A 65,365-nucleotide genomic window follows, 5' to 3' on the forward strand; every position below is an offset into this window, starting at 1 on the left:
AGTTGCCAATTACAAAGTATTTTTTAAAATGTAGTACAGTAAAGTTAGATATCAACAAAATACAATGAGAAAACACATTTGCTGATAAACAAATTAATATATATTAAATAGTTCATGGGTCAAAGAAGAGAATCACATGATATTAGGAATCAATTCTATAAGAAAAATTCTACATATAAAATAATTTGGTTGAGATATACAGTTTTTTAAGAGAATTCATAAACTTAAATTCACTTACTAGAAAAATGCTAAATATTAATGACTTCCATTTATTTCAGTAAGGTAGAGAAGATTATAAAGACCATGGTGTCAAAGGCAAATAATTCTAAAATTAACAGCTAAAATTAATCCAATTGAAATCAATTTACCATTGAGAAAAACAGCAAAGCCAAATATATTTCTTTTCTTATATTGATTTTTGTCAGCCTTATCATATAAAAATAAAAGGGAAAGTAGAAATAATCAATATAAAAAAGTAAAAGACTATCATAAAGGATTTTGCAGATATTAGTAGTAATAAAAATTAATTACAAACAATTCTATGATAATTTACATAAATAATTCCAAGATTGGTAAGTCTAACCCAAACTAACTCAAACCCAGGAATCATTTAACCATTAAATAAATGTAATTAATATATAAAAGTCTGCCCACAAAGAAAAAGCATAGGCAGATATACCTTACTAATTATTTTACTAAGTAATAAAAACATTCAACAAGTAACAATTCCAATGTTCTATATAAAGTCATTATTAGCACAAAAGAGTGCACACTTCAACTTGGGATGTGTTAGCACTAACACTCAACAAAGATCATAGTAAGAGCAATTATAGTCCATTCTTTTTTTCTGAAACTAGATGAAAATAAATTCCAGAATATTAGCAAACATGATTAGTAAATTATGAGAATAATATATCAATTTGTGGTTGAATTTATTCTAGGAAGGAAATATACATTAAACCTTAGAATTTCAATAGAGAGATTGAGTAATTAAAAAGAAACAGAAACCTTTCAACTGAAAAGTACAGAAGGCAAAATGAGCAAGGTGATAAAAGTCATCAATAGTAGAAGAGATCAAAGTGAAGGAAGAAGCCATGAGATCAAAGACAGGCTACTTTAACATGCAAGGTTGGAGGAGAAAAAAGAAAAAAGAATGAAGAGTAATGAAGAAAGGTCACGGGAACTTTGGATTAGCATCAAAACAGAGAATATTTGATCCATTGAGGTTCAAGAGGGAGAATGTCCAAAGGGGTCAAAAGCTTATTCAAAACAATAATAAAAGAAAACTTCCCAAACCTAGAGAAAGATACAAAAATCCATGTAAAATAAGGTCAAAGATAATCAGTCAGATTCAACTCAACCAGGTCTACTCATAGACATAAGCAAGTGTTGAAGACCAAGGGAGAGTTATCAAAGCAGCAAGACAAAGTCGTGATGAGTTTAAGAGTCAGAGCACGTAACTTGAGAATAAAGGAGCTGCAGGAAACTTGGTGGGTACCTAAATGCAAGGGAGCTGCAAGTAGAATGACCCCCCCCCCCCCCCGCCATAAACTGAGAATAAGAGTGTTCCAATTAACTCATGTGGAATCTAAAAAGCTTATCCTCCTTGAAGTAGTTGAGAATAGTGGTAATCAGAAGTCAGGGAGAGTGGGGGAGGTGGGAAGGTTGGGGGAAGTTTGATCAATGAGTGCTAAGTTACAGTTATAGAGCAAGAATTTCTCCTTCTCCTGTGCTATTGCATGGTAGGGTAACTATAGATAGCAGTAAGCTACAGGCATACAATATATACATGCATCAAAACTTCGCATGGTATCCTAATAATATGTATAATTTTTATAAAGAGCCTTGAAATCTACAGTTAGCAGAGGATGGAAATCAGTCTTGGTAATTTGTTTGAAAATTTAGAGAGGACATTTTAGAAAGAGGGGAAATATGCAGAAGAATGAAAACATTAGTATAAACTCTATCCAAACCCCATAAAATTATAGAATGCAATTGAGAGAGGCTGAAAATGATTTGTAGGGCCTCTTTAAGATTTCACAGTGAGACCTATGTCAGTGAGTCAGCCTGCTAAAGAAAAAAAATACATTTTTTTGATGGCTTTAGGTTGAAGGACATATTGCCTTGTGGAATCAGACATACCAGAAGGAACATGAGGTAAACATGTAGGGTAATAAGCAAAGGAGTTTGTCCCTGAGCAGACTATGAGGGTAGACAATAATGGTTATATACAACAAAATAAATCATTTTAAGATGCCCTGCTTCCTGGAACTTGTCACAACAGCTGCAAAAATAATAAGGCCCAATGTTAACTCTAATACATGTAAAGGAAAGTGGGGTATTCGGGTGAGTTTAGTCAAGTATTTAGTGTTTTTGGCTTATTCCCTGTTGCCTGAATGGAATATGGACACTTAAGTGCCTCTTATAAGAGTTTCTTAAATTGTTCTATTGAGTGGAAAGAGAGTTCCAAGACACTTGAATAAGGGACATTCCTATGTATACAGAAGTCTAGAATTATCCTAATTTTCTCAACATTAGAATGGTCACTAAATCAGTAATAATTTCCTTCTTTACTATGTGTCCTTCAACTCCAATGCTCCTTCAGTTTGATTCAAAGGTTATTTTAATTGGAAAGTATTGCAACATCATCATACTAACCCCAATTAAGCAGATAAATTATTTCTTCTGAATTCTGGATATGCTTTCCTTCTCTTTCATTAAAAAAGGGAAAAAGAATTCTGAAGGACACCATGGATGAAGATGTCCCTTTGGGGAGGGCCAGCCAGGCCTTAATGAGTCACCTGGTTCCATAAGTCATTTCTGTACAAAGGGCCAAGTCATTTCCTCTCAAAGGGGCAAGCAACAATAAGCCCTAGAGTATTTGTCATGTTTTACTGAAGCCTTCTTTTCTCTCCCAACATGCATACAAATATGCACCTCATCTTCATTGAATGTGTCTATTTCCCTTGCCGAGTGGGTGCATTCAGTGATTCATATGGAATATTCAGTTCCCATTTACCTAAAGCAAATAAAAAAACATCTACTTTATCAAGTCATTTTTGGAATTCAGGATCCATAATTCTGCTCCTAAAAGGCAAGTGCAAGATTCACTGATTTTGTTAAACTGAATTTTCATTTGTTCAACAAGAAATTGAAAACAAAAGAACTATTTTCATCAATTTTAGTTTTTGACCTCTGTGGAAACCATTCCCTCAAGCAAGACAAGCATTGTGCAACAGTCATTCTGGTTCCACCTAGCTACCCGCTGGAGTCTGCAGGGTCTGTGACAACCAAAATCATTGCTGAGCTTGAGTAGTCGGGAATATGAAAAGGTAAATCAGAAGAAATATCCTGACACTTAGGGAAAAGGCTCACAATCCTATCCTCTCTGTTCATTATCACAGATGTCCAAGGCTATGAGGAAAAATATATTACAGTGGTCAGAGTCCTTGATCCAGGTGAACAATTATGATTGTTAAGTATCCTGTGGAGAGGAAGGGAGGGAAAAAAATCAGTGGGCACATTTTGCATATGAATGACATAGTCCAGAACTAAGAAGGCGTCATTTACTGTACTTCCTGTCTTATTTTAGATTTGTGGTGAAAACCCCTTGATGTGTGGGGAAAAATTTATAGTTCTCATCAAAAAAGTTGCCCAACTGGAAATCTACCAGTATTTCATTTTTATATCCTTAAAAGAAGTTATTGAACCCTAATGCATGACCAAAAATATACCTTGGGTACTTTACAGATATATATATATTTTAATCTCACAGCACAGCTGCACTGTAAGGACAATTATTCCCCTTTTACAAGTGCAAAAACTGAGGGTTAAAGAGATTAAGTATCATATGCAAGTCAATACAGCTGGCCAGTGGGTGGCCCAGGATCTGAGTTGTCTGACTCCAGTCTCCATGACTCTGTGATCAGCATAACCATCTCACAGGGTGTCACAGTGTGAGTGTGTTGCCCCTTGAGCTGTTCTTGAGTCAGAAGGCAAAGGGCAGGAACGCTGCTGGAAGCTAAGCCTCATTCCTCAAACCATAGTGTGTTCACAGAGTCTGAATTTCAAGGGACTAAGAAGCATGACACAAATTGAATGGTCAAAGAAACTATGGATGCTTAACTTTAGAAAAGGGAAGGCCATGGAGGCATGATAGCTATACTCAAATACGTCAACATTTTGATATAGAAAGTAGAGGGTTTATATCATTAAACTCATGGTGAGCCAACTGATAAAATAAAAACAATTTTAATAATAGAGTTAACGTCAAAGGCAAGCAAAGCATCCTGGTATGAGTAATTTAAACATGTAATGAAGATTAATCAAAGAAGAGAAAGAACACATTTTTTTAATGTGTCAAATATTTGTTCCTGGTACTTCACCATTCACCAAAGGACTCAGTTCCACCATTGGGGAAACTAAATACTTATTCTAAAATCAGAAATTTTAAAACTTTTGAGAAATGAAGACATTTTAAGGACCCTTAATATTGATATTTACTATTTCTGGTAAATGCTTAAAGTTTAAGAACTGCAATAATGTTGTTGGCAGAAAATTTTGTTTCTATGACATTATAATTAGTAATCTTGAGTAGAAAACCACAGCATCATGTTAACGTGTTTGTTGAAAAGTACTATACTTAAGAAGAAGCATATGCAATAGGGGGATACACTGAGAAAAGTCATTGAAGCTGCCTTATGAAGCTCACCAAGCACTGAGCTAAAAAATTTGACATCTGTTTATTACAGTATTTCAACTATGGAAGATCACTCATGAACATGGAAAATATATCATTGATAATATTATGTGAAAATTTACATTGCAATATGGAATATACAATATTAATATATCCCCAAATTAAAATAAATAAAAATGTATAGTAAGGTATTATTAAGGTTAAGAATTTATAGGTGAGACCTTTCTTTAGTTGGTAAAATATATTCAGGACAATAAAAGAAAACACATGCAAAGGGATTTGTAAATTGCTGGACATTGTCTAAAGGAATTGCTATTTAGCTGAAGTTGATGGCAAGATAAGATATGCATAAGTGAAATTTTCAGACATTGAAATAATTCCTAAATAAAATAATTTTTATTTTATACTAGTTGAAAGAAATACTTTAAAATTATTAGTATTCTTTAATTTTTTGTATTGATAAATGCACTTTGCTCTTCTAATTTTCACTGAATCTTTAGCATGGCTGCTGTAACTTTTTGTGTCTTTCCTAATTAATGATAATTATTACTTATCATTAATTCTGTTTCTTAGGACTGTTTCAAAACAGAGGAAATTGTCTTGTTCCAAGAAATTGGCAGAATATGGAGAAGGCACTAAACTCTTTTTAAAAAATTTTATTCTAATCTGTTATATATGACAGCAGAATGCAACTCAATTCATATTACACAAGTAGAGCACAATTTTTCACGTCTCTGGTTGTACACAAAGTAGAGTCACACCATTCATGTTTTCATACATGTACTTAGGGTAATGATGTCTGTCTCATTCCACGGTCTTTCCTCTCTTCATGTCCCCTCCCTTCCCTTCACTGGGTACTAAATTCTTTAACCAAAGTGTAGCCAATAACTCAACAAATCAATGAGTGATAGGGAGAAACACATGCAAGGGATTTGTAAATTGCTGGACATTGTCTAAAGGAATTGCTATTTAGCTGAAGTTGATGGCAACTTCAGCTAATTTGGGTTAATATTTTCCTTATGGCGAATCATACGGATAAACTCCCTTGGAGCACAGAATACATTTCCTTTGAAGTATTGTTTTAAGAAAAATAAATGAGAATGGGCAATGAAGAAGGAGGAGGAGGAGGAAGAAGAGGAGGAGGGGGAGGAGGAGGAAGAGGAGGAGGGGGAGGAGGAGGAAGAGGAGGAGGGGGAGGAGGGGAACTAAGAAAGGTATTACAATTCAAATGTATCATATTTTGTTATGGTAACCTCCTAATGCTTGATTCAATTTATGAGATTCCTAGTTCACATAGTAAAAAGTTTTGAACAGCTGAATGTCCAAAAGGGATGGGTGCTCAATTAAGTAAAGATCCATCACTCAGTGTGTTATCATGCAGATCTCAAAAATTATGTTTGTGAGAGATTATAAGGTAATACAATTTTCATATCAAAAGGAAAAGCTAAAATATATCTACAATGTGCTAAAAGTTATATTAAAGTATATCTAGAGAGGAAAATTCCTGGAAACAAATGTACCAAATTTCTAATGGCTGACGTGTGATAGTAGATATGTTTCATAGTATTTGAATTTTCAAATGTTTTTTCCCCAACATCATTATTTAGTTTTTATTTAGAAACAAACTAAGATATCGCTTATATTACTATTATTGCACATTACATGAACTTAAAAAGTCTCCCCTGCCTTTTGCCTCTATGAATGCTGGTTCTGGTTGCCCAGAGCCTGTTCACTACACTAATCATGCATACATTCACCAACTCTTTCTTCATCACCGTTTTTGCACAAGCACTAGGTATTTGTAATGCAAAAATAAATCAATTATTGCTGAGAATATGTAGTCATTGAAGAGAATGAAAGGTAAACAATAAGCAAACAATCATAAATCAGTATAAATAATAGCAATTTAGAGATCTGCAAAACATAATGTCTATAACCAGATTCACCCTTAGGAGTCAGAGAAGGCTTTGGAGGGATATGAATCTGGGAAGATAAGGACAAGTTGCCCAGCATAATGGAGGCAGGAGCTTCCAACAAGAAGAAAAGTAGAGCAAAGGAGAGAAAATAGAGCACATGGAAGGGACTTAACATAGTTCAGGAAAGTTGGTCAGTGTGAGTGGTGGATGGAAACATTCTGAGAGACAAGTCAAGTCTCATGCAGGGATGTACCAGGAAGAATATCCTTATGCAGTGCTAATGAGATTACATTTCATCATTAAGACTTGAGAAAGCACTAAAAGATTTAAATGAATAGCTTTGGCATCCTTTTTTTTTTTTTTTGGTCTTTTTTTTTAACTAGCAAGACATTACTATAGTATATTTTTGTGGATTATAAGAGAAAAATAATAAAAGGAAGGAGAAAATAAAGTAAATAAAACATAGAAGAAATTTGACTAGGGAGTAGGGAACTCTGGAAATGAAAAGGAGGAGATGAAGAGATTAAAATGGGTATTCAATTGTAAATAGAATCAATAGGATTTTATTAGAGATGATACAACAAGAGGAAGAGGCCTAGGAAGACTCCCAAGTCACAGACATGAGAGACTTCGGTGGATGGTGATGTTCTTCCCCAGATATAAAATGCAGGAGGAGTGGTTGAAGAAAAAGATATGAGGAAGGTTGGATTTAAGGTACTTGTAGGATTCAGAATAAATCACTGAGGATGATGAGAAGACCAACTGAAACTATGGGTCTGGACCTTGGAATAGAGATCTGTTTAGGAGTCATGGTTTGAGAGACACATTTATATAAATAACACATGAAGAAAAGAATATAACTAGACTGCAAAGAAGGAGCTCAATTATGCTCCTTTACTGAGGGAACAAAAAACAAAATCCAGCAGATCATTGGTACTGTGTGCAGAAGAAGAGGTTAATATGAAGGAGTCTAATGAATAACCCAAGAAAACCAGGAATGTGTGGAATGAAAACATTAAACAAGCATTCTCATTTCCCTTAACAGGAACAAGTTACACAAGAGATGAAGGTTGGAAACCACACCACGGTGACAGAGTTCATCATCTTGGGGTTGACAGAGGATCCTACACTTTGTACCATCTTCTTGGTGATATTTCTAGGAATATATGTTGTCACTTTAGTGGGCAACACCAGCATCATAGCTCTAATAAGAAGCTGTTCTCAGCTTCACACCCCCATGTACCTGTTCCTCAGCCACCTGGCTTTTGTAGACATTGGGTATTCCTCATCAGTCACACCTATAATGCTTATAGGATTCCTACAACATGAAGTAGTCCTCCCTGTGGCTGGCTGTGAAGCCCAACTCTGTTCTGTGGTAACATTTGGGACAGCTGAATGCTTCCTGCTGGCTGCCATGGCCTATGATCGCTATGTGGCCATTTGCTCTCCTCTGCTGTACTCCACCCACATGTCCCTCAGAGTCTGCCTTCTCTTAGTGGGAGCTTCCTACCTGGGTGGCTGTGTGAATGCTTGGACATTTACTAGTTGTTTATTGAGTCTGTCTTTCTGTGGACCAAATCAAATCGATCATTTTTTCTGTGACTTCTCCCCTTTGTTGAAACTTGCCTGCTCAGATGTCTCCTTAATTGAAATTATCCCTTCCATCTCCTCTGGCTCCATCATCGTGGTCACAGTGTTTGTCATTGTTCTCTCTTACATCTACATCCTCACCACAGTCCTGAAGATGCGCTCCTCTGAAGGGCGCCACAAGGCCTTCTCCACCTGCACCTCCCACCTCACTGCGGTCACTCTGTACTATGGGACCATCACTTTCATCTATGTGATGCCCAAGTCCAGCTATTCCACCAGCCAGAATCGAGTGGTGTCTGTGTTCTACACAGTGGTGATCCCCATGTTGAACCCCCTCATCTACAGCCTGAGGAACAGAGATGTAAAGGAGGCCCTGAGGAAGGCAACTGTCAGAATATATTCTTAGGATCTAGTTTTTTAATTGAAGACAACTTATCTAGTGTTCATTTACCCATATCACACTTAGTACCTACCATATGCTGCTTAACTGCTTAAATCATACTTCTTTTAAAATTCTCAATTTTAAACAATTTGAAACCAATTTGGAAGCACCTTGAGATCAGTTATGATGATAGTACCAGCTATCACTATTATTGAGCTCCTACAGATGCCAAGTCCTTTTCCTTATTTAATTTATTTAGCAAACAATAACTTACATTTGCTATGTGCCAGGTCTCAGTCCAAACTTATTACATTCATTTATTCACCTCTTCCTTTAACAACCCGGTGAAGTGTTCCTATTATTCCTAAGTTACAAGTAAATAATTTGAAACTAAGAGTGAGTAAGTAGTGATGCAGCTAACAACATATGGGTCCAGTACATAAATACAGAAGTTCTGGTTCAAAAACATCTTGCTTTTCCATTTAATTTTCACAACAGTACTGTGATTCAGGTAATTAAAAATCCCCCTCAATTTGCAATGAAAAAAAAAAAAAAACAAGTCTTGGAGAGTTCCAATAGTTTGTGCAGGTAGATGTGGGTTCAAGTGCTCTGTTTCCAGGTCCTGTGCAGTCTAGGCCATACCTCAGTGGCTATAAAGACTTCAGCACTGCTACTGAGATAGAGCATTTGGGTTGAGTGATCAAGCCTTATCTAGTACTTTATGTCAACCATTTAAACAAACTCTACCCCTAAAAAGACCCATGTGGTAGAGACTTAGGAACAAGAATAAGAATAGAAAACTGGATTGATTCTCATCTTTAGGGAATTGGGTCTTGAACCATGATCCCATGATTTCACTGGCAGTCTATCCATATTTAAATACATGTTAAAAACAAATAGTCCCTTGGGCTGGGGATGTGGCTCAAGCGGTAGTGCGCTCGCCTAGCATGTGTGCGCCCGGGTTCGATCCTCACAAAGATATTGTGTCCGCTGAAAAACTAAAAAATAAATATTAAAAAAATTCTCTCTCTCTCTCTTAAAAAAAATAAATAGTCCCATTGCCATAATTTAATCTTCTTTTATTTGTAGAAATTTAACATGATATCTTTTATTTCTAAGCATTACAATAAATATGTTGACAATAATCATCATTGCATAGGTCTAAATCTACAAAGAAATCTGTGGGAAAAAAACCTAGAGATATTGTCCACAGATACAGATGACAGTAAAGGAATTTGCGGAAGTGTGATCTATTCTTCTTCACATTATTGCCGTAATAATGGAAAAAGTAAGGAGAGATCTGCGGCTATTCCTGCTTGCAACCTCATTTTTGTTTATCGTGAATAAGCTTTCTCACAGCAAATTCTTTGATGTTTAAACCTACATGATAAATATGCAGAGCCTGCTCTGATGTCAATCAAGCCTTATCAGGGCTGGCTTTCCCACCAGGTCCAGCTCTCTCTAAATATTTGTGTATTTGGTTTTTTTTTTTTGTTTGTTTGTTTTTTTTTCAAATCCCATCATCAGCCTGACTTTCGGAAAAACTGCATAAAGGCCACGCAGGTCATGGCAATTAATCTTCAAGTATAGAAGGAACTCACACAACTCAGTAGCAAGAAAGCAAATAACTTGATTAAAAAATAGACAAAGGACCTGTTTTCATCAACTTTTTTGCTGCTGTGACTAAAAGACTCAACAAAAACAATTTTAGAGGAGGGATAGTTTATTTGGGGGCTCATAGTTTCAGAGGCCTCAGTCCATAGACAGCTGGCTCCATTCCTTGGGGTTTGAGGTGATGCTGAACATCAGGACAGAAGAGGGTGGCAGAGGAGAGCAGCTCAAATAATGATCAAGAAGCACAGAGAGGGAGATTAAGCTCAGCTCACCAAATGTAGACCACAATAGCCCACCTCCTCCAGCCACACCCTATCAGCTCTCAGTCACCACTCAGTTAATCCCATCAGGGGAATTAATTCACAGACTTGATTAAGGTTCTCACAACCCAACCATTTCTCCTCTACATGTTCTTGGATTGTCTCACAGATAAGCTTTTGGGGACATCAGAAGAGGTTTCTTCCCTATTTTAGGCCTAGTTGTCTGTCCTTGAACACACACACACACACTACAGGAAAAAAAAATGTCACTGGAAGATCTAGAAAGTGACCATCTCACAAATTATCAAGTGAATTTCAACACACCATCAGGGTACACCTCGGACCCCAGTCAGGGCACATCTGGAATGTAGTCTTAGAATCCTCTTTTAAAAAACCCCCTGTTTTCCTCAATGGGCAGAATCACAGGGACAGGAGTCCCCTGTGCTTCTCCTTTGCTAGCAAAGAAATAACTTTCTTCTTCCTTTTTCTCAAATCCATGTCCTCCTTATTAGATTGTCCTCAGGCACAAGGATGGAGCTTTCAGTAACAAGGCCATCATGAAAACTGTATGGAGGTTCCTCAAAAAGTAAATGTTAGAACTACTGTAGGAGCCAGCAGTTATTCTTCTGGGTACATATTCTGTGGAATTCTTACACAGAAACACAAGATACCAGGGCATCAGCAGGAAGCAGTGTTTATTAGGGCCAGCACTGGCTCAGCTTTTCTCATCCAAAGACTGAGCACTGGATGCAGGAGATGTTGTCCTATATACCCCTGGCTAGTTCCTCTTTCATTTGCCAGCTCTTTATCTCCTATATAAATTAATACACATTCTGATTGGGCATTCTATTCCTATACTGTAGAGTTGGAACAATGATACAATTGAGTTGTGAAAGGTTCACACTGACACTGATGGTGCCACAGAAGCTTTTTATTTGTTTTGAGAAGGTCCCTACCACACAACCCAAAAGAAATAAAATCAATATCTCATGGAGAGAGCTGAGCCACCATGTTCCCCTCAATTTCTCAGGATAGCCAAGATATAATAACAACCTAAGTGCCCTTTAGTGGATGAATGGATAAAGAAATTGTCCATACACAATGGACTATTATTCAACCTTAAAAAGAAGGTTCCCTGCCATCTACAACAACTTGAATAGAATTTGAGGATTTTATGCTAAGAGAAATAAGTCAGATAAAAATATTACATGATTTCAATTATATGCAAAAATCTTTTAAAAGGCAAATGCAGAGAAACAGCATATTGGTAGTCAGCAGGAGATGGGAGAATGGAAGATAAAGGTCAGAAAGTACAACGTTGCAGTTATGTAAAATGAATGTCTAGAAATCCAGTGTATGGCAGGACTATAGTTAATACTATCCTAAGAAAGTAAATTTTAGATGCTCCTACTGATACTGCCAGTTACTGGTGATGGATTCTGCTCCCTCACATGATGAACATTTGAGAAGCACAATGAGGCAAGCATATACATTTAAAAAGAGGTAATATACTCTTCTCCTGGGAGAAGGAGGGCATAGCTGATATCCTCCTATCCCCAGGAGTAAAGGCATTCTGCTTTTTTATATGTCCTAGGCTTCCTTTGTTCTCCTGCACCCTTCCCCCTTCTCTCTCTCCTTCCTGTGTGCATGACTAGGCCCAGGAAATGCAAGGAGGGATGGCCAAAAGGTGGGAAACAGGTGAGCTGGAGGGGCCAGGGTGAATTAATAGCAACTTTACAAGTCCCTTAGGGAGGGACATTTCCTGGGACAGGTCACCTTAACAACAGGTTGGAGCAGGGGCAGGTTTTTGATAAGGGTGGAGGAAGGGCTCTGAAGGAATTAACATTTCAATCCTTCCATTCTCTGGATCTGACTCTTGCCTGCCTGTCTAATTCTGGCTTCACTACCACCAAAAGAAAAGATGTGGCATGAGGGATAAGTTAATTTTCTTAACTGTAGTAACCATATCACTATCAAAATATCATGTTTTATACCTTAAACATGTACAATTCCTAAAAATGAAAAAATGTGCCACTTCCTTTTGGTTTCATGGTTTCAGATGAGAAACATCTTTCAGATTGGTTTTCAAAGAGTCCTTTCTTTCTGGCTACTTTCAGTATTTTTCTATCTTTCATTTTTAAAAGTGTAATTTGGAATTTGGATGTGCCATGGCATGAATTTCTTTGCTTTTTTAAAAACTATTATTATGCATTTTTCCAGATTCCTGGTTCTGTGACTCCATATCTGTTTCATCAATTTTGGGACATTTTCACCCATCATTTGTATGAATACTGATTCAATTTCCCATTTACTCTCTTCTTCTGGAGACCTACCATATATATTAGCTGTTTTTATTGTTTCACAGGTATATATAGCTCTGTTTTTTCTCTTTTCCAATCTATTTTCTTTACTGTTTAGATAGGTAAATTCTGTTTATCTTTATTTAAGTCCTATTGAAAGACCCTCAAATCCCCCATCCAAAAGAGAACTACGCGTCACACTGGCTGCAAAAGCAAGAGGCAAGTTTATTAATACACAGGCGCCTGCGGGTGCACAGCAAAACCTCAGCCGAAGCTTTGGTGAACTGGCACACCGGGCTTTGGGGTACAGTTCTTTTATAGGGAGAGGGGAGCTGTTTTCCGCCTAGCACACTAACAGGTATCTCATTGGTTCTTTTGAATCCAGCATTAGGGTAAACTTGCTTTTCACTATACGTTCTCGGAAAACCTACAGGGTTACATTCCATTCTTTCTGTTCCTGCTTATCTGTTCCTGTTAGCTCAAGTATGTCCTGAGATATGGGTGCAGTGCTCTTTCTCAACCGGTTATAGGATAAGCTCATCCGGTACTTGTGCCTGTTTATTGCATACTTTTACTTTCGCAACAAGGCCTCAGGTTATGGGGCTGGAGTCTTTCATTATGTATCTCCATTCTGTTATTCTGAACTCTACTATAAAGTCCATCCAAGAAGTTTGTTTAATTTTGATGATTTTATTTTTCAGACTATTATTTTTTTATATTATATTATTATTTATTTTCCTCTTGTTATTGTTGACTGGGGGGGTCGATTTACTGTTGATTGACACATAATAATAATAATACATATTTATGGGATACAACATGATATTTCTATTCATAATATATTTTGTAATTATCAAATCAAGGTAGTTACCATATCCAACACCTGAAATATTTTTCATTTCCTTGTGGTGAGAGCATTCAAAATCCTCTCTACAAGCTATTTTGAACATATAAAACATTTTTGTTAACTAGCCACCCTACTGTCCAACAGAGAGACAGAGTACCAAAACCTTTCCTCCGATTTAATATAACATTGTTAATAGGTACAATGTTACAGTTTTATAATTCAGTTTGGTTTATTATTTTAACTTCAATTTCTTTGCTGAATTTTTTTTTCATTTCTTTCAAGAAAATTAGTGTTTGGTGAAGCATTTTTTTAAACATATTTTCTTTTCTTTTTTAATATCTTTATTTCACTTATTTATTTTTATGTGGTGCTGAGGATTGAACCCCAGGGCCTCGCGCGTGTGAGGCGAGTGCTCTACTGCTGAGCCACAACCTCAGCCCGGTGAAGCATTTTTTTGATGGCTGTTTTAAAACACAATCAGATCATTTTGACGTCTTTGTTGGTGTCTTTGTCTTTTCCTATTCAATTTGTGAACATTTTAATTCTTGATAAGACTAGTTATTATTGTATTATGGACATTGGGGATATCATCATAAGATATATACGCGCGCGTGTGTGTGTGTGTGTGTGTGTGTGTGTGTGTGTGTGTGAAGCAGTTTTCCTGTTTGAGGTTAAACTAGAATTTCTAGGAAAGAGTACATGTTTGGACTTCTGCTGGGCCCCACTGGAGAGGTTCTGACCATGGAAATGTACAAGGCAGTGTTCCTCTGGTGAGCAAACTCGAGGGGTGGGGGGTGCTATAGGTGCCCTTTTCCCCATGGTTGGTATATTTTGCAGTCTTCCCCAGGCACTCTTGAGATAACCAATGTATGCTTGGCAGGAGCACTTGTCTAATCATAACCCAAACATCTTACATTGTGACCAAATGTAACCTATTGATATAAATAAAGCCAGCAGCCTAGAGGAACAGCCATTTGGCCACTTAGCCATTGCTGCCTCTGCATCTTGCTGCTGTCTCCTTTTGCTTTCTTTACACCCCACTGATACCAGAGTACCAAAAATGGAGTGTGACTCACATTGCCTCCTTCCAGTTGGGTGAGGTGGAAGTCTAGCACCCCCTCTGCCCTGTTGACTCCTTTCAGATGGCAGCAGAGGAAGTGGGGTCCTGATGTGCATGCCTCCTCCCTCTGAGTAAGCTCTGCTCACCACTGGGCAGTGCTGCCTCTAGGAAGGAGGAGGAGGAGAGCCGGTGGCACTGCTTTGTTGTTGCAGGTGGGGAATCTCAGTTCCCACTGGCTGCACACAGGGGAGAGGACAGAATACCCAGAGTCTCACCTCACATCATTAAGTCTGTGGCTGCCTGGTAACACAGGAAGCTCATTTCCCCAGTAGAACCACCAACACCAGCCAGGCAGGGGGCTGGAAGGAAGGGAGGGGTGAGGATCAACCCCCTGGTTGGCCTCACTGAAACCGGAAGGAGCAGGAGGATTCTACCTTTTCATTAGTGTTTGTCCGAAGAAGGGCGAGAATTGCTAACAGGTGTTCTTTTAAGGCTACTTTTCCCCCAGGTTTTTGACTAAGGACAGGTTTTTGTTAAAATTTTTTTGGTCTGTGTCTGTTGGTGGTCCTGGGTTGGAGGCTCTGTTTGCTCCTTCACGGTAGATGGAAGCAATAAGGAAAGCCAAGAGACTCTCCTCTATTTTCTTCCTCCAGTCTTGAGATCACTTAGAATCTGCCTTCTGAAGCCTTCCTATATTCATTTGTTCTATCTAGAGTTTCTTTTTAGTAATAAGAGGGTAGTCCTGGGAGGAATGAGGATAATTCATCTTCAGTTAACCAGAAATCTCTGCCTTCAAACATCAAAAAGTACTTATCCAGATTCTTATTTTTGTTTGTTGTTTCAGAGAATCTCATACAAATTATCCTGTCACTGTCAATTTATATTCAGATTTGGACATCTCTGTATTTTGAACAGAAAGACTTTGCCAGAAGTAAATGTGTCAGAAATAGTGTCCCCTAGAGCCAAATGTTCTGTTTGTCAACCTTCTCAGGGTATATATCTTAAAAGAAATCAAAGAATTAAGAGGACAGTTGTGATCTTGATCCTTTGCTTATCCTCTATGTGTCTTATCTTCTGTAAAATAAGATCTCAAAGTCAGCAGAATCAATGGTTCAAGAAGGAGCAAAAGTTTCATTCAGCCATCCATTAATTTATCAATTTTTTCATTCATTCATATCCAATATGCATTTAAGTTCTAGGAACTATATGAAAATTAGGAACTATGTTCCAGGAACTGTGTGAAAATTAGAGTCTTGGGGAGGAGGAATTTTTTGTAGTTTCCTCTGTGAGGCTTCCAGCATTGTGAAAACACAAGCACCTGAATAAATAACTACCAGTGCACTAAGTATTTTGAAGAAAACACCTAAGGTTCTACAAGAGGATAATGGTGTTCATAGTATGGTCTGAAGCTTTTCCAGAAGGCACCCTAGAATTGGTCAAATAACATATAGGTTGGTAGCTGTAGCATACGTAGGTTTTGCCTAGGTAAAGGAAAACGTGTATTTTACGAAAAGTCCAGAGGCAGCAAATAATGGGGATATGTTTAAGGATTTGAAAGAAAAACAAATAATTGGTTCATAGAATCTGTATTCTCAGATACCTAGAGGAAAATTCATAAGAGATGGAAAGAAAACAAAGGTCATATTCAGGAACTGATAAGACATGTTAAGAAAGGTATCTTTATTCTAAAATCTTCAGAAATTTTAAGAAAATTATTTATATTTATGGCTATAGTTGGCAAAGAGAGAATGAATTGGACGAGACTTAGAGACAGTAGATAGGGTTATATTACTTAGGTTTCCCCAGAGAGACAGGTTTACACACAGAGACATGAGTACACACATATATATACACACATCTATTTCAGAGAGGGAGAGAGAAAGAAAAAGAGACTGAAATTTTAGGGATTTTGTTCACATGGTTGTGGGGGCTGGAAAGTCAAAAATCCAAAGGTCAGGTGAGCAGATTAAAAATACGGTGAGAGCAGGGAGGAAGAGCAGGAAGAAAAGATTAACATTAAACAGAGACATGAGATGGGAGGGAAAGGGAGAGAAAAGGGAAAATGCATGGAAATGAAGGGAGACCCTCATTGCTATACAAAATTACATATAAGAGGTTGTGAGGGGAATGGGAAAATAAACAAGGAGAGAAATGAATTAAAGTAGATGGGGTAGAGAGAGAAGATGGGAGGGGAGGGGAGGGGGGATAGTAGGGGATAGGAAAGGTAGCAGAATACAACAATTACTAATAGGGCATTATGTAAAATTGTGGATGTGTAACCGACGTGATTCTGCAATCTGCATTTGGGGTAAAATTGGGGGTTCATAACCCACTTCAATCTAATGTATGAAATATGTCAAGAGCTTTGTAATGTTGTGAACAACCAATAAAAAAATAAAATAAAATAAAAATAAATAAAAATAAAAATACGGTGAGAGTTGGTTTTCAGTCCAGAGTCCAAAGCCACTCTGAACACAGAAGTTCTTCCTCTTCAAAGGACCTGAGTCTTTTTTGCTTAAAGTCTTTATCTGAACACAGCCCATCCATACTGTGAAGGATGACCTCCTTTAGTCAATGACTGCTGATTTAAATGTCAATCACATCTAAAAAGATACCATCAAATGAGTGTCTATAGTGGTATTGTGCCAAATAACTGGCCACCACAGTCTATTCAAGCTACCACGTAAAATTAACCCATCACAGTGGTGCTATCTATCATAAGCAAAACATGGAGGATCTTATTTTGAAGTATAAGTGCTAATAATGAAGATGGAGAAGAGTAGTAGTTAAATGTTGGTCTCAGAATGGACAAGACATTGTGATCAAATATAGGAGTGTAGGGAAAGAAGTAAATTACCCTCACACTTCTGGATCAATAAGCTGAGTCAATAATAGTGCCCCCTACTAGAGGGGAACAAGTTGTGAATAAAGAAAGGACAGGAAAAGATAAATAAATTTTGTAGTCATCAGCATGTAGATGTAAAGATAAAACTCTCAGGGTGAAAATATGCATCCCTTAAGCTTCCTGACCATGAGTGACAATATCTAACCATGAGTGAGTCACTCCAAGCATGTTCCACTTTTTCCTCAAAGATTGCAGGAATTGTGTTCATTTATACATAGAAAATCCCCTTGTGACCTGACAAAGAAATTCACACATTAGTCAGGGACATCTTAACATTTTCTTCTGTGGTGAGCCTTCTATATCCAAGGCTGAACTCATAGGCTAGGAACACAGACCAGAATTATAGGGGACCACAAAACCAATATCCAACAGATAATCACAGTGCAAAAACAAACTAAAAAACACATCTCTAGCAATTTTATTTTCTGTTCTACTTTGTAATTTTCTTTCAGAATGCATACCCAATCATAAATGACATTATCATGTACACTGCAGGATGAGTTGTGGTTGAAAATGAATACAACCTTAAAGATTGTACGCACAATCACCTCAATTTATAGTGATAATTACTTCTGAAAAAATATGAATACAAATGAAAAAGAATTTTATGCAGATTATGTTTATGGGAAATAATTTGTCATTCTTAAATATAAATTAAATTTATTAAAGCTAATTCATTACAAACTTATGATTTACTATTTGATATCTAAAAATAAACCCTTCTACATTTACTAAAATACTCCACATGGGCTAATTATGTACCAGTAGGTATATTTCAACCAAGGACACACAATTTCCTTTTATTAATATATCTATGAGATATTAGTACTCTATCTAGTCTAACCAAAAAACAGATAATTAAGAAAATATTTTCCTACCAAGTGCTCTCTTCAGAGCCCCCTTAATCTCCTGGTTCCTGAGACTGTAGATGAGAGGGTTCAGCATGGGGATCACCACCGTGTAGAACACAGACACCACCTTGTTCTGGTCAGTGGAATAGTTGGACCTGGGCATCACATAAATGAAGGTAATGGTCCCATAGAACAGAGTGACCGCAGTGAGGTGGGAGGTGCAGGTGGAGAAGGCCTTGTGGCGCCCCTCAGTGGAGCTCATCCTCAGGATGGTGATGAGGATGTAGATGTAGGAGATGGCAATGACAAACACAGTGACCACAATGATGGAGCCAGCAGAAAATGTGGAAACAATTGCAGAGACTCCAACATCAGAACAGGAGAGCTCAACTAATGGAGCAAAATCACAGAAAAAATGGTTGACTCGATTTGGTCCACAGAAGAGCAAAGAAAAGACAGAAAGGGTAAATGAAGCACCATTGAGGAAACCCCCTGTATAAGCCACTACAAATAACTGGAGACAGACTTGTGTGGACATTTTGGTGGAGTAAAGCAGTGGGTTGCAGATTGCCACAAAGCGATCATAGGCCATGGCAGCCAGAAGGAAGCACTCCACTGTCCCAAAGAAAGTGGCTGAACCAAGTTGGATGCCACACCCAAGGTAGGAGATGGCATTTCTCTCCACCAGGAAGTTTACAAGCATATTGGGTGTGACAGAAGACGAATAGCCTATGTCAGCAGAAGCTAAGTGGCTCAGAAAAAAGTACATGGGGTGATGGAGCTGAGAAGAGACTCTGATGAGAATGATTGTGCTGAGATTGCCACAGATGGTCACCAGGTAGATGCACAGGATGATCACAAAGAGGAAGACTCGGAGGACTGGATCCTCAGTTAAGCCCAATAGAATGAACTCTGTCACTGCAGTGTGGTTCCCGGTGACCAGGGAATCCATGGGACAGTGGCTGCTGAAAAATGAACTTGTGAGGAAAACATGACATTATATTATAAAATTTATAAATATATGGTTTTATTTGAATTAATTAATTAATTAATAAAAATATGGCTTGCAAAAATAACAAAAAGGAATCATTAATTATGACAAAAATAATTAAAATGTATGAGACCAATTAAGATTTGAGTAATAGCTAAATTTATTTTATGCTTACTAAATTATCACCCCATAGATTAAAATTTATATGTATAGTTCTATTTTAATTTCCATGAAATTAAGTACTTTTATTATTTCCATTTTATAGTTGAGGAAACTCAGTTTGAAAATGTTAAATAACTTTCCTAAGGTTACACAGGAAGTAGGCGAATCAGGTATGAACCCAGGCTGGTTAAAATTTGTCTATTCTTTTAGTAACCATTGCTGTAAATGAAATGCTAATTATAACAAATTAGATGGTCCTTACAATAAGTACATGTGTAAGTGGGGGATAACAGGTTAGCCTTTCAGCTTTCTGGAAGTTGTTACATAAAAGAGGCACTTCCTTAGTCACATAGTTTACAATATCTTTCAGTTAAATGAGGCCATCTTTAAGACCATTTTTTTAAAATGAGAAATATATTTTTTTCTGATAGAACAAGGAAAAAATATCAAGGAATCAAAGTAATAAATTAAATTACCTATTGTAAATTTATTAAACATTTTTATTATTTCCAGTTAAACCATTGCTTTAACAAAGTACTTGAAATGCCATTCTAATCACTATTAAAATATCATATGATTAATATTTAGAACAAATTATTAAAGTTTGTTTTCTTCAAGGACATCAAATAATTTTATAATGTAATATTTTCTCAAATGGAATATTATGGAATGAAACATTATTATTTTCAACACAACATAGAGCTGAATCACATTTCAACCTAGAGTTAATATGTTCACTCAGGATCACCCAACAATGTGTCAGGTTCACTCTAAACTCCCAAGACTTTTGGTCTTATATCCTTTTCTTTGTCTAAAATGTCTAGTGCCTCTGATGCTAGAACATTCAATCAATAAACAAACTAAGTTTTCCTGAAAATTTTTCAGGGTGTCCCCAAAGTATGTTAAAGCTGCTGTATATTTTTTTATTCTTATGAGTTCTTTTTTTATTGGTTCTTTTTATTTATATGTGACAATAGAATATACTGTGACATAATTATAAAAGCAAGGGATATAATTTGTTCCAATTCAGTCCCAGTATTTCCCCTTCCCCTTTATTACTCCTACCTTCTGTTGCCTTCCCTCCACTTTACTGATCTTTCTGCTATTTACTTACATATTTTTAAAAATCATTGTCACTGTGCTATTTATATATATATAAATACATACATAGAAAGACCGGATTCATTCCACTGACTTTCCCTATCCTATCCCTCCTCCCTTCCTTTCATTCCCCTTTATCTACTCTTCTGATCTTGCTTCTGTTCTTTTTTTAAAACCCTCTCCCACTTATTTTGGATAAGCTTCTGCATATCAGAGAAAACATTTGACCTTTGATCTTTTCAAACTGGCTTATTTTACTCAGTCCCCAGTTCTATCCATTTACCAGCAAATGCCATAAAGTCTTCCTTCTATATAAGCTACTGGATTTTTTAGCATTATGGTAAAGAGCTAAGTTTAGCTACTATTAAAGATCATGCAAATTTCTAATCTTATAGGTAGATAAATGAGGAATCTTGGAAAACTGAATTATTTCCTGTCTATTCACAGAAATTTGTGGAAACTTTAATTCAACTACAATTATTTGCTAGCTGACTGGTTGGTTATATCTGCCTTGTTTCTCAACTACAGTTTAGGAACATAGAACAACTTAGAAGAATAAAGTGTTCTTAAGTGTAAATAAAAATCAGTAAATTAGATTTACTCACAAAAGCCAAACTCTTACCTCTTGAAATAAGCATTAATTTATGTTGCTGTAGCAAATGCAAAGTCAGTATTAATATACCGTAGCTGTTATCCATTAATATTAGTGTTGCTTTTGGGGATAAATCTCTGAAGATTCTAGAGTCAAATATGAATTCAAAAACACTGAGGATCATTCTTACATTCTCAAGGGAATATTGAGTAGTTCCTTTCACACAACCACAACTAATCTTCAAGGATTCTGTCAATTCTCAAGTGATCTTTTTTTTCTTTTTAAGTAGATATTGGTACACTTTCATTTGATAATTATTGAAAGTATAATCAATTATTTCATAGCTAAATATTGGTTCTAAGCTTACTTTGTTAATTCAGGCTTAAAAATACTAAACTGCACCCAGAGAATTGGCATAAACCTGTAATCCCAGAGACTCAGGAGGCTGAGGCAGGAGGATTTGAGTTCAAAACCCACCTCAGCAAAAGTGAGGCACTAAGCAATTCAGTAAGACCCTGTCTCTAAATAAAATACAAAATTGGGCTGGGGATGTGGCTCACTGGTCGAGTGTCCCTGAGTTCAATCCCTGGTACCAAAACAAAATAAAACTAAGCTACAAATATAACATGGTAGCTTATCTTTTTTTCATTACCACCTGTTCATTTTAAAGTATTTTATAGTGTTAGATCTAAGACACTCCCTTAGGTAACTTGAGGAATATGGGGAAGTTGACAAAATTGAATTTTAAATATCAAAATTATTTAAGATATGCACAAATTTTTATAGCCAACATCATAAAATAAAACCTCTTAAAGTTATACAGATGAGGAACTGTGAATTAAAGAGATTCTGATGACTTCCAGTTAAGACACAGTCTTACCTGTGTTATGTCCACATGCCACAAAGGATAACTATTGGTTAGTGGCTTATATGAGGCAAAGAAGGATGGTAGAAACAATGACTTCAACCTGAAGACTCAATCTAACTCTCTTGCTAATCCTCATTTAAAAAATCCTGCCTTGCCCTCCAGCTGCCCCCTTGATGGAAAAGGCTGACCATTAATAGTACTGACCAACTTTCATTTGAAGCTTACTCTGCCAAGCACTGTGCATTAGCTTTGCACACCTCATCACATTTCAACCTCACAATGATTTGGTAAAGCAAGTATTCCCATTATCCTGGATTAATAGAGAAAGCTTACTTTAATCTACTTGTCAACACATACTCAATTGGTAAAAGTAAATCCAGGTTTAAAATTTGGGGCAGATTGGGTATTAGAATGTGTACCCTGAATTCCTGCTGTCACCAAGATTTAAGTGCCCCGTGATGACCACTGGTTCACAACTAATCTCTGATGAATTATATTTCTCTCTCCACTCTCAACACTCCACCCAAGTTCCTCCAACCAGCAGAGCCTACAGTCTGATCCTGAGCACTAAGGGTGGTTTCCTCTCATTTCCTCTCATGTGTTTGCCAGTGAGTCTGTTGATCTTACCTCCTATGATCCTGTAAAATGTGTCCACTTCTACCCATCTCTGCACTGATTTTTCTATGTTCATGATATTCTTTTACATCACAGCCAGAATGAGTTATTTCTTGAAAGAAATTAACTTCACTCATTTTTATTGGTATCAAATAATTGCCTGCTGTAAGTTAAAATGACTCAGATAAAAAGGCAATGGGCCAGTGCCACATCAATACAAATCTAAAGCTCCCTTCAGGTAACCATCTTTTATTCTTTTAACTATTTTGTGATTGAGATACTTCAGAGTATGAAAATCATACAGTTTGCTAGGGAAAAAAAATAGTATTTATGTGTTCCTGCTATTTTCCCTATTTAATTTGAACATAATGGGTACAAGGAAAAAACTAATGGTTTTCCTGGGGGTGAACAGATCTGTACAGAAGATAGTTGTTGAATTTAAGTTCCAAATAATAATATTAAATGCTTCAAATGTCAAAAAAGGAATAAACTTTAATGCAATATTTTATTTCAATGAGAGAATAAAAATAATTTCTCACAGACAAGAAAATTTTGTGATATTGAGTTTAAAAGTTGTATAAAAATAAGCAAGTATAGGGCCTGGGGGTATAGCTCAGGGGTAGAGCACTTGCCTACCATACAAGATTCCCTGGGTTCCATTCCAGCACCACACACATACACACTCTAAAATACAGTTAAATGGGGCTGGGTTTGTGGCTCAGCTGTACAGCACTCACCTAACATGTGCAAGGTCCTGGGTTCAATCCTCAGCACCACATAAAAATAAAAATACAGTTAAATGTGTAAGAATTTTCAAATAGACTGTATTGTATTACAATATTACAATGCCTCTTGCCATGTTGAGATTTCCAATTGTATCAAAACTGTATCAATATTTGGTATTATTAAGCTTTAAATTTAACCAAAGTAGAATTTTACACGAGTTTTATTTTACAATAAGCTACTCAACTTTATTACAGCAAAATAGAGCATAAATATAAATTTTATCTCGAAAAAAAATTATGGTTTCATTTTCTTTAATAAATAATCATGTATATTTTCCCAACATTTTATTCATATTTTATACATAACAAGATGTAACAACTACTAGCTCAGTTCACTCTCATCTTAACAATGTAAGAGTAATTTGAAAATGCTTAATCACATTTGTTTTCAGGAAATTGCAAATTAGAACATAATAGATACTACTACATAAATAGATACTACTACACAGTTTAAAGCTTAATAATACCAAATATTGATACAGTTTTGTTACTGCTGGAAATCTCAACATGGCAAGAAGCATTGTAATACAATACAATCTATTTGAAAAATGGTTTGAAAATTCTTTTACATTTAAACACTGTTATCTATGTGCAGTGGTGCACGCCTGTAGATCCAGTAACTCTGGAGGCTGAGGCAGGAGGATTGTGAGTTTGAGACCAGTCCTCAGCAGCTTATTAAGACGCTATCTCAAAAATAAAACATAAAAAAATGACCAGGGCTGTAGGTCAGTGGTGGGGTGTCCCTGAGTTCAATTTCCAGCACTAACAACAAGTTAAGTAAATAAATTTAAAAAAACCCACCCATAGACAAATGGAAAATTATATCCACACAGATGACTCCAATGTTCACAGAAGCTCTATCCACAATAGCACAAATCTGGAAACAATGCTGAAGGCCACCAACTGGTGAGTGAATAAAAAAGCTGGCATTATCTGTATAATGAAAAATGACTCAGCAATAAAAAGAAACAGACTGTTGATGCACCCATTATCTGTGAATCTCAAAATAGCAATGCTGAGAGAAGTTAGATGTGATAGTCTATATTTTACATGATTTTCATTTTATAAAATTACATAAAGATAATCTAATCTATTTTGTTCAAAAAGCAAACCTGGAGTTGCCTGGGGCCAGCAGAGGGGAAAAAATGGATTTCAAAGGGGCAGAAATAATCAATTGAGAGGTGATTGAAATGTATTTTTATTTGATTGTGTGTGGTTTTGGTTACATGGGTGTAAAATACATTTTAAATAAATGTGTTCATTTTAATTCTGAAAATCTTTAAAAAGTCCTCAAACCTGTGGTTTGAAAACACACAATCTTTCCTTGATGGCATTTTTCTTAGTTTTGATGTATGTCTTGCAGGGTGCTATATGTGCTATACCTTGTGCTACATGGATATATACATTTGTCTAAAATTCTCAAACTATATGCCTAACATTTATGCATTATATGAAACTATATTTCAATAAATAATGTAAAATAAAAATTTAAAAATCCCCTTTCTGGGAGCTTAGTGGGATTTTGAAAGGAAGTAAAATTAGATGCACGTAACTAATTTACCATGTTTATGCAGAAGTCCTTCCATATTAATTATAAAATTAATTTGTAATTTCTTTTAAAAAATACAACTGGAATTTTATTTGAAATTAACCACACAAGTATGTTAGGATTAATATCATGGGATTGACATCTTTATTATGTTGAATTTCCCAATCCAGAAGATGATATATACTTGCTTTCATTTCATGTGTTCAGGTTGCTTTTGATTTCATGGATGTAAACAATAGAAAAACCTGTCAACAAAAGTTAACATATTTATCACTTCCAGTGTATTTAATTAGTTCATATACATCTAATTACAGTCTGAAACTATTTTCCTACAGTTTGAAATTTTTCCTCTATATTTTTATTGATGTTTCAGTCCACATACAAAAAATTATTGCCTGTTTTATTTGAAAACATTTATTTTCCTTAATTTTTGAAAGATATCTGCATAGGCTTAAAATTGTTTTTTGACAGGTTTTTCCTTTTACATCTAGAAATTTTTCATTCCAGTATTTTCCAGCTTTCAGCAGTAATTAATCACATCATTGCTCTCTCTGTGTATAATGTGTGTGTGTTTTTTTAAAAGAGAGAGAGAGGAGAGAGAGAGAGAGAGAGAGAGAGAGAGAGAGAGAATTTTTTAATATTTATTTTTTAGTTTTTGGTGGACACAACGTCTTTATTTTATTTGTATGTGGTGCTGAGGATCGAACCCAGTGCCAGGCGAGCACACTACCACTTGAGTCACATCCCCAGCGGTGTGTGTTTTTAATGGTATTAAATTTTAATTTTTTTTAACTGACAATGCAGCCACAGTCCAAAAGCAACGAAATTGACATTTTCTTACCATTGCAAAAATGAGTAGCAATAATACAAATGCTGTTCAGTTGTTTATGTTGTTTTTAAAACAGTTGTTTATGTTGCTGAGGCAGCACACCAATAGTAGGTTGCATTTGTAGCTGTCTTATTCATGATGTGTCTACATTCAGGGACAAACACCTGATTGTTTTATTTTCTATTTAAATTCAAATATATTTGTACCCTAATAATGAAATATTGAGTTATATGTTATTTTATATTTAATTATTCTTTTTTCTTCTCCCTACATAAATAATTAAGAAATTGTATTGAAATGTGTTCTTATACTATGGCACCTTTGAAGATTTCTTCACTTTTAGCTTTTGGCATGGTAGTATTGTGCTCATAACTTGTGTGTGTGTGTGAGAGAGAGAGAGAGTGTATGTGTGTGTGTGTGTGTGTGTGTGTGTATCTTGCTTATTATTCACTGAGATTCCCCCCCCCCCTTAGGTTAACAGTTTTTACTAGATTTGGAACATTTTTAATAATTTATTCTTCAACTATTTTTATGACCTTTCATTTTCTCTGCTTCTCTGAGCCTCCCATAATATATATGTTGGACTATTTGATATTGTTCCACAGGTCTACTGTCTTTGCTGATTTTTTAAAAATTCTGTTTTCTCTCAGTTCATTATATTGTAATTTTTTTACTTCTCTTTTTCTTTGTTTTAAATTGACATAATTGCATGTATTTATTTATAACATGACATGATGTTCTGAAGTGTATATGCATTATGGAATGGTTAAATCTAGATAATCAACATATGCATTACCTCCCATAGTTATCATTATTGTGGTTAAAGTATGACTCTCTGGCCACTGAGGCCTCCTGGGTTGTGGCTCAGTGGTAGAGCACTTGCCTAGGACATGTGAGGTATGGGAATCTATCCTTAGCAGCACATTAAAATAAATAAATAAAATAAAGATATTGTGTCCATATGCAATTGAAAACTTTTATTTTAAAAAAGGATTTATCTAAACCCAAGTTTGCTGTAATCAGTCAGCAGCTATGCACATTAGAGATCAAGCCCATATCATGGAGTAATGGGTTCCCACGGTGGCACAAGAGCAAATTTTGAGGCTCAGTCTGCAGGTACCAGCCTAGAATCAGGAGTGGTAGAGGTTTATTCAATGTTGGATTTTACTGAGGTCTGTCCAGTGCTGGTTCATACTGTGTTGAAGACTAAGGCAGAACCCTATGTTTATTTCTCTCTTTTTTTCCCAAGCGCATGATGTCTGCCTGTGCTGGCGCTGCCTGAAGTGTGGAGGGTGGGGGAGGTGCAGGTTATGCAAAGCTATCAATCCTGCCCACTTCAGCACATTATTTCTTATTATTGTGCTCTAACCAAGTACTGTGATCTATCACCTGATTTCTGTAGCTTTTATGAAGGTATTTTCATGCCTGGATAGATGTTCAAATTGATTGTTCTGTGGGGTAATAATCATTAGAGTTCTATACTGCAGTTTTCTCTGCCTTAATGAAATTAATCTAACTAAAGATGGGAGGGATTTCTAAGAGGTCCAAGCAGGTGAAAGAAAAAGTGAATAAATGTGATGATATAGAGGTGACTTAATATAATGCTTCCTCAGAAGATTGGCAGGAATAGTATTCATATACACCCCCACACAAAGGGTACCTTCTTCTGAGATTCATCAGCTCCTCTGTATTGTGTGATGGGATTATAGCTACCTCTGGTCCATTTGGGTTTCCATTTATTAAAAAAAGAAACATCTCTGATCTATTCTGGTTGCCATTTATAAAAAGAAAAATTTTTTAAAAGAACCATCTTTTTCCATCTCTTCACTTTCAGTCAATGCATATCCTTAAAGCTTAAGGGAGTTTCTTCGATGAGTATATACTTGGGCATCTTTTATAAAGCTTTTTATTTTTATTCTTTATTTTTGGTACCAGAGATTGAACCCAGGGACACTTAACCACTTAGTTACACCCCAGCTCCTTTTTTTATGTATATGTATTTTTTGAGAAAGGATCTCACTAAGTTGCTTAGGACCTTGCTAAGTTGCTGAGGCTGGCTTTGAATTCAAGATCCTCCTGCCTCAGCCTCCCAAGTCACTGGGATTACAAGCATGAGCCACCACACTCAATTTAAAAAGCCTTTTCAAACCAGTCCTGGTGGTTCACACCTGTAATCCCACAAGTTCCAGGCCAGCCTCAGCAACTTAGCAAAACCATGTCTTAAACAAACAAATAAATAAGAATATAGCTCAGTGTCAGAACATCACTAGGTTCGATCCCCAGTTCACTGCCCCCCACCCCACAAATCTTTTCACCATCTTTATGTCTTTGACATACTTAGTCCATTTGTAATTAAAGTAATTATTGATAGGTAAGGATTTATTACTGACATTTAGGTAATTGTTTTGTGGTTGTTTTACATATCACTTGTCCTTTCTTCTTCTCTTGCTGTTGTCCTTTGGATTGATGATCTTCTGTAGTGAAATACTTTTATTCCTTTCTCTTTATCCTTTGTGTATTTATTATAAATATTTACTTTGCAGTTTTTATCTTTCTTGCTAAGCTCCTCTCTAAGAACCAGTTGAAGAATTTTTAAAAATTTGAATTTAATTGGTAACTACTCTGCTAAACAATGTTATTGAATTATTCCTTTCTAATTTCTGGCATATTAAGCTAATGCTATACCATAGTCCCTCTTTTTCAGTTTTGGAGATGATAAAAGTTACATTCCACGAGGGCAGACATCTCTGGCTGTATTTCACTCGTATTTCTGATAGCCAAGGCAAGTGCCTGGAATTGTATTCTGAATAAACACTCATTGTATTCTGAATAAATAATGAGCTAATGAATGAAATGATTCATGCTCTAGGTTACTGTTATCAGGAATATGGTTAAAAACATTATTTTGATGTGTAACCTGCACATATTTCTTTATAATCTGGATGGACAGTGTTCTTAGCTCCATTTTTCTAGCAAGAAATGATATTGATATGGTTTGTTAATCTTCCTGGAGCTAGCTGACATTGCATTTGGAAGAGCAGAGGATGAACACAAAGCAGATAGACCAATGGTTTAGAGGTAGAGAGACACAGAGCTGTAGCATCATCCAGCCCCATATGTCTTTGGCACATTGTATCATTACCACAAAAAAAGCAAAGATGTGAACTCAAACTTCATGAAATGTCCAATAAATTAATGTGTAAGAAAAATAGCAATATCTAATAACATGGACCAATTAGCAAGAAGCAGAAATCCTAGCACCACGAGGAACAAGTACAGTATGGCCTGTAGACATAGATTCAGATGTATGACTACATGACTGGCAATGATGGCTAAGGATTATAACTGTTTTTCAAGAATCTGGGCCAGTAGTCAGAACATGGTGCTTATGCTTCATTGTTTTTTAATTTTTTGAGTGTGCATAGTTAAGCACATGCAGTCCTTATTCCTGTGTTCATTGGCACTCTGTCATCTCACAAGTTTTCCAAAAGAAGATACTTAGCAATACTCAGGCTAGTATTTTAGTAAAAGAATGATCTCAGGGAGGGAGATAAACAGAAGGAGGCATTGGAAGGCTGTAGATGAGGATGCAGTACCAGCTGAAGTGCAGTTTCAGCCCCAGCCCACAGGTAACAGAAGCATGAATGGCACCTCAGATTGGTCCAAACTTGCAGCAACAGGACATTTTTGCTATTATTGTTTTGAAATCACTGTGTCATTCAGCAGGTGGCTATGGGCACTTCCAGATTTTTCTATTCTAATTGTCTGGGCTGATCCCCTGTAAAACAAAGGCTCTAAAACACTACCTAACTTCACTACCTAACTTCAAAAAGTTCTTTAATTTATTATGTACTGCTATCTAGACTCCTACACGGCATAACGTAGCAAATTCTGGAACCCAGTGGAGATCATTCAAAGAAAGTACCTCTCCTGGTAGGCTTCCTTCTTAATAGCTGTGCTTTCTCTGTTTTCATGCATGATGCAAACAGGTCTTCATGGATGAGGTGTCATTTTTTCTGAGCCTTAAAGGACAAAATTTTGTGTAGGTAGAATCAGGAAAAGGACTTTTCAGACTGAAGGAACAGAAAAAATAATAAGGAAAAGGCAGGATTTAATTAGAAAACAATGTGTTGCTTGAGTTGTTTGAAGCATTGAGCTTATGAAAACAGATACTGAAGATAAGACTTGTTAGAACATTAGGTAGAAGATAGTACAGATGGTTAGTGATTTGAGGGCAAGATGATGATACAAGGAATTAGGAGCCACTTGTGCTTATTACAATGATGGTGCTTAACTGGGGATGGATGAAAATGACTTTCCTTTTCATCAAGGTCTTCTGCAGAGTTGAACCCATGAGAAAGCAATCCCAGGAAACATACTTTATGCTCATTTTCTTCCTACCCTCCTCCTGTTTCCCCAGGTACTAAGTTCTCTTGACACCCCATTCCCTGTCCTATGAATGAGGTAGAAGAGACCATAGAGACTTGGCAGATTTTCAGAATTATAAAATAAATGATATTGTGCGGGATGTAAAATAGTACTGTGGGAATTATCTACATTCTAAGATACATTTTTCACAAGTTGAATTCAAATCATTTCTGTGTTACACACATCATTGAAAGCTCCCCATGGTGTGTGAAGATTAAAAATCATTTTTTGTGGCCACACATTGGGCAATACAGAGGCAAGACTCCTTGTATCTAAAGTAGGAGTCTCAAGATAATTGTTCCCAATGACCCAGGACTCTCATTAAAAATTTTCATTTTCCTGAAATGAGGATGGCACTACCTTTCATGTTACAGAGATTCTAAATTCATAAGGGACTCATTACGAGCATTCAAAATCACCTTAAATATTATCCCAGCATTAAGAGATATGTAAAATAAGAGTAAAAAGTACATAGTGGAGATATGAGACTAAATTCTTTCTCCAGATTAATTACCTTATGATTTTAAAGAGACTGGAAAGTGAGTGGAGGGAGTTTTAAATTGTTCTTACTCTTTACAATGAACATCATTCTATAACTTCCAATAATCAAATACTTGTGGGTGTCCATAGCCTTATACAAGGTTTCAAAGAAACTATGGACACAGATAAGCTGGAAATTAAGAAAGTTGCCAATTCCTTATTTTAGCTATAGAGCAAACTCAGAAAACTGGATGGGGAAAGTTTGAAGATCTGAAAACGAAGAGTGAATGTCAAACTCCAGAAGCCTGGTGTAAAAGAGGGTAAGTTTTGAGAAAAATAAACAGAAGAGTTTATCCAACATTATAAGGATCTTGTTCTCCAGCAGTTGCCAGGATTGTTGTGGAGAATGGAAATAATGTCATGCTGACCTTATCTTATATTGTGGCTGTACTTAAATAGCATGAAGAAATCATAATTTACCTTTGACATACAAGAAAACTGTCACAGAATTGAAAGATTCTCAATCAAAATCACAGAGAAATATTGTCAAACAATACATACCCTGATATCAGGGAGACAGGTGCCAAAAACTTGTGGAGGGTGTTAGTATGTAGAGGTGAATTATTGATAAAACTTTCCTAGTAATTCTAATACACCTCTGGGAAGCAGTCTACTTACAGGTTGAGTGTGAATTGATTCTATAATAAATAGGTATAGTCACGATTGTGCAGAAATGAGAGTTGCTTTCTCCTAGGCTCTATGCCACCACTGTTGCAATTTTAAGAAGTTTTTTGTTTGCTTCTGTTGTTATTTGACATTCATAAATTAAATTAAGAAAGCATTTAGAATACACCTATTCTTCCATTCATATTGCTAGGTGCCACAGTTCTTAAAATCTGTTTATAGAGCAATCAACTAACTTTAGCACATATAAATAAAGGCAAAGGAAAACAATGTATTGGAGAGGAATTATAAGCTGAAGTCCAGCTTATAAAAAACATTTTATCACAATACAATGACACGTTAGTTCAGAAGAAATGACGAAAAACCAAGGAGGAGCCTTCCAAGGAGGAATGATATTTGCATTGTCTTTTCAAGAAAGCTGTGTTTTTAGTAGGCAGAGAAAGGCAGGCTAGAGAAAATAACATGCAAAGTGGACAAACCAAGAAAGGACATGCTGTATTTGAGAAGCTGAGGGATGTTTCTCCAATATGGTTGATGGACAGGTAACACCTTGAACCCACACTAGAGCACTTGCACTTGGGGAAGCTTAGAATAAACTAGCCATGCAAGTGGTTCTCCAGACATTCAATGCCCTGCAGTAAGTATGCTCCAAAGTATGTAAGTATGAACCTACCAACTGTATAACTTTGGCAAATCAAATATTTCAGTTTAATAATATTTATATCTTACAGTAGCTATAAGGATATATGAAACTGTATAATTGAAACATGCAAAAAAGGTAGAAGTTATTAGTATATCTAGTTTGTAAGAAAAGGGGATCTAAAAGATGTTTATAGTGAAGAGACAGCACATTTATAGATAGGAAATTAAAAAGCTGGTAGAGGTGAGACTAGGTCTAGGAGAAGGAAGCACATATAATGTTCACCCCATAGGATAGATGTAGGGCAATAGCAGAGGGGATAAAAATAACCAAGGTGTCAATAAACAGAATACTGTAATTATGGAAGTGACTTATTGGGGTAAAAAATGTGGAAAGAGTGAAAATGTGTTGGATAGTAGCACTCTGATGTCTATAAATCAGGAAACAGGAAAAACCTCTGATATGCGAGGGATATGGTTACTTGTGTTCTGAAAATTTTGCGTCCAGTACTTGGAGAACATTCTGAAACTGGAGATGTGCCAAAGGAAATTTAAGTCTTTTCTTATAGAGACCGGAATTGGGGAGTGGTACAAAATGAGTGGTAGCAGAAGCAATAAGAATGGAAATTTTGCTTTAGAAGTGAATCGACTGAGAAACCTTCAGAGGAAAGAGCCTTTGTGAAGTGGTCTCAAAGAGAAGCCTCATGAATCTTGATTGAAGATTGCTTGAGTAGATTTATGGCCCACCTCAGGATATCTGTAGTTGTTGTGGGCCAGCCATGGGCTGTGGGGTGTGAACTATGAGCGTGAGTATACAAGGGGACTGGACTGACGTTGCCTCTCTGTGTGGACTGGAGACATATGTGTCCTTTTTGCTGGCTCTGCCCATGACCCACACACAGCACATGAGATGGGTGTGGCCTTCCAAGATGACCATAAGACATCACGAAGCTAGACTCAACCCCCTGAAACCTGACCCCCCTCATTGGGGTGGAACTTTCTCAGTGTCTTCCCCTCAATAAAAAAGGGTTTCAGAATGTCCTCCTCCTCTTTTTTGTCTGCCTCTCTTGTGGGGGCTGGAGCAGAAGAGCCTTTCCTGAAGAATCCCAAGAAAAAGATATTGTCTCTGTCTTGATGTGATTATTCCATGCCAACCAAATTCACCTACGGTGATCCTGAATGACTTAGTCGCTTGTCACGGTATGCAGTAGCTGAGCCCTGTGCCTGCGATGTTCTTTCGTCTGATCTTCACATATTCTCTGCATGTTGTCATTCTATACTCCATTTACGTATGTCACTTCCTCAGAGAGGGCTTCCCTGACTGCACAAACAACAGTAGTCATGAACTCTCACCTCACAGACGTCCTATATCTCTGGTTCCACATTGTGTTTCCCATTCCTAAATCATTGATATTTCATTAATATCTATTGAATTTATGATCTCCAATAGTCATGCAAACACTCCATACCTCGTGTTTTATAAAATCAGAGTGACAAATCCTCATATAAACTTGTGAGGACTACAGGAGCCAGCTCTGTCTAGCCCTTGTATATTGTCTGGCACATTGTAGGTATTGAGTAGGTGCTGGCCACCTGCCTTGGCTTCTCTTGTATTCTTTGACCATAGTGGCAATGCAAATACAAGACAGCAACTCTTTGGCTAATAACAGAATTGTTTTCTCTTTTGTCTTCATTCCTCTTTCACCTTTGTGAATCCTTCAGAATAATTACCAACCATTACCTCTCTTTTTACACACCTGCTTCCTCGTCACTTTTTTCCCTTCATCTTTAAGAGAAGCCAAGGTTAAAACAAAAATTTTATGGGAAGTCCTCATAACATTTTTCTGCCCTCATCGCCTTTGTGGATTGTATGTTTAAAGAACAATCAAACTAGAAGTTTGCTTGCCAAATTGATCTGAGGAAATTGAGTCTTTCAGATATGTACAACAAAGCAAACCAGTCAAGTACACTAGCTACAAAGTGTCCTGGAGGTTCTGCTAACAACTCAAAAGTTGATCAGAATATAACCAAATTTCCCATTCTGGAATGAGACAGTATCTTCAAAAAAGATCCACGTTAGCCCATCATATTATCTTGGGATACGCACATGGGAAAGAACTTCATTGACAAGTTCTTAAGAACTGAAACTTTACTGATATGTTTTAAGAACTATTATATTAAGAACAATTAATCTTATACATCTCAAGATTCAGTTATTATCAAATATAGAAGCCCAGAGATTGCAACAAGTTAAATTAATTTATTTGATTTAATCATTGTCAAAAATATCATCCTTGGAGCCATCATATGTGGAAAGCAAAGATGAAAGAAATTTGGAAGTTCTTCTCAAAAATTTTACTGATCTCTCCAGAATTTTTAAACATTATATTAATATTAAATTATTTAAGTTATTGAATTATCTTATTCTATCAATATTTTACTAGGGACTCCTGAGTGCCACGGTATCATTATATTTTTAAAAAGATTTGAAAAATGTGACGTGTCAAAATCAGTTGGTAAGACTTTTATTAGTATTTTGTCTCTTCCTTGCAGATCCAGAATGCAGAAAAGAGAGAGAAAGAGTACTTTTCTGAGTAGAATCCAAGAAGATACTTGGATGCCCTCTGTGGCATTTATACACATTCTCATGCTAGAATCATTCCCCTCATCATTCAGACTCCTGATCCTGACTTTTGTCAAGTACATTTAAGTCTCTTTACTAAAATTCTATAAGAGTTGCCTTATAGAATTTGTCCAGGGGCTCAAAATTAAAGTCCAGGCAGCATTAGTATCAAAGGAGATTTTTCCAATTATCTCCGAGTCTTGACCAAGAGCATCTGTGTTATTGGTACCAAGTGTCTATGCCTAACAGGAAGATGGGCAATCACTCAGCAGTAAACACATTCCTTCTGTGGGGATTTTCCAGTTTCCCAAACCTACAGAATCTCCTCTTTGTAGTGATTTTCTCCTCCCATGTTACCATCCTACTTGCAAATGTGTCCATAATGGTGGCCATCAAGCTCAGTCACAACCTCCACACCCCCATGTACTTTTTCCTCTTTGGCCTGTCCTTTTCAGAAACCTGTACCACGATGGTAATCATCCCCCGCATGCTAGTGGACTTGCTCTCAAAGAGCAAGACGATTTCTCTTCCTGAGTGTGCCACACAGATGTTTTTCTTCTTTGGTCTGGCAGCCAACAACTGTTTCATCATGGCTGCCATGTCCTACGACCGTTACACTGCCATCCACAACCCTCTTCATTATCCTGTCCTGATGACGATAAAGATCTGCTTTCAGCTCATGATGGCCTCCTGGGTGGTTGGGTTCCTAATTTCTCTCTGCATCACCATCATTATATTCAACTTATCTTTTTGCGACTCCAACAACATCCAGCACTTCTTCTGTGACATTTCACCTGTGGTTCACCTTGCTTGTGATTACACTTCCCATGAAGCAATGGCTATTTTTGTGCTCTCTGCCTTTGTGTTGGTGGGAAGCTTTATTTTAATTATGATTTCCTATGTCTTCATTGTGTCCTTAGTTGTGAAGATGCCCTCTGCAAAGGGGAGGTATAAGGCCTTCTCGACTTGTTCCTCCCACCTCACGGTCGTGTCTATACACTATGGATTTGCTTGCTTTGTCTACCTGAGGCCCAAGAACAGCGATTCCTTCCATGAAGACATGCTGATGGCTGTCACATATACAGTGCTGACACCTCTGCTGAACCCCATAGTTTACAGTCTAAGGAACAAAGAAATGCAGATAGCCCTAAGGAAAGTAGTAGGCAGTGTAATTCAATTTTTTTCTTATTTGACAAATAAAAAAAAAATCTTAATGATTTAAAAAAAAAAACTACTGCACACTAATGTTTAAAACTGAAAAAATGGTTTATTTACAGTAAAAATCATCATTATGTATATGAAATAATTAAAGTGCTAATTGATATATTCTAGCCTCACCATTTTCCTACTGCAAATATTGCAGTTTTAAGATGTTTTTAAATGTCACACTATGTACGTGTGTGTGTACGCGCGCTCACACATGCAGTAAACATGTTAAAATGCTATGAAATGCTATATTTTTGTGATATTATTTGCTTTGGGGGAAAAAGAAGATTTTATATTAAAGAGAGATGGTAAAGAAGAAAGAAAAAGGAAGCAGGTAAGAAAAGAGGAGGGGAAGAAAGAAGGAAGTGAAGAAAGGAAGGGACGATGGGAGGGAGAGAAGGAGAAAGAATGAGAAAAAGAGATAACTCTTGTAATTAATTTTAAAAGAGCACAGTACAAACACATATAATTTGAATTAAATGTGACGATAGGAGCATCATCCAGAGAAAATTAAAGTCAACTTAAGAGAATAATTTGTTCAAGTCTATTCAAACACATTTTTGGAATTAGAATGGAATGGATGAATTTCGGGGGATGGAGGGACAGCCAAAAGAGCAATAGACTTTTTAACATACCAATTTCTGTGGACAATATTGAGAAATCTGTAAAAAGCTATTCTTCCTAATTCCCTCTGCCTTAGAGCATAAATTAGGCTAGATGGTTTAACAATTATTTGGTTCAAATTCTCAAGGAACAGATAATTTTAAAGTGCTTAGACCATGGAGATAATATTATTTCAACTGTCTTAGACCAAGAAGGTAAATAACTTCTAATTTTTGGACCTCATAGTGCTAGAAAGTGCTGTGCATTGCTGCCTTCTGATTGTGTCTGTGATAGTGAGGTTCTGTCGTGGGAAACCAGATGATGAAAGTCCACATGGTGATAGTGAGTGTGCAGTAGTGTATTATTGTGGGTTTGAATTGCATTTGCCCGATGATTAATGTCCAGCAACTTTTCGTCAATTTATTGACCATTTATTTATCTAATTTGGAGAAATACATTTCCAAGTCCTTTCCCCACCATTTTTAATTAGATTATTTGTTTGAATTTTAAGCATTTTTATAATGATAAATACACATTCCTAATCAGATATAGGATATGAAAATATTTTCTCTCATTCTGAAAATTGTTTTTCTACTTTCTTTATTTTTCTGCTTTCTTTATAGTTTCCTTTGGAATGAAGGAAATTCAATTTTAATGAGGTTCAGCTTATATGTTTTTCTCTTTTTGTTCATACTCTTAATGGCATAACCAGGAGTTAAGTTGGACTCATATCATACAAAAAAATTAACTCAAAATAGATCAAAGCCATAAATGGAAGATATTAAACTACAAAACTCTCATAACGTGGGGGAAAAGTCTTCCTGGTCTTACATTACATTGGTTCCTGGCTAGGAAGGGATCTGGGTAGGCCCCTTGGCTGATGTTAATGTTCTGCATGATAAGAGCTGCTCGTGTTACACAGGCAAATGCATAGTAGACAGTGATTATACACTGAAGACACGCACGTTTCACTTCATGTAAATTTGCATTAAATTTCATAAGACTTAGAAAACTGAAAGCCAAAGAGAGAACTGCAAACTCCAGACCAAGCTGAAGTAGGTAGGGATCACTTGGACCAACCAAGCAGAACCTGCTACAGTGTTACAGATATGCTTATGAGCAGGCAAATACTGATATGCACCTATCAGGAAAAGTTTTTTAAAAGCCATGTGAGTTTTAGCAAATAGGAATGGAACTAGCAAGTACTAACCATTTATTTTCTGATGGGACTGTATTTATAGCATTTTAACCCTGTCTCCCCCAAATAATACTTAGGAGGAAATAGTTATAAGGGAGAATAAATTATTTGCACTTAAGTATACAATAGATAGAGCTTGAATATGAATGCAGGCCTAACTCTGCCCAGTTTTCTATCCAATTGAAAAATAGACACCACTATAACTCCAGATCTAATTTCTGGTATAGTTAGGTGATTTCATTGTATTAAAAGAACCAAGCAGGAAAGAATAATATATGTAATATAATTATGTGTGATATATAATTATATAGTACATTTATATAACATATATAATACACTTGTGTATTATATAGTACATTTATATAATAATAGGTTATATATATATAGGTTATACAATTTATATATGTAAATTGTAGAACCATTATATATATAATATATAATGGTTCTACAATTTACATAGTTTCATCCATAATTTAATGGTTAATTTACTATAAATTATCATCAATTAGATTTTTTGTTTCCCCCCATTTTCCCTTTAGCCACTAAGTGTACACACATTTGATTTTGTAATTATGTAATTGTCACCTGTAAAATCAACAAGCATTCCTTTGATGAAAAAAAATTAAGGAAATAAGATTTCATGTATATGTAGGAAATCTGGAAAGCCATTTACAACCAGAAAAAAATGAACCTCATGAATGTCTAATTTATGAAAATTTTATTACATTTCCTATCACCTGTAACTCAATAAAACATACTCTTTTGTTTTTCAGACAATTAAAAATATCAATTACTTTTTCAAACACTGTAGAGAAGCTAAATCAAAGTTTACTTTTTTATTTTGATTGATTTGAAAAAAATAGAGTTTTCCTAAGATTTGGTAGTAAATAGTTACCATTTTTCTATGATTGAACTTTGCTTTATGAACAGGAATTAAGTGAAACTTCCAGAAATATTCTCCAGTTCAGCCTGGTGAAGAATGCAATCCCAGAATGATCATTATTTTGATCACTTCTTGGGACTTTGATTGAGTAACAATGTCCTGACTTTTCTTATGGCCAGGGGATAAGAAAGTCTGTGAAGTGACCTAAATTGAAGAGGCAGCCACAAATTGCTGTAGGTCTCATTGCCATCTCAAAGAAATATGCTCAACTCAGCCCACTACATCTTTCTGCAAGGGTGGAGATTGACAAAACTGGGAAATAGAGTTTCTGTCAGTCTACAGAATTAATATGTTTAGCCCAAGGTTGAATGTATCACAGAATACTAGACAGAAACAGCTCCCTCAATTTTGCTTCTCAGGGTCTAACTGAAAGTTATGGGAATAATGACACATAGTGACATTTTCCCAATCACTAGTTACTTTGAATATATGAAAAAATAAAATCTATCATCAATACAAATGGGAAAAGGATGTCAACCAATCACATTGAGAGTTTCAAAACCTAGATATGACAATTACTCTCAAATTTTGGTTTTCTCTTCTTGGAAAGATTTGCCAAAACTTGAAATGGGAATGAGCAAGCATATATAACTCTTTTTTATAATTAGCACATGATAATTATACATAATAGCAAGGTTCATTTTGACATAGTTGTACATGTACCGAATATAATTTGCTCCATATTAATTCCCAGTACTTCCACTCTCCTTCTCTTCCTCCCTTCCTCTTTTCCCAGTCCTCTCCTCTAATGATCTTTCTTCTACTTGTTTGCAGTTTTTTAAATTAGTGCTTTATAGACATACATAAAAATGGAATTCACCGTGGTGTATTCATAGATATACATAGCATAATTTGGTCAACTTTATTTCACAGTTCCTCCCTTTTCCATCCCTTCTCTCTCCCCCTCAATCCTCTTCTTCTACCCCATTGATAAACTTCAATTTTCATGCCATCCTCTTTTTCTTGCTTTCTAATTTTGCTCTAGCTTTCATATATGAAAGAAAACTTTAGATCCTTGACTTTCTTAGTCTTGCTTATCTCATTTAGCACAATGTTATCCAGTTCCATCCATTCACCAGCAAATGACATAATTTTATTCTTTTTTAGGACTAAGTAAAACTCCATTGTGTATATATACCATGTTTTCTTTATCCATTCATCTGTTGACAAGCATCTGGGCTGGTTCCATATGTTGGCTATTTTGAGTTATTCTACTATTAACATTTCATAATAGTATCCTGACTTTAATTCTTTTGAATAAATACTAACGAGTGGCACAGCTGGATCATATGGTGGTTCCATATGATTGGTTCCTAGTCTTTGGAGGATTCTCCATACTACTTTCCAGGGCTAATTTGCAATCCTATCAACAAAAGTATGAGTGTACCTTTTCCCCCACGTGATTTCCACCATTTATTACTTGTATTCTTTATGATGGGCCTAACTGAAGTGAGATGGATTCTCAATGTAATTTCTGTTTGCATTTTCTGATTGCTAGGGATATCAAACTTTTAAAAAATTTCCTAGTCACTTACATTTCTTCTTTTGAGAAATGTCTGGTTAGTTCTTTTGTTCATTTACTGATTGGATTATTTTGGGTTTTATTGGAGGTTTAGGTTAATTTTTTAGTTCTTTATGTATTCTAGATATGAACCCCCTGTCAGAGGAGTAGCTGGCAAAATTTTCTCCTTTCATAGGCTCTATCTTCATTCTCTTATTTTCTTTCCTATTTAGAAGGTTCTTAATTTGATGCTCTCTCCCTTATTGATTCTTGGTTTTATTTCTTGCGTTTTAGGAGTGTTGTCAAAGAAGTTAATGCCTACAACAATTAGTTGAAGTGTTCACTCTGTTTTCTTCTAGCATTTGCAAAGTTTATGGTCTGATTCCTAGGTTTTTCATCCTCTTTGAATTGACTTATGTGTAGGGTGAAAGATATGAATCTTTTTTATTTATATATATTTTTTATTCTTTTACATGTTGATATATAGTTTTCCCAGCACTATTTGTTAAAAAGGATATATTTTCTTCAACATGTTTTTGGCACCTTTGTCTAGTATTAGATGACTGTATCTATATGTTTGTCTTTGTGTCTTCTATTCTATTCCATTGGTCTATTTTGATGCCAATACCATGATGTTTTTGTCACTATATATCTCTATATAATTTGAAATCAGGTATTATGAGTTCTCAAGCATCACTCTTTTTGTTCAGTATTGCTCTGGATATTCTGGGTCTTTATTATTCCATATTTCCTTAATAAAACATTAGAAAACCACATTTAAAAACACATTAAGAAAATAGCATACCATGATCAAGCGGGTTTCATCCCAGGGATACAAAATTGTCTCAGCTGGTTTTTGTTTCAGGTTAACAATGGTCTTATTCCCAGTTTAAAATGAGTTGAGAAGTGTTCTAGTCCTAGTTGTAGAAGAATTGTACTGATTCTTTAATGTTTGTTAGAATTCAGCAGTGAAGATATCTGGACCTGAGTTTTGCAAATGGGAGTTTCTTTTTATTATTAATTCAGTCTCTATATTTTATGGGCTTATTATTTCTTCTTGAATTAGTTTGGTAGTTCTTTTCTCATGCTTTCTAAGTATTTATCCACTTAAGTTAGTTTTCTAATTTATTTTCAGGAACTCATTCTCTTTCTTTCTTTTTCAAGTGTTTGGTTCTCAAACCTGGAGCCTAGAGTACATGTGTTCATGCTAGGCAAACTCCCTACCATTGAACTAGGCAAGTTCCCAGCCCCTTTCTTTATTCTGATCCTAACAATTTGAGTTTTCTCGATCTTTCCTTTTATCCAATTACACTGACAAAATCTTGATCCAAATAAAATTCAACTCTCTGCCTTCATTATATCTACATAAGCAGATAAATCTGTGTAAAAAGCAAAACATAATTATGTTGAATGGACTTTCCCAATTTTAATATTCTGAGAATATAGGGGCTGTTGGGAATGTCCAAGACAGTGATAGATGATGAGAAAAACTGAAGTCAAGATCTCACATGAATCACAATGAAATTCACTATTATATATAATATAATGCACAAATAAATTTTAAAGAATTTTTCATATGAGTCAAATACTTAATATATACAGCTCACTACCTGTCATCACCTTGAAATGTATCACAGGTAGCTACCCTATGAGTCATCTTGGGTTATTGTATTTTGGTTATAAGAAGATATGTGTTCCAAATTGCATATTAAGTAAAAAATCAATCCAATGTTGACTTCTGGAAGGCTACATGTGGAATCCCCTTCTGTATAATTTTATGCAATGTGTAAGAAAAATAAATATTTACATTTTTTTCTTTCATGCTGTTTAATCCCTAAACTCTAGTGGAAATACAGATTCATCTTATGAATTCATATAAGTAAGTCATTTAAATTCATCAGGATATTTCACTAGCCTCCAAGGGGCAGAAGTGACCTCTTCATTCTCAATACAAGTAAGGTGTGCACAGAAGACATCATGATAATTTTTGCCATTTGGGAATAAAGTGCTTGACCTCAATGAGTCCTCTAGTATATATCAGTCAGGGTTAGTTCAGGAGAATTGCAATTCCTAGTTATTTTGAGCAGGCAATAATTTAATTCAGGTAATATCATTTAAATATTATTGTAAGGGCCCAAAGAAGTAAATTTTAGGAGACTTCAATCAAACTTTCAATTTCAAAACTACCATTATGGCCAAACTACAAAGGTCCAGAAATGTGCATGCTATTTCTTCCATCACTTAAGGAAATTGGGCTTCATGTTGAAGACATCCAATGTTGATAATTAAATAGAAAAATCACATAACATGTGTTAAGATTAATCTGTTGTTTATATTTTTATCAAAGCACAATCAAGTTCCTAAAATATTATTTGTTTGTTTAAAAATGTGCTCACATAGAAAAAAACAATTGATGAGTAAATGCAGAGGTTAGTGATAACTCAAATAATTTTAAGTTCAAAAATTAAAATTAGTCTCATTCAGAGACAGAATTTTTAGAACTATTACAACATTTTCAGTTAGATTATATGTAAGAGATCAAGAATTTTTAATTTCAGAGGTAATAGAAATAGAAGAAACAAATTGTTCAAAAGATACTATTTAGAAGTGTGCAGCATACAATTCCAAGACTGAAAAAAATCTAAGAATAAAGATGTGACTATTTCCACAGGAGTCAGTTCATCCCAATCAGTACCCAATAGGCAGACCTTCAGGGATTCAAGGTATTTGGTGAAATGGATTCCAAAAAGGGAGCAGCTAGTAACTAAGGGAGAACCTCAGATATCTTCTTGGGGTGGTTACATCAGGCTTGCACAGAGGAATCCTGTCAGACTCAATCAAAGGATAATAGATTTTCAACCACATGCTCTACTGATTCCAACCCTTAGAATGTTGTAGAAAATGGAAACCATCTCTTTCACACTGAGGTCTCAGAATACTACTCTTTATTTTACATTCAAGAGGTTCCAGATGCTTCCACAGCTTTAATTCTAAAGCCTACACTTAAAGAACACAGAACTTGTGTGCAAATTTTTTTACTTATAGGTACAAGAAATGGTAGGTAAAGGGGAATAAGAGAAAGGGAGGAGGTTTGAGAATAGGAAGACAGTAGAATGTATCAGACATAACCTTCTTGCATGCATATATGAATACACCACCAGTGAAACTCCACATTAAGTGCAACTGCAAGAATAGGATCCTAATTAGAATAACTTATACTCCATGTATGTTTAATATGTCAAAATACACTCTGCTGTCATGTATATCTAAAAATAACAAAATTTTTAAAAAGAAATGGTAGAAAGAGAAAGGATAAAGCAAGCTTATTTGACTAGATGTTCCCATATTATTAAATTCACTTTTTTTTTTACACAGAAAATTATCTTAAGAATGGGACAATGAAATTTATGGGTCTAGAATTCTTTAAACATACACATAATTTTCTTAGTATATTGTTCTTTCACCTGCAAGAGGGGATCCTCATTATATTGTATTTATTATTCAAGTCAAATTTTTCAGGACCACCAATGAGTTCTAGTCATCAATTTTCTCATAGCCTCTTTAACCTCCTTGTTTCTGAGACTGTAGATGAGGGGATTCAGCATGGGGATCACCACCGTGTAGAACACAGACACCACCTTGTTCTGGTCAGTGGAGTAGCTGGACTTGGGCATCACATAAATGAAGGTAATGGTCCCATAGAACAGAGTGACCGCAGTGAGGTGGGAGGTGCAGGTAGAGAAGGCCTTGTGGCGCCCCTCGGTGGAGCGCATCCTCAGGACTGAGAAAAGGATGTAGACATAAGAGACAGCAATAACAAACACAGTGACCACAATGATGGAGCCTGAAGAGATGGCTGGAATTATTTCTGAAGTAAAATCATGAGAACAAGAAAGCTTTAAAAGTGGTGAATAGTCACAGAAAAAATGATTGACTTTATTGGGTCCACAAAAAGACAGACTTAGTAAACAGCCAGTAAATGTCCAAGCATTCACACATCCACCTAGGTAGGAAGCCCCCACTAAGAGCATGCAGACTCCAGGGGACATGTGGGTGGAGTAGAGCAGGGGCGAGCAGATGGCCACATAGCGATCGTAGGCCATGGCAGCCAGCAGGAAGCACTCAGCTGTCCCAAAAGTCACCACAGAACAGAGTTGAGCTACACAACCAGCCATAGGAATAAAAGTTCCCTTCCTAAGGAAGCCTGTGAGCATGACAGGTGTGACTGATGAGGAGTACCCAATGTCTACAAAGGCCAAATGGCAGAGGAAAAGGTACATTGGGGTATGTAGTTGAGAACTGCTTCTGATTAACATGATTATGGTGACATTGCCCACTAAGGTGACAACATAAATTCCTACAAACACAACAAACAAAATGGTACAAATTATAGCATTCTCTGTCAACCCCAAAATAATGAACTCTGTCACCATTGTGCAGTTTCCAGTCCCCATTTATATTGGGAATGGTCCCCACTGAAAGAAAAACAAGTAGCTGTTAGAGTGGAATAAAATAGTATCCTTTGCATACTTACTTTTACAATCATTGTATAATGTAAATTCCCAAAACATAAACACTCATTTGCAAATTTGGGGAAAAATATTTTCATGTAATACCTCATGCAAAAACTTGATAAAATAAATGCTCATCAATTCATGGCCAGGAATATGCACAACCCTCCCTCCCCACCCCCCACCCCCGCCTTTTTAAAACACACTCAAATCATGTGTGGGTCATATTGTTAGTTCAGGTGTTCTGTGAAGAATAAAGGTGAACCAGAATAGAACAACTACTTTTCTTTTCTTTCCAGAAATCAGTTGATTTCAAGAAATCACTGGCCTCGATACCCATGTGCTCAGCCAGCCACATTATTAACTTTCAATTATTAACAAAGGTACTTAAATCCTGTATATGTAACATAACTGATAAATAACTATTATTATGAACACCATACACTTATGTGTCTGAACTTCAAAGTGCTACTGTCCTTATCTTTGTATGGGAGATAAGAAGGAATTTTGCCAAAGCTGAACAAAGTTTAACCTTTTAAGGAGAATACCAGTAGCTTATTTTGGTGTCATTATGGCACAGAAGCAACATGTTAGGCAGAAATGCCATGAGCTTTGGAGCCTTACAGACTTGGGATCTGGCTCCAGCTTTGTCACTGACAAACTATGGAATCTTAGACAATTTATATAAAGTATTCAACACCCATCATTACTTTGTTTTTTTAAAAAACATACCTCATAGGATTCTTATTTTTAATAAGACAATATATGTAATAATAACAAGCACTGATAATAGAAATATGGGTATGAGCAAAAAATAGTACCTTAAAATTACCAATTCTTAACTTATAATATATAAATGAGAAACAAACCTTTCTGTATCAATAGAAAGGGAACACTATTACCTGTAGATGTATGTACCTCAACAATAAGAACAACTAATAAAGAATTTTCAATGTAAAGCAAGGCTATATTTATGAGAAGTTAGATCTTTTGGGATATAACCTCTTGAGTACAATTACTAGTGTGTGAAAATTCATTAGGATGATGAAAATTGCAGATGCACATTCCAATATAAAAGGATTGTCTAATATTAATGGATTTTTTGTGTGCATTAGACTTTTTTATATGAAAAATTCTGATGGATTACTAAAACCATTCTAATTATACTTACAAGGGCAAGCAAAGGTACAGTGTCCTAGACACAATTTCAATTCAATATAGAAATCTTTCTAGAAGAATTAAGTGCTTATGAGATTTTTGTATTTCTAGATGGTTTTACCTTTGCTTTTTAATTGAACTCTTTATTTTAAAATAATTGGACAGTCACATACAATTGTAAGAAATAATAACAATTCAGAGATCCTATATTCCTTTTACCCAATAATAACATATTGTAAAATTATCATGCAATATTCCAACTAGTATATTGACAGTGATACCATCAAGATGTAGAATATTTACATCATCATAAAGATCACCCATGCTACCTTTTATAACCCAATGACTTTCCTTCCATTCTCATCCTCTCCTTAACTTCTGGCAACAGCTAATATGTTCTCATTTCTATCATTTTATTATTTCAAGACTTTTTAATTATATAATACCCTGTTAGTTAGGCATCTAGTTCATTTTTCTTTTAACAATTTTTTCCTTAAAACTTTTGCACTATACTTATACTACTATACCTTTTCTTTACTGATGTAATTTTCCCAGTGATAACTCTTGGCAACCATTTACCTTCAACCTTCTTCTCCCAACTCCAACCTAACTTCAAGTGGTCCTTTCTCCCATTTTTTTCCTTATAGGTTGTTGAGAAGTATTTGATAAAATACTCTGGGCAAAATTATAAATGTATACAGTATCTGTCTCACATGAATTCTTCTTTCTGATAAGAATGGAAGATAAGGGAAGTGATATCAGGAAGATGGTGCTGGGGATTGAATCTGGGGGTACTCTATCACTGAATGCATCTTCAACCCTTTTTATTTTTTATTTTGAGACAGAGTCTCATTAAGTTGCCCAGGCTGGCCTCATACTTATTTTCCTCCTGCTTCATCCTCCAGAATCACTGGGATTACAGGCATAAGCCCTCATACCTGGCAAGTATAGAGTTTTCTGTATAATTAAGATTATCAGCCTAAAATAGTTATAACTATAAGATATTTTATAAACCTCATGATAATTGCAAAGAAAACACCTATGAAGACAAAAAAAGAGAAAGGAATCAAAGAATGTTACTATAAAAAAATCAACAAATCATGAAGGAAGACAGTAGAACAGGAAAAGATGAACCATGAAAGAGAAAATAATTAGCAAAATGGCACTAGTAAGTCCTTATTTATCAATAATTACTTTAAACATAAATGGAAAAAAATCCATAGTCAAAAGATAAATATTCATCCAAAAAGCTGTCAGAATTAATAAAGGAATTCAATAAAGTTGTAAGATCAAAAACAAAAATATCAGCCGCTTTTCTATACATTAACAATGGACTATTTGAAATTAAGAAATAATCCTATTCTAAAATAGTCCAAAAGAGTAAAATGCATAGGAATAAACTAAGGAAAGAAAAGATCTGTACCCTGACACCTGCAAAACATTGATGAATGTAATGGTAGAAAATATAACCAAATAAAAAGGCAACTGTGTTCATGGATTGGAAGACCTAATATTGTTAAAATGTTCACATTACTCAAAGCAATTTATAGAATCAAGACAATCCTTATCAAATCCCAATTATATTCTTGCCATAAGTGAAAAAATTAATCCTAAAATTCATATGGAACCACAAAGACTCCAAATAGCCAAAATAATCTTGAGAAAAAAGAACAAAGCTGAAGCATCATACTTTCAAAACACCTTTACAATAATTGAAACAGTATGATACTGGCATAAAGATAGACATATGATCAGAAGAATAGATAGTAATTTCATATATAAACCTTACAGGCATGCTCAAATGATACTTAAGTGCCATGACTACATAATGGAGAATGGAAAATCTCCTCGACAAATGGTATTGGGAAATTAAATAAGTGAATATAAATGGATCAAATTAGACCTCTATCTTATACCATTTGCAAAACTAAACTCAAAATGGGTAAAGACTTAATGTAAGATTGGAAACTAAAAAATTTCTAAAACAAAACATAGGGGGCAGCTTCACAACATTGTTCTGGGCAATGATTTTTTTTTAAATTGACCCAAAGCACAGGCAATGAAAGCAAAGATAGACAAAAGGACTGTGTCAAACTAAAAAGCTCCTGCTCAGCAAAGAAAACTATCATCAGAGTGAAAAGGCATTCTATGGAATGAGAAAATATTTGCATGTACCTGATAAAGATTTAATTTCCAAAACATATAAGGAACACTTTTAACTCAATAACTAAAAAAACCCTCTAATAACCCAATTAAAATGAACTAAGAAGACATATAAATAGCTACATAAAACTATATCTCTTCCAAAGAAGACAAAAATAGCCACTGGATAATTAAAAGATGATCAATGTCATTTGTCATTACTTGAATGTAAATCAAAACCAAAATTAGATATTGTCTCATGCTTGCATAAATGGCTATTATTTTTTAAAAAAAGACAAGAAGTGTGTTCATGGATATGGGGAATTTAGAGTCTGTACACCATTGGTGGGAATGAAAAATGGTACAGTCCCCTGCCGCAGTCTGGCTGGGCACAAAGCCACTCAAGCAGGGACAAACTTTATTTCCGAACTCCCTTGAACGCCACACACACATGGTCTTCTCCCAGGACACACCACACACCAACCGGAAATCCCTCCTCCGGACCTTCCCCAAGCAACGCCTCCTTGCCTGACAGTAAAGGTCAAATATACAATACAATCAATCCAGCATCACAGCAATTATATATAGTTTAACTCAAGTCATCATCTCAATGGTTCGCTGGCATCACCTTCAAACATTCCCTCTGGCAAATGCCAGGCGTCATTCTGACCCGCTGTGGCTCTCAACAGTCCCCCCAAGGAACACAATATAAGGATTCATTTAAAAATTAAGAATAAAAAACACTGTATGATCCAGAAACATGTCTTCTGAGTATTTGTCCAAAATAATTGAAATCAGTATTTTCTGGATTCAATTAATCCATGTTCACTGCAGCACTGTTCAAAATAGCTAAGATGTAAAGACTGACTAAATCATCTTTGACAGATGAATGGATAAAGAAAATGTGGCATATACATACAGTCGAATTTTATTCAGCTTAAAAGAAAAGGAAATTCTGCAATATGCAACTTCAATGTCCTTTAAGATATTATGCAAAATGAAATAAACCAGTCACAGAAGAACTGGTGCTACATGATTCCACTTAAATAAAGTATCTAAAATAGTTAAGTTCACTGACTGAAAGAATAGAATTGTGGGTCCAACACCTGAGGGTGGGGGACACGGGGAGTTACTCGTCCATAGGCACAAACTTTGAGTTAAACAAGATGAATAACTTTAGTCACATACTCCACCACAGAGCTACACCCTTGACTCTTGAGTAAAGATAGAGATGTCAGAGTTACTATTTTAATTGGCCATAGCATAGATGAAAAAAATGATTTAACATCAATTCAACAAATGTCTATTTTATGCCTCCTGTATTTCTAGTACTGGACCATTAAATATGGATACAAAAACAGTCATAGAGACTGTATCTTCACACCAGGAAAAGAGGGAGATTTTTAAAGGATTTTTAAAAGAAAAGTAGTAGTAGTAAAGAGTTAACAAAATGTTAGTGGAAAGACAGGAATGAAAGGAATTTAATTCTCCCAGATGTGATCTGGGATGTTTTTATGGACTCATTGGCTACCTATTTGTGTCACTCATCAGTCACAGTCACATTAGGTAGGAGATAGGGCATGGGAAGGAACAGAAAAAGCAGAAGGGAGGTTGCCACCCCCCTGACACTCCACCTGAAGCCCAGCCTCTGAGACAAAAGTGGGTCTTTGTGAGGTTAAAGGGAAGAAGTTAGATGATCACAAGGAGAAATTCAAGCCCCTGAAGGGAAAGCCCTTTATATGAAATAGCCCGAGGGACTGACCTAAATTTAACTCTTTGCTTGTCAACATATTTTTAGCATTTCAATTTGTTCCTCTTTTATGCATTTTCCAGGGGAAGGGGGGCAGGCAGAAACTTACCATTTTACAGTATAAAAGAAATTGTGTCAGGTTCAGCTGTCAATCAAGGTGCCAATCAACCCCAAATCCACACAGGGGAGAAGTGGAGAGCTAGCACATACCAAAAAAAGCAATCTCCACTGCCTTGATGGGAACTTGAGCTACTTCACAGCTCGGCCCACTCCCAGTACACTCCCAGATTATACTTTTGCTTTCAATAAACCCTTCCTCGATAACCTCTGCTGTCTGGCTCAATTCTTTGATGGAAAGGCCAAGAACCTGGACAGTCATGTTTTTTTAAAACCTAAATGAACCGTCTTTCTAGGACACATGGAACCTTACAACATGTCCATTTCCTAATTTGTTGAAGTCGAGATGTTTGAGCTGCTAGATCCTCCAAATGTAGATCGTCAGGCTTAGCCTTTTTCCAAAAAAGAATTTCCTATGGACTCTCCAATTCAGGATAAAAGGAACCTGACTTTTAACCTAGTGAATATTGTGTTATGTAGCCATAGTTAAAGAACACCACAAGCTAATGGTGGTGATGACAAGTGAACAGGCAATGCAGAAACTATATATGTCAGAGTCTTAAAAAATGTTAGTGTAACCTTTATTGTTCTATTTGAAAACACACACAGTAGTGGACCAGAGTAGATAACAGACAGAGAAAGAGAGAGTTATTATCTACCAGTAATCAGTGTAACGCATATCATGTCTAGGACAAATCTATAAAATATGGGAAATAACTGGTTGTGGTGGCACAGGCCTGTAATCCCAGTGACTCAGGAGACAGACAGGAGAATTGCAAGTTCAAGACCAGCAATTTATCCAGGCCCTCAGCAACTTAGTGAGACCCTGTCTCAAAATGAAAAATAAAAAGGACTTAGGATGTAGCTCAATGGTAAAGCATCCCCTGGGTTAAATCCCTACTACAAAAAAATGTAGAAATATATTATTTTTAAAGTTTATGTCACTTCTATGAAAATAATATTGCAATTCTATTGGATGCATCTTTGTAAACCAAACCCAAATTATCTCTAAGTGTAGGTGTTATGCATACCTGGGCCACTGAATATGGCCACATTTCAGCAGTGCCACAAACTGCTGCAAGCATATTAGTCATTTTAATCTAAAAATCAACTTAAATTATAGCAAAATGTTGTGATTTATTTTTTCACATCATTTAATTAAAAATAAATGAAACCCCTGAGTATTTAGAAAATATTTCGCTCAGACTTTTACATAATCATGTACACATTTTAGTTCTCTGTCCCAGTAGGTGAGTACATTTAATTCTCTCTCCAGTGAATTGTCTGTGTAATTTTACAAAACAAGTGCAGTAATTAATTCGTAACTTCAAGTGAAGTAAGTAATTTGGGGCAATATCCCAAATGACCAAAATGACACTTAAATATGGCTTTGCTATACAGCAACAATTCCTTGGAGCCTCTCCCCACTGTTTCAGTAGATATTTAACTAGTTTATACTTCTTATTTTTTAACAACATAGAAATATTTCATTCTCCTGTACGTTCCAGAAATAACAAATTACTATTTCAAAGAAACTGTTAGAAATTGAGGACCTATTTGTTATTCCTCTACTTTGAAAACAGGGCTTGGTGTTTTATCTACATCATACAAATTAACACAAGAATCACATGAGGTATGTATCTCCTTTTTTACAGATAAGAAAACAGAAAATCAAGAAATTCTTATAATATTCTCATTATTCCATATACTATAAGAAGTAGAGTTAGAAACTAATGCCAGGTTTTCATGGCCCCAAAGTCCATGATATTTCTACACATCACTAAACTAAGAGCTGGCCTTCCCATGAACATTTAAGTTATTTATAGATTATGTTATTACAATCAGTGTTGTAAATATCCATTTATATATTTCTTGTGCACATAGGGATTAGACTTGCTCTATGGTACACAAGCAGGAATCTAATATCTGGCACCATAATCCAACTTTAGAAATATGTGTGTCTTTTATATGCCTATTTTCTTTAAAAATATACTTCTGGTTTGAGTCTTTGTCTAGATAAAAAAGAATCTGAGAATTCTGACACTTAATCCTATATGATGTTGATAGTATACAATTTGACAGAATCTTTGGCTCAGAGCATGGTTGCTGATAGTTACATATGCATTTTTAAAAATATTCTTTAGGGGCTGAGGCTGGGGCTCAGCAGTAGAGCACTCGCCTAGCATGTGCAAGACCCTGGGTTTGATCCTCAGCACCACATAAAAATAAATAAAATACAGGTATTGTGTCCAACTACAACTAAAAAAACATTTAAAAAATTATTCTTCAAATAGGGGTTTTTGAAGGAAAATCAAATTATTCTAAAGAATATGCTGATCTTTAGATTAGAGTCTTGGAAAAGGATGAATGTGACTAGCATTCTCCCCTGTCTTTGCTCATGTGCTATATTTCAGAACCATTATTCTGAAATGCTAATTATAATCTTTCTTTCAATGTAATTTTCTCGCTTTCCTAGCTAGCTACAACACCCTGACCTCCCTAATCCTCCTGCTTGTGTCAAGTGCCCTTACTACTTATTTCCATACCATTGCTTATTGGAACTGGCAAAACTAAAAATAACCTAATGCAAGTCACCAAGTATTTCTATTTACTTATAATGCTAGTCCATAATGTCACCTAGACTGTTTGCTTCACACAATCCCATAAGCATAAAAAGGTATGATAAAGAAATAATCTAGGACACATTATGAAATATCTCATAACAGTACTAAAAATTCTGTTTGGCCTTTCCATCTTGAATATAGACACGAGCCAGCTCTTGGTATTGATTATAATAATTAACAGTATGATTATTATTCCAGGAAAGTGAGAAAGTCAGAAAGAAAGAGATATCCAAGTCAATTCTATCTTTATTGGCCCAGTAAGCTGCATACATAGAGAGAGCATTTACTAAATAGAGAACATAGGGCAGAGGTACATTGGGATGGGAATGGAAAAACTAAGAGCTGGCCTTCCCATGAACATTTAAGTTATTTATAGTTATGTTATTACCATCAGTGTTGTAAACATCCATTTATATATTTCTTGTGCACATAGGGATTAGACTTGCTCTATGGTGCACAATTAGAAATCTAATATCTGGGTTCTAAGATAATTGAGTTTTCAATTTTAATATTTTATAGAATTTGAAAAGAAAACTTGTGTACCCAAAGTATTCTATAAGTGAAACAAAATTTGCCATTTTTAAAAACTTAACTGCAAGCTTATATTTAGGTGCACACATTAATCATGGGGTCATTTCAGCCAGTTAAACTGCCTCTGGTTCTGGTTTTGGTAGGCACCATTAAATAGAGAGATGGAGACTGACAACAATACGGCAGTGACAGAGTTCATCATTTTGGGATTAACAGACAATCGCACACTATGTGCCATCCTCTTTGTGGTTTTCCTAGCAGTGTATGCAGTGACCATAGTGGGGAATATCAGCATAATCCTGTTAATCCGAAGCAGCCCGCAGCTTCACACCCCAATGTACCTCTTCCTCAGCCACTTGGCCTTTGTGGACATAGGATATTCCACGTCAGTTACACCAATAATGCTCATCAGTTTCTTAAGAGAAAAAACTACTATCCCTCTCACAGGCTGCATAGCCCAGCTCGGCTCAGATGTCACTTTTGGGACAACAGAGTGCTTTCTCCTGGCCACCATGGCCTATGACCGATATGTAGCCATCTGTTCTCCCCTGCTGTACTCCACCCAGATGTCCCCACTGGTCTGCTTCCTTCTGTTGGGGGCATCCTACCTGGGTGGTTGCATGAATGCATCATCATTTACAGGCTGTTTGATGAACCTGTCCTTCTGTGGCCCAAATAAAATCAACCACTTTTTCTGTGACCTCTTCCCACTCCTGAAGCTTTCTTGTGGCCATGTTTACATCGCTGAGATTTCTCCTGCCATCTCTTCTGCCTCTGTTCTGATAAGCACATTGTTTACCATAATTGTGTCCTACATATATATCCTCCACTCCATCGTGAAGATGCGCTCCACCGAGGGAAGGAACAAGGCTTTCTCTACCTGCACTTCTCACCTCACCGCAGTCACTCTGTTTTATGGGACAGTTTTGTTTGTGTATGTAATGCCCAAGTCAAGCTATTCAGCTGATCAGGTCAAAGTGGCCTCTGTGATCTACACAGTGGTGATCCCCATGTTGAACCCTCTCATCTATAGTCTGAGGAACAAGGAAGTGAAAGAGGCCATGAGAAAATTGATGGCTAGAACACATTGGTTTTCTTGAATTAAATCAGATATAAATCCACAGATAACAAAATCAATGATTTGGGGGACATTGGTGCTTGATATTTTAATGATATTTATCATTAACTTAATTACTTCATGTCAGCGAACTGCTCCTTGTCAATATAGAAAGCCAATGTTTATTTCCATTTTTTGAAGTTAAATGTGTCATTTACATGATCAGCTGCTGGATTCAAAAGAAATATGGATTTTACAAGGTAAGAATACTTCAGAATATAGTTGCTACCTTGAAATCTTTCCTATTTATCAATTACAGAGTCCTATTTAAATAGAGACATTTCAAAGATCAAATTTATTGAAAATTTTATCTTGTAAAATAACATTTGGGAAAGAAATGCCCAGTAGCTGTGTAATAATCAGCAACATTGACAAGTCAGGTAGTTCAGGTCACTTCCTTTAAGGTCCTTCCTAGCCATGAGCAATGGATATTGACATTTTTGGAAACAGTGTTGTTGATGTCTCAGAAAAAAAAACTACTTATTTTCCTTTTAATTAAACCAAAGCAAAAATGAATGATTCTGCTCTTGGTCCTTATGAGAATCAACTCAGATAGCACAGAAGAAACTAAAATGAATTTCAGCTGAGGTTTATTATTAATTGAAGTCTTCATAGATCAGTTCTAGAATAGAACTTTGGAAGCAGACATTTCATTGGACTTCCCTGAGTAATAGCTGATATACAGAAAATTATGGTTCAAGCCAAAAAATATATTTGCCATGTACTTCTGTATCTCTCAAGGGTATCCAATGTCACTACTTCTCCTACTGTGCTTTGCAAAACTGCTCAAGATGTAGTCTGGTTATGGCAATTGCCTCTAACTTGATTCCCTGCCTCCTGTGTTAACTTCTTCTGCAATAATTTCTGATTCGTATTTAAGCTGATGAATTTTTTATTAGTAGTATAGCAATACTGTTGGACAAATCCTGAGACAGTGTGAAGGGACCATTTCACAAGCCGACCTGCCATTCCTGGGTTCTTCTCTGACCAGATCAAGGGATAGTGCCTGTTCTTCAGCCTAAAAGCCATTAGTCCTATTTCCCCATTTATGCTTGTTTACTTGCATCTTTATGGACCCATAATCCTCCTCTTTAGCTCCTTCTGGAGCTAAAGACACCGCAGACATGGCCCTAGGCAAACAGAGAGCTCTCAAGGCATGCTTTCAGCCTGGTTTCGGACGGGCCGTCTTAGTGTTGTGGTGGGAACCTGCACTCGGCTGCTTCCAGCTGTCCTCTTCACCTTGCCCTCCACACCTGGCCCTTCAACAGGGTTCATTCTTCCCCTCTCTCCCCACCTCCCAGTGGTGCCTTGAGTGACCCTATCTTCTCCCATGAGGTCAATAGCCATCTGAGTGGTCTTTCTTGAAAAACACATGAACTTCTTCACTGGCCTTTCCCCCAGATTCTCATTCTCAGTGTGCTCTGACCAAATTTATCATATTTCTTCCAAAGCTGCTCCGTCTCCTTCATTTCCTTTCTCAGTAAATGTCACTTCTTGGTGAGACTGGTATTCCAAAAAACTTGGGGTAGTCCTCACTGCACACCTTTATACATGGCTGGCCTCATTCCTTCTCTTTCCTTCTCTTAAAAGGAAAATATTTATGTATTGACCTCATTTATCTAAGCCCCTTTGGTTTAGAGGTTAAAATGCTTCCCAACTAATTATGATAACTCTATGCCTGGATTGGCCCTGTGTGTTTCAACTCTAAACGATTCAAGTAATTAAAATCATCCAGACTTAAGAGATGTGGATGCATTTGTCTTGTTAAGTCCTTATTGTTCAGGTTATAGATCTATGCTCGTTTTACTCTCAGAAGTTTTGAATCAATTGAAGCGTGAAAATGAAATGAAGATATATGGAAGAGCAAAATAGTACCTGTAGAAATGAAAGAGATGACATTAGGGAACGTGCTTTTTATTTGTGGACACATGTTTTCATATTCTGTTGTTCTTCTCTTTTGGTTATTTGCACTGCTGGGGATCAAACCCAAACCCTTGTGCATGCTAGACAAGGGTTCTACCATGGAGCTAAACCCCCAGCCCTGTTTTCATGCTCTGAATCCTAGAATTTGATACTCTCTCCTTCTCTGTCACTGAACAGACATTCAGGTCTTTCCATTGAAACTATTTTTACCCATCAGCTTACAACATGGCCCAAAACAGTCATAAGCACTGAGGGCAGGCCTGGTCCCAAGAGAAAGGAGGAAAAAGAAGGGCTGGGATGTTGTTTTGGGGGTAAATCATGTCTTCTCAAAATTCATATATTGAACTTTTAACCCTTAATACTTCAGAATGTAACTGCATTTGGAAATAGGTTCATTACAAATTTAATTTGTTAAGATGAGAGTTTACTGGAATAGGGTGGATTCCTAATACAGTATGACTGATGTCCTTGAAAAAAGGGGGATTTTGGACACAGACATCATGCAGGGAGAATGCCATGCAGAGATAAAGATGGAAATCTGGATGATGCTTCTATGTGCCAAGGAATGCCAAAGACTACCTTCAAATTTCAGAAGCTAGGAGAGAGACATGGAACATATTCTCTCTCACTGCCCTCAGAAGGAACCAATCCTGCCAACACCTTGATCTTTGACTTCTAGCCTCCAGAACTGTGAGATAATAAATTTCTGTTTTTTAAGACACAGAGCTTTTATCACTTTGTTATAATAGCCCTAGTCAAATAATACAATTGCATAACTAACTTTTTCCCTTAAAATTCACCGTAAATTAATCTAATCCTGGAAGAGGAGGGCATGAAGGCTTGGAAAGATGCCAGGTGTGAGTCAGTAAGTGAAGATCAATATTCCTGTTACGAAAAATCAAAAACTCATTTCAAACAATTTTATTAAAAGTTTTCAATTACTACAGATCATAGGCAGGGAAAGGAATTTTAAAAGATTCTGCTCTGTTGTGTTAAAAATTTCTTAATCTATATAAATTTCTGAGAAACATTCCCCTTCTGAAATGGATTGGGACTTAGGGGCTTATAAACATTTCTCAAGAATTTATAAAATATTTGCTGTAGCAGGGTATTGGAGAAGATTAAAAACAAAGGGACAAGAGGGGGCCATGAAATCATTGTATATTATTTTTGAGATGGTGGTAATATAGATGCATACATTTGTCAAAAGTCCTGTATGTGTATTATACTGCAATAAAGTTGTTTTTAAGAAGATTCTACAAGAGAATTCTTTCCCATTTTTAACTAAGGCTACAGGTTATCACCTACCTGCCCATGTGATTAATGCTGTTTCTTAACTATTTCTCAAAACTGTTGCTTCCTCTCCTGTTATACCTCCCCTGGTTTTCTATAAGTTTATGCTCTTTGGTATTCTTAATTCCTTTATTTTACATTATCCTTATACCCACATAATTTTTTCCTCCTTAAAAAATATTGTTTTTCATTTTCATGCAAGTCTACTGGTGATGTTTTTTGATGTTGTTGTTTGAGGGTTTTGTTTTTACCAGTTAAAAATCTTAGAGCACTTATAAAATTTTATTGTTTTCTAGTTTCAATCATTTTCCTTGAAAGTCAACCATCAATCTTTGTTCTTTGTCTTTGTTTTTGTTTAAGGGAATATAACTTTTATCTTCTCCTGGAAACTTATAGTTTCTCTCTTTCTCTGTTTTTTAAAATATTTTGTTTTAGTTGTAGTTGGACACAATACTTTTATTTTATTTTTATGTGGTGCTGAAGATCGAACCCAGCACCCCACACGTGCTAGGTGAGTACTATAAAATTCAGGGTTTTTTTTTAAATTTAATGATGGGCAATGAGGATAAAAAATTGTAGAGTCTGTACATGAGAGTGTCTTACTCCAAAATCTATTTGATTTTCTTCTGGCAGGTAACAAAGGCACTGGATTGATCCCTTTGAGGAAATGGAAATCTTGTACTCAAAGAGATCATTCACATACAGAAACAACTGATATTTCAGTATGCAATATACTCCTAAACTTGCCTTGTATTAGAACAGAAATAGCATTTCCAGAGCTGCTTGGACATTATACTTTGTTGGTGATGATGTATTACTAGCTTAGTCTTACTTCAAAGTAAGGTATAACTCTTTAGGAGTCTCAAAAGCTTAGAATGTTACAGTCTCCTCCATCTTAAATGGCCTAACTCTATCAAATTAGCACTACAAAAGGCTAAAATCTCTGCTCAGATCTTCAGCCTCCCACAGGATGCGTTCTGCCTGGTGTTTTTTATTTTTATTTTTTTTTTTTATTGGTTGTTCACAACATTACAAAGCTCTTGACAAATCATATTTCATACATTAGAATCAAGTGGGTTATGAACTCCCATTTTTACCCCAAATACAGATTGCAGAATCACATCCGTTACACATCACATTTTTACATACTGCCATATTAGTGACTGTTGTATTCTGCTACCTTTCCTATCCTCTACTATCCCCCCTCCCCTCCCCTCCCATCTTCTCTCTCTACCCCATCTACTGTAATTCATTTCCCTCCATGTTTGTTATCCCATTCCCCTCATAACCTCTTATATATAATTTTGTATAACAATGAGGGTCTCCCTCCATTTCCATGTGATTTCCCTTTTTTTCTCCCTTTCCCTCCCGCCTCATGTCTCTGTTTAATGTTAAACTTTTCTTCCTGCTCTTCCTCCCTGTTCTGTTCTTAGTTGCTCTCATTATATCAAAGAAGACATTTGGTATTTGTTTTTTAGGGATTGGCTAGCTTCACTAAGCATAATCTGCTCTAGTGCCATCCCTGCCTGGTGTTTTGATGTCCTGCCAGCCCCTGTGTGGCTTAGGAGTAGTCAAATTTCTTGAGACAAAACTGCACATAGAATTTCAGGTTTGTTTCTATACAGTGGTTTCAGGATCTTGACCTGGTAAATCTTAGCTGCCTTGGCATCTTCGACCTCCAAAGTATGTACTTACCCTGTCACCCTACCAAAAGGCCCAGGCCCTACCTTTTTGCTGAATCTCTATTTCATAAGGACCAAGGAAAGCTTGGTCCTTATGCCATTCCTGGTCTGCTGCAATTTCTAGATACTTGGGCCTCTTCTGGAGGCACACTCAGTTGCCAGAACTCCCTGGAAGTATGTTGTTCAGGCCTAAAATCAGTGGTGCTCATTTGCCTGAAGGAGTCTTTTACCAACTGCCTCATGTTCTTGGCTTCAGCTATCTTATAGTTATTTAAATATTGGAGCTAAAATATTTAATTCATGCATGACTTTAGCTATTATAAAATTTTGTGGATGATATACATTATGGCATTTATTTATAAATCATAAATTGAATTAATTTATAAATTTAATTTATAATTTATTAATTTATTTATTCACACAAATGAGTTACTTTATTAACATACTTTCTGACAGAAGTTAATAGACAATTTTCTTTAGTCTCAGCATGAAAATTATATGCAGAGGAAATGGAAGCATATGTATAATCAAGTTTGTCCTTTGATTTATTCACTTTTTTCTATATAATATATAAAATATTTTAATGTATAAACATTTCTAGGATTTTTTTAGTTTTACCTTACTTTGTATACTTTTCTACTTTATTAGAAGAAATTTTCTGCTAAAATATGAAGAAAATGATAGGAATGACACAAAGTATTTTCAAATAATTCAAGCGTGAAATGGAACCCTCTTAGTAAAACAGCTAAGGGTGACTGAAGCACACTCTCTATTTATCCAGCCTCACCCCAATGTGACTATAACAGTCTTCTAGCATTATGACCCCGTTTTCCCACACTTAGCCTCACGAGCAATTTCTACCTATGTGATTTGTGCATGTGGATGAATAACAGCCAGTTTTCTCTTCTGGTGACCAATTTTGAGTAAATATTTTGAAGTGTGACATAAGAAAAAGTCATATAGTAGGTGCTCAGGTTAAAAGGGTTATCTGTGTTGGACACTGAGTGAGAGACTTCTTCCAGTAAACTGGAATCAAATTATGGTTGTATACTTCCATCCTTGGGTGATTTTTGTCCAGAGAAATACCTGCAGCACATTTTTGTCCTATCTTTCCAGTTCTATACTTCCTTTCCACTGGCATAGTCACTTTTGCACTGTCTAAATTTGGTTGTGTATAATCCCTTTGGCAGAAATATTCTTCTTGGGCTGGGGTTGTAGCTCAATGATAGAGCGCTTGCTTAGCACAAGTGAGGCAATGGGTTCAAACCTCAGCACCATGTAAAAATAAAATAAGGGTATTGTGTCCATCTACTATAAAAAATATTTTTTAAAAATATTCTTCTTGCTTCTAGCTTTAACTTTAGTTTTAGAACTTAAAAATATTTTCAGTTCTACAAAAGTGGTTCACATATTATAAAAATTTTAAAAATATGTACACACACCATAAAATACAAATAGAAAAATAATTTCAACCCAATAGTGGTAGACGTCTCCTGTTCCTCTTTCCAGATTTTTTTTCTGCCTATTTTTACTCTAAACTAAAGAGGTTGACCAATATGAACCCCATCTACAGACCCTCTTGCCTGTGGCTCCTGGGAAACCCTGGCAGAAGAGACTGAAGTCTGAATGCTCCCCTGGTTCTTTCCCTTTTAGGTCACCTGGGTTGGCTGTGGCCTTCCACCAAATGCCACATCTCTTGACAGGTGTCCTCTCAGCATAACTCTCCAGGTTCCTGTAATCATCTATACCTCTTGCCCTTCCAGATCTTGAACTGGTCACTAGCCCTGGGAAACACTATAACTCCTGAAATCTTCAGTTTTTCCTAAATTCTTCCCATGACCTGGTAAATTACTCCTTTACTGAATTCCCTTCAATTATCAAGACTGAACAAGCCATCTGTTTCTTTCAGATAACCTGAATAACACATCATTTTCCACAAGTTATTTGTTGTTAAAACTTAAATGTTTATTCTTTAAAACATTTAATTTTTTGAAAAAAATCACACTTTTATTTTTACAAAAGAGTATATTTATCATACTATAAACAAATAGATGATATATAGAGTAATAGACTATTTTATCATCCATAAATTATACACATCAGACAGAACTTAATGAATTCAAGTCTAAATTTCTTAAGCTGACTTTTATAGAATTCCCCAATGTGATATAACAGTCTTCCAGCATTTTGACGCTCTATTTCCCACAATTACCCAATGACCCTGCAAAACCGAGTTAGTTACTCACTGTTCCTTAAATATGCCCCCCACTTTTCTGCTCCATGGCCTTTCCTTTTGTTGAAATTACTTTCCACCTGTAAGTTACATATGAAAAACGTTCCCAACTGGCTTCAATCTCATCCCTGTGAAACTGCTTTTACTAAATCACCTAAGTCACCAAACTTGAAAAACATCAAGTTACCCATCATCTCTCTTTTTGAATTACTTTTCTTTTGTGATTCTGTAATCTCACATTCCTTATTGGGGCTTCTCCCTGTCTCTCTTATTTATTTAAATTCATCATTGATGAAGATGTACAACCTTTACCAGAACTTAAAATGTTGGACTATCCTTGGTTTCTTCCTCATGTTCTTATATGTACAGCCAATTATTAGTCACATTTAGACATTACTTTGAACATTCTATGCTGCTATAAAAGAATCTCACAGACTAGGTAACTTATAAAGAAAAAAAGTTTAATTTCTCAGAACTCTGGAGGCTGAAAGTCCAAGATTACAGTACCAATATTTGGTGTCTGGTGAGGGGGAAAAACACTATATTTTCACATGATAAGAGGCAGAAGGGCAGAAGAAAGTGAGCTTCCTCGACCAGGTGCTTTTATGAAGTTATCCAATCACAATGCAGGATCTCTCCTGGCCCAATAGCCTCTGAAAGGACCCCTCTCTAAATATCCCCACGTTGGCAAAACCTGAATTGTGACAATACTTTTAAACCATAGTACCACACTGAATAATGTTGACTCCCAGATTTATATATCCAACATTGAGCTCTCTGTGAGCTAACTGATTTTTGCATAGGCAGTGAGGGTTTAAAGAATATGGTAATTTTTGAAGAGTGTACCAGGGATTGAACTGAAGGGCCCTGGACCACTAAGCCACATCTTCAGCCCTATTTTCTGTTTTATTTAAAGACAGGGCCTCACTGAGTTGCTTAGCACCTTGTTTTTGCTGAGGCTGGCTTTGAACTTGTGATTCTCCTGTCTCAGTCTCCTGAGCCATTGGGGTTACAGGTGTGTGCCACTACACTCAGCTAGAATATGGTATTTTTAAAGAGCTGATGGAAAGCTTTACAATACCATCACCTGTAATAAAATGAAAAATAGAAAGTGTATCTCATTGTAAACTGAAACTACATTTAAGAGCCTGCAGACTATTTGATCTTTGCTGACTGAAATATCATGATTGTGGAGAGATGGAATGTTGCAGATCAAGACCCAAATTTAACTTAGGATATCTTTAGTCCCGTTTAATAGACATTCATTATCAACCTCTGGGAATGAGCTAGCATTCTCATGACTACTAGATAAAACTTCCAGAATGTATAGTAAGCTAGGATGACCTTAGGTGTCTACCAACTCTACAGCTAAGAATGTGATTACATCTGAATCCTGTAAAAGATTTTCTTACCGTGTTAAAGATAACATCTGAATTAAAGTCATTATGTTACATGATATATGCATATACATGTTTACAGCAGCACAATTCACAATAAAAAAAAACTGTGAAACTAGCCTAGATAATGGATGAATGGATAAAGGAAATGGGGAATATATACACGATGGAGTTTTATCCATCCTTAAAGAAAAATGAAATTATGTCATTTGTAGGAAAATGAATGGAACTTGAGACCATTATGGTAAGCAAAACAAGTCAAACTCAGAGTGCCAAGGGTCCTATGTTTTCTTTCATATGTGTAAGATAGAGAGGAAAAAGGGAAAGAAGGAGGAACAGATCTCATGAAAATAAAAGGGAGATTAGTAGAGGAAAGGGAACAGGGATGGGAGGTAAGGAGGGAGGGGAAGTGCTGGGGAGTGATATTGGTCAAATTATATTGTTCTATAGTGTTCATGTATGAATATGTAACAACAAATCATCAACATGAACACCTAAAATGCACCAATTTAAAAAGTATTTAGAGTGGTACCCTGCAGATTAATGGTATTTATGAATGGAAGTGATGTGTGCTTCTTAAAAATAAATCTAGAAAAAAAAAGATAACATGTAAATCCTATAGAAGAGATTTCCCTGTCTCTTTGTAGCCTGCCAACTTAATGACCCCCACCTACTTTCTTTTGTGGCTTTAAAAGCTCATGTATCTTCTTCCACAGAAGATCCATGTTGTTCCAGGTAACTTGTGTTCCTGGGCCATGGTCGTGAAGATTTGGCTCAGAATAAACCATTTTCTTATTTTCTAAAAGCAGAGTTGTTATTTTACATCAACATAACATATTCCTTGGATTTGGCTTGGAAGTTTTCCAGAAAGATTGTGTGAATTGTACAGTATGTAAATGAATTTCATGAGAGTTGTCAAAAATAACTTGGTGAGTCCTGTGTACCAAATTATACTCTATTGAGTTAGGCAAAATTCACACTTCTAAATTTTCCAGATAATTCTTTCTCTGAAGGCTTATGGGACTGCTATGATAAAATTCCTGTAAAATTTATAAAAAGCTTTATTTTTTAAAGAAGGGTCTTCAGAACATGACTTAGAAGGACTTAGTCCAACTGGAAGGTTTAATCAGGTAATAGATATTTGGAGGTCTTAACAGAGGATCTTACAGTCTCAATCTGGATTTGTTCTTTGATCTGAAGCCATTTCCAACTTTGAGAATCTTTTTATGGAAGTTACTAGAAATGAGAAATATTCTTATTTTCAAATCCAGCAATATCTGGGGCTGGGGATGTGGCTCAGCGGTAGCGCGCTCGCCTGCCATGCGTGCGGCCCGGGTTCGATCCTCAGCACCACATACCAACAAAGATGTTGTGTCCGCCGAGAACTAAAAAATAAATATTAAAAATTCTCTCTCTCTCTCTCCTTCCTCTCTCACTCTCTTTTAAAAAGAAAAAATCCAGCAATATCTAACTGCCTTATTTTTTCTAATTTTTTTTCTCAAAAATAAAACAAATCTTTTTTTTAGTTAAGAGCTTTCTTCTTGTATTTTATCAAAGGCAGCTATGTAGTACTTGAAGCACTTTCTATATTCTATTTGCAATCCTCCTGCCTCAGCTTCCCAAACTTCTGGGATTATAGGCGTGTGCCATTGCTCCCAGCTTCAAACTTGTTTTAGTATCTCCCAAACTCATCTCTCTCACCTCCTTACACTGAGGAAGGACAATCAGATTCTCAGATTTGCTTTAAGATACCATAAAGAGTTGTGTCAATATTTTCTTTGAAGTTTCTAAATTGCAGCAAATCTCTCCTCATTCTTTCTAGTCTCATGATGATGATAATGTAAATAAAAGTAGATCTTTTTTTAGAAAAAGAATTATGTAGAGTGATCTGTGACAAAATTTCTCAATTTTTGCCAGTTCTAATTTTTTTTAATAAATCTAGTCCTATGGAATGATGCTTGTTGTAAAAATACTAATTGTAATGTTTAGATTTTAGAATGCCTTTATAAAGCTCTATAAATAATGAAGGACATATTATGTCAGTAGTCTATTTTTTAATGTGTATTTAAATATGGTTAGAATTCCAGCCAAATAAAGTGATGATGGTGCCAAGACCTGATTTCCCAAAAGATAGGAATCAATTCAGTTTTCATGGCCTTACAGTTGTGCCAGTGTCTGGACAAAATAGACCATCTTGCATAAAGTTTGTCCAAAAAGTTTATGCAGTATACCAACTTAGGTTTGATAACCTTAAACAAATCCCCTACATCCATTAACAGTGCTGACATCAGTAGACTGATTGTGGTGGAATAGTGTAGATCAAGTGGATTGAGCATTAGAAACAGAGAAATTGAATCCATCTAAATCTGAATAAATTATTGAACTCCCTAAGACTTTCTTTTCTCATTTATAAGTAAAATTTATAATGTCAGCATCAGATTTTTTGGAAAAATTAAATGTAGAAGCATCAGAGTTTTGGAGTCTTGATTTGAATGTTGACTTCACATTTCTTTACCTGTATGACTATTGGTACTCTTCTGACTATCTCTTTGTCCAGACAGTTTATTTGTAAAATAAAAATGATGGCACCTCTTAATTGGGTTGTTGTGCAAAATAAATGATTTCACAGCTATAATACGTTTAGAATGGGGCCTGACACATAGTAC

At 35.9% G+C, this 65,365-nt stretch overlaps 3 protein-coding genes across 3 annotated transcripts; 1 reads left to right on the plus strand and 2 right to left on the minus strand.

Moving 5' to 3' along the window:
* Positions 1 to 7,678: 7,678 nt before the first annotated feature.
* On the plus strand, positions 7,679 to 54,154 carry LOC308641762 (uncharacterized protein; the record flags this gene model as incomplete). The annotated part of the gene is made up of 6 exons (XM_081280370.1): positions 7,679 to 8,593; positions 18,456 to 18,768; positions 31,051 to 31,144; positions 35,074 to 35,938; positions 43,803 to 43,943; positions 53,198 to 54,154. The coding sequence occupies 6 exons, from the start codon at positions 7,679 to 7,681 to the stop codon at positions 54,152 to 54,154; spliced, it is 3,285 nt and encodes a 1,094-aa protein (XP_081136496.1).
* Positions 18,432 to 19,376, minus strand: LOC308637760 (olfactory receptor 5P76-like; the record flags this gene model as incomplete). Its single annotated transcript, XM_081274525.1, has 1 exon — positions 18,432 to 19,376. One exon carries the CDS (start codon positions 19,374 to 19,376, stop codon positions 18,432 to 18,434), a length of 945 nt encoding a protein of 314 aa, XP_081130651.1.
* On the minus strand, positions 43,737 to 44,675 carry LOC308637765 (olfactory receptor 5P80-like; the record flags this gene model as incomplete). The annotated part of the gene is made up of 1 exon (XM_081274540.1): positions 43,737 to 44,675. One exon carries the CDS (start codon positions 44,673 to 44,675, stop codon positions 43,737 to 43,739), a length of 939 nt encoding a protein of 312 aa, XP_081130666.1.
* Positions 54,155 to 65,365: the final 11,211 nt, after the last annotated feature.

Source organism: Spermophilus citellus (genome assembly GCF_964194105.1).
Source record: "Spermophilus citellus genome assembly, chromosome: 2".
NCBI lineage: Eukaryota > Metazoa > Chordata > Mammalia > Rodentia > Sciuridae > Spermophilus > Spermophilus citellus.